This window comes from Quercus suber, unplaced genomic scaffold, assembly GCF_002906115.3.
Source record: "Quercus suber isolate HL8 unplaced genomic scaffold, Cork oak 2.0 scaffold_467, whole genome shotgun sequence".
NCBI lineage: Eukaryota > Viridiplantae > Streptophyta > Magnoliopsida > Fagales > Fagaceae > Quercus > Quercus suber.
This window is the reverse complement of record NW_027069918.1, coordinates 142,485-213,856: the sequence shown is the minus strand read 5'-3', so window position 1 is coordinate 213,856 and position 71,372 is coordinate 142,485. Positions and strand designations below refer to the sequence as shown.

The 71,372-nt window shown below is 38.3% G+C and overlaps 5 protein-coding genes and 2 pseudogenes across 12 annotated transcripts; 5 read left to right on the top strand and 2 right to left on the bottom strand.

Moving 5' to 3' along the window:
* Positions 1-3,766: 3,766 nt before the first annotated feature.
* Positions 3,767-7,482, bottom strand: LOC112004857 (small ribosomal subunit protein eS7z). The gene is made up of 6 exons (XM_065762651.1): positions 7,367-7,482; positions 5,688-5,776; positions 5,503-5,583; positions 5,288-5,408; positions 4,380-4,562; positions 3,767-4,087 (listed from the first exon to the last, which is right to left on the bottom strand). The coding sequence occupies exons 2-6, from the start codon at positions 5,753-5,755 to the stop codon at positions 3,968-3,970; spliced, it is 573 nt and encodes a 190-aa protein (XP_065618723.1). The 5' UTR covers positions 5,756-5,776; positions 7,367-7,482; the 3' UTR covers positions 3,767-3,967.
* Positions 7,483-10,200: 2,718 nt separating this feature from the next.
* Positions 10,201-10,866, top strand: LOC136062916 (uncharacterized). Its single transcript, XM_065762633.1, has one exon. It carries the CDS (start codon positions 10,201-10,203, stop codon positions 10,864-10,866), a length of 666 nt encoding a protein of 221 aa, XP_065618705.1.
* A 359-nt stretch (positions 10,867-11,225) lies between these two features.
* Positions 11,226-11,828, top strand: LOC136062915 (uncharacterized). Its single transcript, XM_065762632.1, has one exon. The coding sequence runs from the start codon at positions 11,226-11,228 to the stop codon at positions 11,826-11,828; it is 603 nt and encodes a 200-aa protein (XP_065618704.1).
* A 25,215-nt stretch (positions 11,829-37,043) lies between these two features.
* Positions 37,044-46,033, top strand: LOC112026486 (uncharacterized). Of its 2 annotated transcripts, XM_065762657.1 has the most exons (3): positions 37,044-38,521; positions 38,732-38,831; positions 44,986-46,033. In XM_065762657.1, exons 1-3 carry the CDS (start codon positions 37,140-37,142, stop codon positions 44,986-44,988), a joined length of 1,485 nt encoding a protein of 494 aa, XP_065618729.1. In that variant the 5' UTR covers positions 37,044-37,139; the 3' UTR covers positions 44,989-46,033. The 2 variants fall into 2 exon arrangements, with proteins under 2 accessions (XP_065618729.1, XP_023914945.1); XM_024059177.2 differs by lacking the exon at positions 44,986-46,033 and having other exon boundaries at positions 37,044-38,516.
* Positions 44,989-46,587, top strand: LOC136062924 (microtubule-associated protein 70-2-like; annotated as a pseudogene).
* Positions 46,588-48,548: 1,961 nt separating this feature from the next.
* Positions 48,549-50,976, bottom strand: LOC112026481 (probable methyltransferase PMT23; annotated as a pseudogene).
* Positions 50,977-55,064: 4,088 nt separating this feature from the next.
* Positions 55,065-65,069, top strand: LOC112026476 (small ribosomal subunit protein eS4-like). Of its 7 annotated transcripts, XR_010624649.1 has the most exons (8): positions 55,066-55,807; positions 56,054-56,154; positions 56,232-56,292; positions 61,544-61,653; positions 62,113-62,210; positions 62,719-63,161; positions 63,348-63,503; positions 63,610-64,396. XR_010624649.1 is itself a non-coding variant. In XM_065762644.1 (6 exons), exons 1-6 carry the CDS (start codon positions 55,770-55,772, stop codon positions 63,398-63,400), a joined length of 675 nt encoding a protein of 224 aa, XP_065618716.1. In that variant the 5' UTR covers positions 55,065-55,769; the 3' UTR covers positions 63,401-64,396. The 7 variants fall into 7 exon arrangements, 4 of the variants coding, with proteins under 4 accessions (XP_065618716.1, XP_065618715.1, XP_065618713.1 ...); XR_010624648.1 differs by lacking the exon at positions 61,544-61,653 and having other exon boundaries at positions 55,065-55,807; positions 56,091-56,154; positions 62,749-63,161; XR_010624647.1 differs by lacking the exon at positions 61,544-61,653 and having other exon boundaries at positions 56,091-56,154.
* The last annotated feature ends 6,303 nt before the right edge of the window (positions 65,070-71,372 follow it).

The window sequence follows — 71,372 nt, the reverse complement described above, 5'->3', positions numbered from 1 at the left end:
TCTTGGAAGAGACCCTCTCTATCTTGGCATGTGCTTGCGCTACCTCTTACTCAAGAAATCTGATTTTTTAGTAGGCTTCAATCAACTCACCATTCAGCGTCTCAATTTCACACCTGGCCTCTTTATAATGCACTAGAAGACTTTTATAGTCCTCTTCTGCCTTTTTCATCTTCTTTATGGCTGCCTTGGCTACCCTTGTATATTCTCCTAACTTTTCAAGTAGAGAATTGTAGTTCTCTTGAAGACCTGTTAAGTCTTCATCTTCTTCAACATCTGATTCTTCTACCATTCCCATGGATTCCTCATCATTATGCTCTCCAAGTTCTTGCACTAGTTGATTTAAGTCCTCTGCGGACTCAACATGAGCAATAGTCATAAAGGCGGAGTAGTTTTCTTCTCCATCACAGCTCTCTTCCGAATTAGAGTTGGATGAATCAGAATCACTCAGAGTTATAACATATGCCCTGCCCATTCCTCTTAGATAATTGGGACACTCCTTCTTGAGATGTCCATGGCCATTGCATTCATAACAAACAATGCCTTGAGAATACTAGAAATCCTTTTCATCTTTCTTCTTAAACTCTTTACTATCCCCTTTGGAGGATGAGAACTTCCCTCTACTGAACAGTTTCCCACTGTTCTTCATCTTTATAAATTTCTGAAAGTTCTTTGCAAGGAATGCTACATCTTTTTCCACTTCATCTTCATCGGAGAAATCATCCATTCTTTCGGTAATGGTTTTAAGAGCAAGAGATTTACTTGTCTTATGAGAAGGCAGTCCAAGCTTATACGTTTGAAGAGATCCAATGAGCTCTTGGATCTTAATTTCATCCAAATATTTGCTTTCCTTTATGGCTGTGACTTTTGCTCGAAAGCTCTCCGGTAAGGACCTCAAAAATTTTCTCACTACCTTAGTATCTTCAATCTTCTCACTAAGATTGAGCTTCGCAATCACAATTTCATTGAGCTTCCTATAAAACGAATCAAAGGACTCATCATCTCCCATCTTAAGCTCTTCGAACTTGGTGGTAAGCATCTGAAGCTTTGTGTCCTTAATTTTCTTTGTACCTTCATAGGTAGTCTCCAAAATCTCCCAAGCTTCCTTGGCAACTGTCATGTGAGAGATCCAGTGGAATTCATCTGGAGACACATCACAAAAAATATCATTCAAGGCTTTACTATTAGCATTAGCCACCGCAAGAGCTATCTTATCCAAAGTGGATTTTGCTGCTTCCGGCCTAGTCCAACCTACTTCAATCGCATCCCAAACGGTATCATCAATAGAGCATAAAAATGCCCTCATTTTGACTTTCCAGAAAGCATAATTGTTACTATCAAAGAATGGTGGAACAGTTAGGGATTGGGACCTATCCATCTCAAAAAGAGTCAAGGATCACACTCAGGTATTTAAACCACAGTGAGTGTACCCGCTCTGATACCAATTGAAAGCTCAAAAATGTGTCGAAAACACACGAGCAGTTTAGACCCCCAAATTAAAGTTACGGTTTAGTTGATTTTACACTAACTTAATACTAAGTGCGGAATAGTGTAAACACAAGTGTATAAGCAAGACAACTACTCTAATACATATTTAAAGCAACACAGCAGTAAAAATGAAATGAACAAGAGTAGGGTAGAAAGATGCAAACATAGATAACACCGAGATATGTTATCAAAGAGGAAACCGAAGAACTCGGCGAAAAACCTCTCCGCCGCCCTACAAGCGAAAATCGATCCACTAGATAATCATTTGGAATACATGGGTTAGCAAGAGACCCTTCAAGCCTAATCTACCAGATGCACCTAAGCCCTCCAAGCTCCTACTCTAACAAAGCTTCTCGGAACCGTGTCTTGTCTTAGTTCTCCGGATCCCGCAACAAGCTCCATGTTGCATTTGCCATCGTTGGCTTCTTCCAATGCTTCCCAGCAGCACCAAAACTTCACTTAACACTCTGAAAGGGTGTGGTAAGTATTTGGGCTATCAACCTCTCAATGGTATGGAAGTGGAGAGGTAGGAGATGAGGAAATTTTCAAAACAAATGTGTAGAGGATTATGGGTATAACAATCTCTAACTCTCAAGGTGTTTTACTAGGGTTTTCTCTCAGAAGCTCTCCTTAAAATTTGTGGGTAATGTGGGTATAAATAGTGTAGGCACAGAAAGTATGTATCAGACTGGACAGGCTGGCAGACCAGAATGCCTCGTGGGTGTCTCGCGGGAAGGCCTTACCCGCGAGATACTCGCGAGACACAGCTGTCTCCATCTGGCCTGACTTTTCGTATTCTAGCACGTGCAGGGCATATGATTCACTTCGCGGGAAGCTAAGTCGTGAGATACTCGCAAGAAACCTTCATTCTTCAAATGCTTGAGTCTTCACACTCTCTCTCTTTCTAACACACAACCCTTACAATGAAATCCCACAATAAATACAGGATATAACAGATTGAATATAATTATAATCAAATTTGGCACGGAATATAAGCCAACAAAACATATAGTTGTAAATAATAACTTTACAGTATCTAATAATAAATTTTAGCATAAAGAATGGCAAGTGCGTACTTTTGGGTTAATGATATCAAGTCGTGACTTTTAAGATTAATTTGAGATTTATGATGCAGTAGAGTGTGCTTTTGGGTTAATGATATCAACTCATGACTTTTAAGATTGATTTGAGATTTTATTAGTAGACTGATGATGTGGTAGCATATTATCCACTTATTTTGAAAGAATGGTGGAGATTTAAAGAACTTTACCTTGTAGAATACCTTAAGAACTCTAGAGGATGTAAATTCATCCAGGATAAACTGGGTTCAAATCCTCTGGGGTATTCTACCAATAGATTTTTTTTAAAATCCTAACTATTCTTTTATGATTTAAGAGTTTAGATTCTGCCATGATAGCATTCTACTAACAATGCTCTTTTATGTTTTGTTTGCAAGATTATTTTGTTATTGTGAAATATTAACCAATGCTCTTAGGGCATTAGTTTAAGAACTATTTTTAGAAATATTTTATTGAAAAAATGACAACAACAAATGTTGTTGATAGTTTTTATATTTTTCATGAAAGTGGTGTTAAAACCTTCTTATTATGGTTTAATAACAATTACTCTAAGGGTATCCGTTAAAATAACCCTTTGTTATTTTAAGATTATTGTTTGTGGAACACTAACATGACAAAATCTAGACTCTTAAATTATAAAAGAATAGTTAAGATCTAAAGAAATCTATTTGATAGAAGAATTTGGATAAACTAACCATTAATTAACCTTTACTCAATAAATCTCATGTACATGCGTGTGCATATGCTAATGTGTATGAGTTAACATAACCCTTTGTTATTTTAAGATTATTGTTTGTGAAACGCTAACATGCAAAATCTAGACCCATAAGTTATAAAAGAATAGTTAGGATATAAAGAAATCTATTTGGTAGAAAAATCCAGATAAACTAACCATTAATTAACCTTTACTCAATAAATATCATGTACATGCGTGTGCATATGCTGATGTGTAAGCTGAAATTTGTCAAACCATGCAAAACAAAAGTGATCCGAACCCCTGGGAACTACACATGAGGAAAACTTCAAGGTGTACAAAGGCATTTCCAAGCCAAGCACAATTAGTACCAAACTAGGTCCCTTTCGAGAATTACACAAAAATCAGCCAGTCCAGCTGCGAACAAAGCCAGATTGAGCTTCCAACCAAGGCAAAAGTCAAGTTCGTATAACAAAAAGGTAGGCAGGTTTCATCATAAACAAAAAAGTGAAGGAAAGTACACTTGCATATAAGAGAATGATTTACATAAAACCACCAAAATTTTGGTCATAACCATACCACAAAACATAAATCATATCATTATGGTGAAAATATCCATCACTAAGGTTTCCTGCTTCTAAGCAAACTCAACAACAAAATTTTGGAAAGTTGAATTCGGAGTTCTTGGTTAATGTTCAAAAGTGCCATTCTAGGCCTCTGTTACTTGATACTCAAACACAGCATCTTTGCCAGAGAGCTTCTTGTGAACTGCAGCAAAGGAATCCAGCTTGTACTCAGTGTTGTTTCGTTCTTTAGGATCCAAGAAAACCTGTCCACAAAAGCATGATTGTTGGATAAATACTGGAATTAAATGTAAAAAACATATCACCAGTACATTAACCAAGCTGACTGTAACCGTTGCATTAAAATCATATCCCATACTTTTTTTTTTTTTTTTTTATAGGTAACGAAAACATTAAGATCCCATACTATTCACTAATCTTCTCTAAATCATAATCAAGCCTTATCTTCATATTATAATTTGTTAGAAATTTGTATAAACAACTCCCAACAATAAACCAAAAGACGTAATTTGCTTGCTATGTGGCTGTAGTGGTCACCTTCATTATCTTGGATCCATCATGTCTATATCTGACACGCTTCCCAACAATCTCAGCAGGCAATACAATATCCTCCAGCATTGCCTCGTGCACAGCAGTGAGTGTGCAGTTGCGAGGTCGTTGAACAGCAGAACCTTTCTTTGGTGGCCTCAATGTCCTCCGGGTGGCAATCAGGATCACATTCTGCAAGGTTTTAAAGGGAGTAAAATCACTATAATATCAACACCATTAACCTTAATATATATACTAAAAGGAAAACATGTGTGCCAGTTTAGTACAGCTTATTTTTCAGATTTTTGAAAATGGGGTTGTTTGAAAATGTTGTGCTTAGAAAAAAGTGAAGTTTAAAAAAGACGTATTTCAAAAAAACGCGGTTTGATAATGGTTCCACATAATTACATGGAAGTCCAATGGCTTGTTAAAATAATATAAACAGAAGAATTTAAAGTGGCTGGCTAAAAATTTGTGAGGAACAAAAGAAAGAGCACACAAGAGAATATAATTAAAAAGGGAGCACAGAGAATGACAGGAAAATAGAAATCTCAAACAATACCGTCAGAAAAAAAGCATTATGATTTGGAAAAAGAAGTTTTTTTTTTTTTTTTTCAAAACCGGTTTGGAGAAATCTCTTGGAACCTATTACAAGGTGATTCAATGACCATCTGCATAGATTTCAATCACATTACCCATTAAGTTATTGACAACAATTAAATTGCTCCTGTGATTAAAAGCACATGGATGGTCATTTAAATTATCATGTTAGTGGGTCAAAGAAATTTCTACCAAACTGGGTTGTTTGTCCTTAACTTTGTATGAATTAAAGTTTCTTCCACAATGGCAATGTGTTGGACCAAAGGCCCAAATGAAATTGTAAGACAACCAAATTATAGAAAGTCATTTTGATTTACCTTTCCGCTGAACTTCTTCTCAAGCTCTCTTACAAGCCTAACATGAATCTTGCGGAAGGCTTTCCTCAATCTATAGGGAGTATGGACAACAACAGTCTTTCTGTCCCCAACATCGATTGGACTATAACAGAAAAGAAAGAATACTAGTCACTTATAAGGCAGAGAACCAAAAGCAAGTGGTTAGAACTACATATGGTGCAATATAAAACACTTACGCTGCAGAGTCAATATAGAGATCCTTCAGGTCACTTTGCAGCTCCTGGTTGGTATGTTCCAAATCAAAGAGTGCCTGCAGGGATGATAAATAAAGCACACAATCAGATGCCAAAACATTTGGAAGGGACTGTCAAGTTCAATAACCTAAGGAAAATCTTATAGAAGCCAGTATAATAACCTCCTAACCAACTCTTCCGTGCCAGTGAGAGAAGCATCCTCAGCTTTACTGATCTTCCTCCTTGCAGAATACATGTTGACAAACTGGTTTAACAACTGGCACACAAAAGAGTGACCTGCATGAGGGATTTAAAATGTAAGGAAATATATTAACTTAAAATGAAACCTAATAGAATAAAATAAAAGGGACCTTGAAAATAAACTTATTTTCGGATAATCTTTGATGAACATACTGAATACTGAATACATATATATTTCAAGTTAGATAAAGAAAAATAGAAGATAACATATAGCCCGGCAAACCATCACCAGAAATTAATTATGTAAACGACCGCCACTTGTCAATTACCACTAAAATAATTTAAAACAAAGTACTAGTAACTAGTTGTTGTCCTACAAAGCCCATCCCTAACACCAAGCATCAGGTTGACAAAACAATGTGGCTGCTTCGCGCTTGTTTGGCACAGTTTATTTTTTATTTTATTTAAAAGAGGTTATTTACCTAGAAAACAAAAAGTGAAGTTTAAAAAATCTATACTTTGAATATATACAGTTTGGGGTTAGTTATGACTTATGAAACAGGCACTTAATTAATTCACACCTGCAAAAGGGCGGGCTTTGATTGTATCACTCTCTATGTACATTGTCTGTCTGTACACATCATGTATCATATGTTAAATGCGGGCATTGGTGTGAAAGTGTGCACATTGTGGGTTGAAGTGGACCCCAAAAAGTGTGAAACAATAATTTCCGGACAAAGATTAGCTCCAAACCAGTTTGGACCTATCTCTTCCTACATAAAGATGGTTTTCTTCAATTGCCACATAGTAGGTTGCAAGAAGATAGCTCCAAACCCATCTAGAGCCAAACTTTTTTCCAGAAAGTAATGCCACTTTTAAGTTAATCACAACATTGTCATAAGACTGCAATTGTCACAAAACTTATTATTACTACTACTACTTGGGTAACAATAACATCAGAGAAAAAAAAAAAAAAAAAAAAACTAAAATCGTATTATAAAAATAGCAAAAGGGCGGGCTTTGATTGTATCACTCTCTATGTACATTGTCTGTCTGTACACATCATGTATCATATGTTAAATGCGGGCATTGGTGTGAAAGTGTACACATTGTGGGTTGAAGTGGACCCCAAAAAGGGTGAAACAATAATTTCCAGACAAAGATTAGCTCCAAACCAGTTTGGACCTATCTCTTCCTACATAAGGATGGTCTCTTCAATCGCCACATAGTAGGTTGTAGGAATATATCTCCAAACCCGTCTAGAGCCAAACTTTTTTCCAGAGAGTAATGTCACTTTTAAGTTAATCACAACATTGTCATATGTTAACCACAACATTGTCAGAAGACTGCAATTGTCACAAAAAGTTATTACTACAACTTGGGTAACAATAACATCAGAGAAAAAAAAAAAAAAATCTAAAATCGTATTATGATAATAAAGGCAAAGGCAGATAATTCAGGGCCAATTCGCAGTTTTTTTTAGACCCAATTACGGTGTGAAACTAAAACCAAATCTAAACCCAACAACATAAGATTAAGATTTATGAATGAGAAAACAAAAAGGAATTAAGAGAATTCGTTTCTCGGGAAACAAACAAACATACATACATACAGAGAATAACAAAACTGATTCAGAGATTGTAGAAAAATGGGTTTTGAGGCGCACCTGAAGGGTGAGGCGACGATATGAGTGCGAGCGAAATTCCTGAAGCTTAAACAAAACCTTTTGGATGATAGGAGAGAAAACCCTTTTCCTAGGTTTGGGGTTTATGGATTCTTTTGTGAGATGGGTTTACCTTTGAATTGGGTATTGAGTAATTTGGGCTTTGGGGCAAGCCCAAAACCCATTCTTCTCTACAATTGTTTTCCACTATCAATTTTTGTTTCTTCTTAATTTTTTTTTCAAACTTCCTTCTTTTTTTTTTTGGGCCCAAAACTAGACTCGGGTCCATTAATCAAATCCGAACCCGAGATTTTTTTTACCCGCATTAAAAACGGGTTGATTCATATCTTTAATTTTTTTTTGGTAGTTGGGTCGATCAACTTGTCTGGCGCACAAGTAGACTTTTTTTTTTTTTTAAATCACGCTAGTAGATAAGTTGGGTAAATCAATCTAAATGTGAAACTAGGCTAAAATGGGCATTTGTCCATTTCGGTAAAACTTTCTAGTAAAATGCTCATATTCTGAAACTATATAGTAAAATATTATTGTTTTAAACTCAATTCTCTAAAAATCGAGTTATGTGAAATCAAACTAAAAAAAAAAAAAAAAAAAAAGAACTCGAGTTCCGTGTAAAATTTCTCACATTACTTGGTTTTCATCAAATTGAGTTTTTCAATGAAAATCTAAAAATCGAGTTTCAAAACAAGAGCATTTTACTAGATAGTTTCAGAACATGAGCATTTTACTTGAAAGTTTTGGCTAAAGGGGCAAATGCCCATTTTGGCTTGTTAAACTATGTAAATGTAATATGAAATCAACCATCCAAAAAATAATGACTATATTAAATTAAGTAACAACCACCAAGAAGTTTTATTTCTTGTTTGACTATGGGCCAATAAGATTTAGAGAAATTGACCTTACAATGAAAATTTTGTGAGCATCAAGTAGCTTACATTGAAACAACATCTCTACATTCTTTGACGTGATAATAAAGTTCATAACATTGGTCTAAACCCCAAATTTATGCAATAAAACTCATCAAATCATTGCCATTGTCAATCTCACCTACTACAAGCGAACTAACATCTCTTACACTGTTTCCAAGTGGAACAAAGTTTGTATTTGAGGAAAGAGAGTATTATCGATTAAGAATCAAACGTTGATAAAAGAAAATCTCTTTCTTCGGAAGCTTCGATCATGTTTTTTAGATAAGATTCATGAACTATGTTTATTGAAAAATCACATTATATATATATATATATATTTATATGTACGTATGTGTGTATGTATTCTAGAAGTTAATGTTATTGTGCTACTACAACATGTTGATACGAACAATTGAATAAAAAATTTGATAATGAATTTTTTTTTTTCATATCAACAAAAAATGTAAATATCAAATACAATAGAATATAAAAAATAAAAACAAAAAGTTGATATTAAGCTCTCTATTTTTTTGTCTATCAAAAAGTTAATTCAATTATTTTCTATTTTCTATTTTTTATATTCTATTGTATTTGATTGTGGGGCCAGAAAATCAGGCAGCCTTGGCCCACTCCAAGCCAGGCCCAGAGGCCCGCGCCGAGGATGCATGTGGGGTTCGAGGATGAAAGCGCGAGGTCCGGCCCCCGAGGAACGTATCCGAGGATGGCCCCGTCCTCGGGCATCCGAGATCTCGGAAGAACACGAGCACCACCCCACCAAAGAGGGGTCTTCTTGAATATCCGAGCAGGAGAGGGTCCAGTGCCATGCGTCAGCGACGGGAGCACGGCAAAGGAGCAAGTCTTAGGCGAGCTGTCACCTCTGCATTGAATGCCCTCAACTAACGTTCTGGCCGCATTAATGAGGACAGGACTCCTGAACAGTGCTGTCTTGGGTGCTGCAACCCACTGGAGGAATGGGGATGCGGCTGATGGGACAGGCTCTCAAGTGGTGGCCTGACTGATCAACAAATGGAGGGTTAGGATCAGTTTAGAGAGGTATATAACGTAAGGAGTCTCTCCTAAAAGGGGGACAGAAGATCTGCATTAAGAAGTCTTGTAGTGACCTGCGTCCTCTGGACCTTTGTAATCAATCTTAAAAGAAGCAATAAGAACGTCAAGCTTCGAAAGACCAGTTCGAGGAGCATCATTGTGCATCCCAATTCATGTTTAAGTTGATAAATCCACATGCAACCATGCAGGGCAGTTGCACCCCTTACTAGGGCCTAGTTCTTGAGCCCACTCTCTATAAATTCATTGAAGGGCAAGCTGGATCTGGGCCTACTCTCTCAACTTGAAGAAGAGCCCAAATTTGGTCCTTACAATTGGCGCCGTCTGTGGGAAGAACTCGTGCGTCAGTAAGGACAACAGCCAGACATGGTAGGGTCAGACCCTCACTAAGGGAGTTCCCATCGACATGAACCAGCTAGACCCCAACGTCCGAACGACTATGGCGACACGGGGCACGGCCAGAATGAGGAGAACGGATGATTCCGAGAAGGAAGCGTGCACACCTCATAAACTAGCAAAAGCCATACACATAGAAGCGGCTGCGTGCCCTAGGGAGGCGATAACGACCTAACCGCAAGACCGCGGGAGAATAAGAGTCACGCCTCTCAGAGGCAGGAAGATAAGGCGGCCATGCAGTGAGAGATAGATGATTTGAAGAGAAAGTTGCGCCATGCACAGCGAAAGCGACCCAAACCCAGCCTTGACTTACCCTCTGACGACGAAAGTGATAATGACTACAGGCAAAGGCTGACGACACCCCCGAGTGAAGTTTTCTCCCACGTGGATGAGCGCTATCAGAGGCGTAGGTGTGGCAGCCACACCCCTAAAGGCTTAGGAAGCGACGCCATGGGTAGGGCGCTGGATCGGCTCTCCAGGTCGCCCTTTACGTGTCGCATAGACGAGGCGGTGCTCCCTCGGAGGTTCCAGCAGCCGACCTCCACTGTTTACAATGGCAAAACGGACCCCGTGGAGCACGTGAGCCAGTTCAATCAAAGGATGGCCGTTCACTTTAAGAACGAGGCGCTGATGTGCAAAGTCTTCCTGTCCAGCTTGGGGCCTGTGGCAATGAGGTGGTTTAACGGCTTGAGGACGAATTCCGTAGACTCGTACAGACAGCTGACCCAGGCCTTTGGTTCCCGTTTTGTCACGAACAACAGACCTCCTCGGCCCATGAGCGCGTTGCTGTCCCTGACCATGCGCGATGACAAGACCCTCAAGGCTTACTCGGACAAGTATTGGGAGATTTACAACGAGTTGGACAGCAAGTACGATGATGTCGCCATCAACACGTTCAAGAATGGGCTCCCAATGGGGCACAGCCTGAGGAAGTCCTTAACTTGTAAGCCCACCACCAGCGTGCGGCAGCTAATGGACCGGATCGACAAATACAAACGGGTTGAGGAAGACTTGCTACAGGGCAAGGGGAAGGAGAAAGCTATCCCTCAGGAGAGGAGGGATTCCAGGTCGGACCGATATAACAACACCAGTCTAAGAAGAAATTTCATAGGGTAATCTGGGGCGACAAGCGCCCAGGCTGTCGGCGCTGTGTTCCGAGAACCGGTGCACAGGGTGCTGAAAAGATCAAGAACGAACCGTATTTCAAGTGGCCGAATAAGATGTCGGGGGACCCCGAGAAGCGTAATCAGGACCGTTACTACCAGTATCAACAAGACCACAGGCACGCTACAGAGGACTGTAGGAATCTCTGGAACTATCTGGACCAGTTAGTCTGGGAAGGGCGGCTGAAGCATCTCTTGCACCATTCCAGCAGCCAGCAGGGCCAAACCTACCATGAGCCACGGAAGGACACAGCCATGGGGTAGCCCGCTGGAACGATTAATGTGATATTGGCTGCGCTAGGAAGAATAGGCATGTGCCCTTCGCGGGTGTTGTCCGTAGCCCAGAGGGCCACCGGGGAGTCCCAGTCAGAGCCAAAGAGGGCCAGAAGAGGCTGTTACCCAACCCTGACTTTTTCCGAGGAGGACAAGGACGGAACCACCCAACTCCACGACGATGCCTTGGTGATCACCCTCAGAATTGGGGGTTATGACGTCAAAAGGGTGATGGTGGACGGTGGCAGCGCGGTGGAGGTCATGTACCCCGACCTCTATAAGGGGCTGGGGCTAAAGCCAGAGGACTTGTCGCCCTATAGCTCCCCATTGATGAGCTTCGATGGGAAGCTAGTCATCCCGGAGGGCATGATCAGGCTGCCCATCCAGACCAGCCCGGAAGTAGTAGAGGTGGACTTTATAGTGGTGAACACGTACGCCCCTTACACTGCCATTGTGGGAAGGCCTTGGCTCCACACCTTAGGAGGTGTCGCCTCTTCGTTGCACCAGAAAGTGAAATTCCCGTCTGGAGACCGAATCCTCAAGATCCGAGGGTGCCAGTCAACGGCAAGGCGGTGTATGGTCGTGACCACCTCACGTTCGCAAGATACAGAGCCTTCGGCCACCATGGCCGAAAACTTATAGCAGCTAACCACCTCGGTGGCACCAGCTGACATGGCCGCTGAGGAAGCAAGGCTCGAAGGCCTAGAGAAAGTGGTCATCGACGATGACCAGGAGAGGTTCTTTCAGGTCGAAACCCAACTGCCTCCCCGAGAGAAGGAGGAGTTGCTTGAGTTTCTCAAGAGTAACCTGGACGTGTTTGCATGGGACCCCTGCGATGCCCTAGGGATTGACCCATCCTTCATCTGTCACCGCCTTAACGTCAACCCTTTGGTAATCCCTAGGAAACAGCCACCTCGACGCCCGTCAAAGGAGCACGCCAAGGCAGTTAAGGAAGAGGTCAATAAACTCAAGCGTGCGGGCGCTATTAAAGAAGTATTCTACCCCGAGTGGTTAGCCAGCACTGTGGTGGTCAAGAAGAAGAGTGGGAAACGAAGGGTTTGCGTGGACTTCACGAACCTGAATAAAGCTTGCCCAAAGGACCCCTTCCCAATGCCACGGATAGACCAGTTGGTGGATGCAACTGCAGGCCATCCTCGGATGAGCTTCTTAGATGCCTTTCAAGGCTACCACCAGATCCCATTAGCCTTGGAGGATCAGGAGAAGACGGCCTTCGTAACGCCCATCGGGAACTACCACTACAAGGTGATGCCATTCGGCCTGAAGAACGCTGGATCTACTTATCAGAGGATGATGACGAGAATGTTCGAGCCATTGTTGGGCAAAAAACATTGAGATCTATGTTGACGATATGGTGGTAAAGAGCAGATTGGTGTCCGAGCATTTGTGGGACCTCGGTTGTATATTCGACGTCCTCAGAAAGCACAGGCTGCGACTAAATGCATCCAAGTGCTCGTTTGGCGTGGGATCTGGCAAGTTCCTGGGCTACATCATCACCCACCGGGGGATCGAGGTCGACCCTGACCAAATCAGAGCTATTCAAAATCTAAGGCCTCCGCAAAACCCCAAGGAGATCTAGAGGCTCATTGGGATGATCGCAGCCCTGAATCGATTTATTTCCAGGTCGGCCGACCGATGCAGACCGTTCTATCTCCTGCTCAACAAATGGAAGGGATTTGAGTGGTCTGAGGAATGCGCCACGACCTTCCAACAACTCAAAGATTACTTGGCCCGGCCGCCCATCATGTCTAAATCGGAGGCCGACGAGGTACTATACGCGTACATCGCTATGGCGCACCACGCTGTGAGCCTGGTGCTGATACGAGATGATGGTGGCGTCTAAAAATCGGTCTACTATGTTAGCAAGTCATTACACGAAGTCGAGATCAAATACTTACCCTTGGAAAAGGCCATACTTGCCGTGGTCCATGCCACGCGAAAGCTGCCTCATTACTTCCAGGCTCACACGGTGGTCGTCTTAACCCAACTACCCTTGAAGTCCGTACTTCGGGCCGCCGACTACACGGGAAGAATTGCAAAGTGGAATACCATCCTCGGACTGCCATAAAGTGCCAGGTTCTGGCAGACTTAACGGCGGAGTTCGCTGAGCCAACTATAAAAGTGGGAACCGAGGGAAGGATCGCTGACGAAAGGCCAGTTGGAGCGGTCTTTGTCCCGAAGCCACCATGCTAGAAAGTATATGTTGATGGCGCGGCAAACCAAAGAAAGTCAAGAGTAGGACTAGTCTTAGTGTCCCCTGAAGATCATGTCATAGAGAAATCCCTGAGGCTCGGATTCCCGGCCATAAACAACGAGGCCGAGTACGAGGCATTATTGCAGGGTATGGCCATGGTACGGAAGATGGGGGGAAAGTCGGTGGACATGTTCTCAGACTCGAGACTGGTAGTGGGACAGGTAAGGGGAGAGATGGAGGCTCGAGATTCGAGAATGCAAGAATACCTAAGCCAAGTCAAGCGCTTGCAGTCGGACTTCGACCTTTTCAGTCTGTCTCATATCCCCAGGCGTGGGAACAGCCATGCCGATTCATTAGCCACACTCGCAACTTCCTCGGCGGATGGTCTACCTCGGATTATACTTGTGGAGCACCTATAGAGGGTAAGTGAGGTGACGAAGGAAGCGATCCCCATCCTTAGGGTCGGAGTGGGTCCCAGCTGGATGGACCCCATTGTGAGATTCCTCAAAGATGATATCTTGCCCCAAGACAAGTCAGAGGCTGAGAAAGTACGACGAAAAGCTCCTCTCATAAACTATACAGGCGCTCCTACTCAGGGCCATACCTACTATGCGTCCACCCCGAAGCAGCAGAATTACTGCTCGAAGAGCTGCACGAGGGAATCTGCGGGAGCCATACAGGGGGGAGATCATTGTCTCACCGAGCCGTCACACAGGGATATTGGTGACCAGGGATGCAGCAAGAGGCCCAGGATTATGTCAAGAAGTGTGACCAACGCCAAAGGTTTGCCCCGAATATCCATCAACCAGGAGGGGTCCTTAATCCCTTGTCTAGTCCGTGGCCGTTTGCCCAATGGGGCTTGGACATTGTAGGACCATTCCTCAGAGTGCCAGGGAATAAGAAGTATCTGTTGGTAGCCACGGACTACTTTACCAAGTGGGTCGAGGCCGAGCCACTGGCCAACATCAGGGACGTAGACGCAAAGAAATTCCTTTAGAGGAACATTGTGACACGATTTGGGGTCCCCCACACCCTTGTCTCGGATAATGGGCTCCAATTCGATAGTAAGGCCTTCAGGAGGTACTATCATGAGCTTAGTATCACAAATAAATACTCAACGCCCGCCTACCCTCAGGGAAACGGGCAAGCCGAGGCCGTCAACAAGGTCATCGTCAGCGGGCTTAAGAAGAGACTGGACAACGCCAAAGGGAGATGGGTAAAGGAACTACCCCACGTTCTCTGGACATACCGGACCACGCCCTGGCGGTCAATGGGGGAAACACCCTCGTCTTAACTTATGGTGCCGAGGCGGTGATCCCCCTAGAAACAAGCTTCCCGACACTAAGGACGAGCTCTTTCACCCCAGGCAGTAATGATGAACTGCTGGGGAGGAGCCTGGACCAGGTAGAAGAACGAAGGGAACGAGCGATGATCCAGCTGGCCTATTACCAACAAAAGCTCAAGCAGGGGTATGATACCAATGTGAGACTCAGACCACTAACACCGGGGGACCTGGTGCTGAGAAAAGTCGTAAAGGCTGCTAAGAACCCTTCTTGGGGAAAGCTGGGACCCAACTGGGAGGGGTCCTACTGAATTATGTCAGTAGCGGGGATAGGTGCATACTACTTAGAAGATCTAGACGAAAAACCTGTACCTCGTCCGTGGAATGTAAATAACCTGAAAATGTATTATTATTAATGAAGAAGCCTTTTTGGATTCAAATGCTTACGCTATTATGACTATGTATCTCGCGTTCTGACGACTAGACTAAGTGTTAGATAGAACTAAGACATTGCATGGTCCTCGAACTCAAGCCTATGGGGAAACTAATTACTTCGAAATATCCTAAGTGTTAGACAGAACCAAGGCATTGCATGGTCCTCGGACTCAAGCCTATGGGGAAACTAACTACTTCAAAATATCCTAAGTGTTAGACAGAACCAAGGCATTGCATGGTCCTCGGACTCAAGCTTATGGGGAAACTAACTACTTCAAAATATCCTAAGTGTTAGACAGAACCAAGGCATTGCATGGTCCTCAGACTCAAGCATATGGAGAAACTAACTACTTCAAAATATCCTAAGTTAGGATGGATCGAAACCCTACCTAGCCCTTGAGACATAAGGGGACTGCCCACGCATACGATCTTTCCCATTATCATTGTTACCGATGTAATTGCCCAAGACACAATTCAAGTTAAATTCATGCAAATAAAAAGAAAAGAGAGGAAGTAGATAGCATGCAAACAAATAAACAATCCAAAATAGATAAGAAGGGAAATTAAACTCCCATTACAATAATGTGTCCATAGAAGTTGCGTGGCAAGAGCCACATTACATAAAAGAAAAGAAGGAAGAACAATAAAATAAAATAAAGTAAAAAAGGATAGGAAAAGATCAAGCAAATAGCAAAAGCAGGTTGGGCCGAGACGCCAAAGGATCTACTCTTTCTGCACAGTCTCACCCCCTGTAGATGGCTAGACAGGGGCAACCTCTGGTCTTCTGAGCCCTGGCCTAAGGGGACGGCCTGCAGAGGTACGGCGAGAATGGCTGCTTCCTCGATCGTAGGGATTTGAGCATCGGAAGGGACCTCCGCTACCCCTTGGGGCGCCTCCTCGCTCGGATCCTCCCTTAGTTCAGCAGCCCCTACCTCCTCAACAACCTCCCCAGCCTCGGCGCCATCAAGGGCAGCCTCGCAGATAGCAGGGGGGTAGTACACGCTCTCCGCCTTCCACAGGTCGGACGAGGCCTCCACCCCATCTTGTTTGAGGGTCTCAGCCCAGACCTGTGAGCAGTAGTGCCTACATACCCCCGGAACTTGAGCTTTATAAAGAGCCTCTATCTCAGCCACCCCCTCAACGTAGGAGGCAGTCTCGGCCTCCTCCTTGGCAGCCAAGGCCTCCTCCTTACCAAAATTCGCCTCGACCTTAGCCCGCTGAGCCTCGTCTTTGGCCCACTCTGCCTCCCTCTGGGCCCCCTCGGCCGTAGCCACCTTAGCTTGAAGATCGGCGATCAGCTCCCTCACGATCCTCAGCTGCTCCTCCGCCTCACCCAAGCGCCTCATCTGCTCCCTAGCCTGGTTCTGGGCACCCTCAAGACCAGACTCTGCGCTGTCTCGAGCCCTGGTCATCGCCTTCAAGTCCTCTCTGGCCTTGGCGAGGTCAGCCTCAGAGGTCTTGAGGGTCTGGGTAGCCTGAAAGTGCCTCTCCCGCTCCAAGTCGAGGGCCTTCCCTTGATCGTTGGCCGCCGCCTCCAACCTATAGGTGGCCTGGACAGCCTGCCAAAGTAATCGATGTACTATAAGCCTAACTCCAAAAAAAAAAAAAAAAAGGAAAAGAAAAAAAAAAAGGTGGGGAGTCAAAATCATAAGTTCTTACCATCCCCAAATATCACTTAAGACTGAGGAAGACCTGCTTGCTCCTCAAAGAGTCCAGCTCGGCCATGTCCGCTAGGAGTAGCAGGCACCTCTCCAGTGCGTCGGCCACGTGCGCGCCTTCACCCTCGTTGAAGTCCCTGAGGGAGGTGTCATCCCTCAAGGGCTCCCCATGGAGTATTGGGGCTGGGAGCCAGGCCTGAGCCTTCGACGAGGTGGTGACGACCTGCCTGTCCTAGCTCTTGCCGCCTATCTTAATCTGCTTGGACAGCTGCAGAGTATTGTCCTCCTCCTGCGAGGACACTGGCTTATCCTCCATAAGCCTTTTGCTCTTATCTTTCTTCTTCTTGAGGTCGGCGAGCACGGACCCAGAAGGCAGGCTTGTCTGAGAAGGAGGAGGAGGAGGAGGGGGAAGCTTCTGCTGGGTGGAGGTTGACCTCGTCTGAACGGACTGAGTCTTGGGAGGAGGAGGGGGAAGCTTCTGCTGGGACTTCCCCGGTTGGCCTTCGATTAGGTCTAACAAGCTGGTGAGAGGTTTCCTCTTGTATCCCATTGTTGGCAGAGGAGGGGCTTCTGAAGCGAGGAGGTCTACTTCGGTCAAACAAGGGTCGCCCAAATCCCCGGGAGGGTCCTCGGACTGATCGAGCTAGGCAAAAATGTCAAACGCGTCCTCTTCCCTTTCTGGATCCTCCTCGGCAGCCTCGGCGAATATGTGGGAAGAAGAGGGGACGGCTAGGGTAACAACTTTTGGATCGGAGGGCTCCTTGGGGAATAGAAATCCGTCGTCGGTCACAGTAATTTTCTGAAGCCGAGGGTCGTTCGCTCAGATCACGTGCTTCGGAACCGGTAATGATTTCTGGACAGGAGTATACCCCAAGATTTTGTGGGCATCTCTAACTTGATGGTCGTCCTCGTTTACAAAAACTGATGCCCTCAGCACGTTCTACAAATCCTCCCGGTTGACCAGGTGGAAGTGGCGCTCAAAAGCGTGCGGGTCTACAAGGAGAAAACACCACCACATTAGTAAGAAAAAAAGAAGGAAAAAGACAAGAGAACTTGAAACCCCTCCTACTCCTATTCCCCCACCTGGTATTCCCTCCGTTGTTGGGTAGTGAAGGCCATCGTGCCACTCCCCGGACACGATGAGGAAATCCTCGTTCAGCCCCTTGCTGGACTCAGGGAGGCACTGGATGAGTCGTACCCTGTCATCCCTCGTCTTTAGGTAATAGGACTTGCCCTTAAGGAGCTAAAGGTTATAGCATCAGTTCACGTCATGGTGGGTCAACCTTAGCCCCATCTTCTCGTTCAGGGCGTCCACACAGCCCAAAATCCTAAAGACGTTTATTGCACACTGGGTGGGGGCCAACCGGAAGTGTGTGAGGTAGCCCCTCATCACCAGCCCCATGGGAATCCTCATCCCCCCTTTGAGGAAGGCGATAATGGGAATTACCACTTCGCCTTCCTACCTTTGTAAGAGCCAATCCCTATCCTCACAGTACCTCGACCTACATTGCTAGGAATCTCATAGTCGGCGATGAATTTCTCCATCGCCTCCTTAGTGTAGATGTATTTCTTAAACCTACCCATCCCAATTGACGCCTAAAGGAACTAAGAAAGAACGGGCGAAGGAGAAGAAGGGGTGAAGAGGAAGAGAGCTTAGAGAGGGATAGAACGACTTACTAAAAGAGGAGGAGCTCCACGGACAGGCTTTTTGTGCTGGAGATGTAAGTGAGAGTGTGGTTGAACTCAGGAAGGACGTGCGAAAATTCTTGATTGCAAATAAGAAACAGGAAGAAGCAGTTCTAAGGGGTATTTATACCCCAAATCGAAGAACCATGCAGGTTTTCCCGGCCATAAATGCGAGACAAATCTCCACCGTTAGATTGGTAACGCCTCGTTAAATGTGGGGAGCACAGAGCCGCTTGAATTTAATGAAGGGCACGTTACACGCTCCGAAACATCAGCAACGCGCCTTGGGCAGATGAATAGACCCCAGGGTTGACGGGGTGTAAGGCTCGACTAAGCACGGAGTAGGCCCAAGGATGTCAAAACCCTTCTCCCCGCCCGAGGATGCGTGCAGCAAGATTTTGAGGGGCTATTGTGGGGCCAAAAAATCAGGCAGCCTTGGCCCACTCCAAGCCAGGCCCAAGGGCCCGCGCCGAGGATGCTGTGGGGTCCAAGGATGAAAGCGCGAGGTCCGGCCCCCGAGGAACGTATCCGAGGATGGCCCCGTCCTCGGGCATCCGAGACCTCAGAAGAACACGAGCACCACCCCACCAAAGAGGGGTCTTCTTGAATATCCGAGGAGGAGAGGGTCCAGTGCCACGCGTCGGCGACGAGAGCACGGCGAAGGAGCAAGTCTTAGGCGAGCTGTCACCTCTGCATTGAATGCCCTCAACTAACGTCCTGGCCGCATTAATGAGGACAGGACTCCTGAACAGTGCTGTCTTGAGTGCTGCAACCCACTAGAGGAATGGGGATGCGGCTGATGGGATAGGCTCTCAAGTGGTGGCCTGACTGATCAACAAATAGAGGGTTAGGATCAGTTTAGAGAGGTATATAACGTAAGAAGTCTCTCCTGAAAGGGGGATAGAAGATCTGCATTAAGAAGTCCTGTAGTGACCTGCGTCCTCTGGACCTTTGTAATCAATCTTAAAAGAAGCAATAAGAACGCCAAGCTTCGGAAGACCAGTCCGAGGAGCATCATTATGCATCCCAATTCATGTTTAAGTTGATAAATCCACATGCAACCATGCAGGGCAGTTGCACCCCTTACTAAGGCCTAGTTCTTGAGCCCACTCTCTATAAATTCATTGAAGGGCAAGCTGGATCTGGGTCTACTCTCTCAACTTGAAGAAGAGCCTAAATCTGGTCCCTACATTGATATTTACGTTTTTGTTGATATGATTTTTTTATTCAATTGTTCGCATCAACATGTTGTGGTAGCACAATAACATTAACTTTTGGTTTCAAAGTCATTGGAGATAACGTTTCCATGTGTTTTATTATATTAAAAATTTGAAAAATAATCATCCTTTTTAATGGCGTAAAAGAAACCAAAAATAAATAAATAAATAAAAGAAATGTCAAGCTGGGTGATGCTAATTTAATACAATAATAAACAACAAAGATGATATCTTATCCAACTTGTGAGGACATTTTTGCCTCAAGACCAAGTGTTACACATTGTAATCTTTTTTTAGAAAAAAGTCTCACATTGGAAGGAAAGCCTTCCTCTTCATGCCATATAAGGGATGACCAATGGTGATAGAGTACCAACCAAACTAGTGGTACTCTATCACCATTGGTCATCCTTTATATGGCATGAAGAAGAAGCATTTCCTTCTAATGTGGGATTTGAAGCCAAAAAAGATTACAATGTGCAACACTTGGTCTTGAGGCAAAAATGTCCCCACACAACTTAATTATAAAAATTAAAGGAGGCAGATTTTGACTAAGAAGTTTAAGCCTATCACAAAATTCAGCTAGAATTTAATTTTACTCACAAATATTCTTATGCTAAGGTACCACTTGCGGAAGTAGGTGTCTTACTTATAAAAACTCCTTTTGATTTGTGAGAAAACTACGCATGATTATACGAAGGGCTATGAGCGTGAATTTCAATCCAAAAATCGATTGAAAGTTCATTATTATTGAAAAAAAAAAAAAAAGGAAGAAGAATACTTAACAACTTTTCAATAGGTTTTATAATTTATATGCTATGATTTTTATTATCATTATAATTTTTTTTTATCAACTTGTGCTTATCCCAAACTTAGGGGTTAAATTACACCACCACCAAGTTCCTCATGGGATTATAACAATTGTAAATTTATAATGTTCTCCACTAGCATGCACCTCCAATTGGATATAAGAGAAAAAAAAAAGCATCAATTTCTATCTACTAAATGATATTCCTTCATGTTTATAAATCCTCAATATTTCTTTATGGAGTGAAATTCACATGAGTTCTACCTCTTAATTTCTTGTGTAAGGACTGGAGTTTGAACTTTAGCCCACCAAGAACAGTGGACGATATAACCCAACAAGCTCAAAACAATATGTTTATTAGAGATTGGGTTTTTCAAGAAAACAACTCAGCAAATTAAGTATGGGCCATAGTTAATAGGGTTCAAGCCAATAAGACTGAAAGCACAGATTGATAGAAATAATGCTCCTTGGTCAAGTTCGAGGATGAGATGTTCTTGTATTAATTCAAGCTTATCTAAATATAGTGTGTTCTTCTTTTTTTCTTCCTTCTTAGATTACATGCCCCATTTTTTTCGGTGGCCTTTTTCTTATATAGTCTTTCACCCCTCCATCCTAGCCTTCCACCTGTTGATTTCATAGGTAATCCCTTGGATGTTTGTCCCATTAGGACCTCCTAGAAATTTTGTGAGTTGTTATGAGTTGAAATGACACTGTTTAGGTGTCATTTCTCCATAAATGTAGCCAGTTCATTTGGTGTAGTGCATTTAATGTGGTGGTGACAGTCTTCTTCCTAAATATTTCTTCTTTTATTGTTGACTTAGCTCTGCTACCTTTCTTGAAACTTATTCTTCCCAAAATGGTTACCTTCCCTAAAGCTCTCCCAAGGTGGCTTGACTCCTCGGAAACCATAGCTGATCCATCATTCTCTTCATTTATCCTCAGCCCATTGTCTTAGACTTAACAAACCCTTTGACCATCTTTAGGCTTTTGTCTGTCCTCATGCACGGCCCATAGCCCAATATACTTGCTCGATCTTCCTATCCTCACAACTTGCTTTCAAGGACAACAACTTCTCTAGTTAGATCCACAAATCCAATTCCCATGTAAGTTTTTCTAAAGTCTCTCCCTACTTAACTATGCTTTCAAAAAATTTTACAAAATATTTATTAAATTTGGATTATTCTTAATTATTGACTTGCGTTTCTGTTTATCCCTACTTTCAAATTTCAAAAATTTTTTTTTTCCTTGGATTGTTTTTAGTTATTGAATTTAGAGAATATTGTGATTGTTTAAAGCTTAAAAGCACAATATTTTTTATAAGAGTAACTCTACAGACACAAACTATTTTACAAAATATTAATATAGCCAACCTCTTATTGGTTTTTATCTAGATATACCATTAATATCACTTTTTTATTTATTAATAATTATTCATCACATCAGCTGTTTATAAAAAAATTTGTACATCTAACATTATTCTTTTATATAAACTCTATTTGTAAATGACCAATATGTATAGAATTAAGTATTTACTATTTAGAGATATTTATTAGCTACGTATTATTTTCCGCAAATTACTGCGTATGTGTTATAAGTTTATGAATAAACAACGCACGCATCTTCAACGAATAATAATGATGATGGGAATTGAGAAGAGCGGCATTAAATATAGAGAGAGTTCAGTCTCTTCACGCTTCTCTTCGACAGTGACAAATGAGAGGACGGCCGGATTGGAGGATGAATCATCAACAATGACTGAAGAGTGCTTCTACCTACGGTTTCTAAGTTTGTGTAAACTAATAAATTTCTCAAATCAAAGAACCCCATAATATGCTTTGCTGGGGGGGTTGTTTTACTAGTCAGCCATGGCCCATGGGCAGAGCCAATCACTGCGGTTTTAGGACAATCCGAACATTCCAGCAATATCCTTTTGTTTTATATACTAAACACAATTTTTTGATTAATTCATAATAAAATATTAAAATGAAGGATTAAGTTTAACTTCAAAATTTTCTTAAAAAAAAAAAAAAGTTTAACTTCAAACATGTTTAGAGTTTTAAACTTTAAATTCCAATAAGAAGATAACATGTATTTGTATCAATTTTCTTAGAAAAAAATGACATGTGCAGGGGTAGAGCTACATGTATGAGTGGTGGGCCATGCTCCTCCCCCCCACCCCCCAAATTTAAAATTATTTTAATACTATATATAAATATTTAATGTTTTAATTATTAGCCTACAAAAATGAGCCTTAGCCTTCCCAAATATTTGAGCTAGTCCAATGATTTTTTAAAAAAAAATTTCCAATTGGTCTAGTGTTATAGAAAATGTTTTTTTTTTTTTTCACATTCATTTTTTTTTATTATTGTAAATTATGTTCTTGTGTTTGTTAAAATTTTGAATCATTCATATCATTGAATATTTCATTAGTTCAATTAAAATTTTTTTACTCACTTTGGTTGATAATTTGATAACTTATATTAAAAATGAAACTTGAAGGATTTGTTATGGAAGATACTAAGTTATATGTGTGTATAGATATTTGTGTTTATGCACGTTTATGAAAGTTTGTATAAGCTAATAAATTAGTATCATAAGTTGGCGCCTCCAAATAAAAATTTCTAACTACGCCCTAGACATGTGTCCCTGTCATATGTGATGCAACAAATTTTATTATTCGTAAAAATAAATAAATAAACAAAGTGAGGGACTATCTTGAATCTGTACAAATGGGTCATCCTATAAACAAAGTGAGTGATATCTTGAATGCTATATTATATAGAAAATGAGCACTTTAGATTCACAGGCCACCAAACTTGCCCAAGATGTTCTTTATTTTATTGAATTTTCTTGTAGGGAGAAAAAAAAAAAAATCTTATAAACCCAAGAGTAGCAGCACAACAAATTTCTATATACCTAAGAGCATTCTTATCAAAGGTGCTAAAAATGCTAAATGCTATTTTTAGTATTTTTAGCACCTCAAATGATAAAAACACACCTACATCAAATATGCTAAATCTTAAAATTTTTAGCATTGAGCTATAGTAGAATCTTATTTTTGACACCCTACTATAGCAAGATGCTAGAGTTTTTAAATATATATTCTCTCTCTCTCTCTCTCTCTCTCTCTCTCTCTCTCTTAGCTTTACTCTCCTTCCTCTTCTCCACCACCACAACCAACACCTTCGACTCACTCTTACTCTTAATCTCAGTCTCAAACTCTCTACGAGATGATGTCGGAGGAGCAACACTATGAATTGAAGTTCTCCAACGACAAACACCGCAAGCTCCACCTTTGCATTTCGAAAATCCTTGACGAAACGCAGATGAGGACGATGTTGTCCCGAGACCGAAATGGCACGGACGGTTTGAGGTCCAGTTTCAGAATCGGTTTGTCGACGGCGCAAATGGTTATGGTGGTGTAGCTGTTGATCTCGCTAGCGAGGTGTGTGAGGGAGAGGTAGTGGTTGAAGGTCAAGAAGTTTGGGTGCTAAGTTGATTTGTGAGTCTAGGTTGATTTGGTGGCTTTGAATGTGGAGGTTTTTTTTTTTCTCTGCCGTTGTTTGTGGTTGCGGTGGATTTGGCTGGTGGTGGCGATGGTGGGTGATGTGGTGGTTGTGGTATGGGTGGATGTGGTGGGTGGATGTGGAGGGTTTTTTTTTTTTTTCTCTGCTGTTGTTTGTGATTGTAGTGGTTGTGGTATGGATGGGTGGATGTGGTGGCCAGCGGTGCTAGATTGAGAAAGAGAAAGACAAAGGAGAGAGAGACAGAGAGAGAGGAAGAATAAAAAATGATAAAGAAAAAATATTTAAATGAAGTTTTAAAAAAATAAAAATTTTGATGCAAGAGATATTATAAAGTGATGTGTTATATGTTATAAAGTTGGTGTTTTAGATGCTAAATGTTAAAATTTTTACAATTTTTTATGAAAATGCTCTTAATGTCTAGCGTTTTTAATGCAATAATTAAGCTGTGATTTTTCTAGATTCTTGTAATATTTCTCCTACAATAATTAGGGATTAGATCGATGTACAGCATCCCATCAAAAAAGAAAAGAAAAGATTGATGTACAACTTGTACACGTTCTCCACATGTCAGTGAAACACTGAAACTATTTTGGATTCTCTTACTCTAAACATTCTAGGAACCTCCATATATTTGATAAAATTAATTATAGTATTTTAATAACTGCTAATTGATTAAGGAAAGTGGTAATTAATATGAAATATGAAATATTATAGTTAGACTTAGACCAGAAAATTGCATTAGATTGAAAACTACAACAATGTCTACTCCATTGTTTTCTTCTTTAATTTTTTTAGAAATATAATTAGATGTAATAGAAGATGGATAAGAGAGATTTTTTTTTTTTTTTAAGAAAGATTTTTAACTTATGGTATCCGCTCCTGATGAGTGCTTTTTATCATCAGATCAAGAGAGAATTGAATATAATAAAATAATTCTTAACATACAATTTTTGGTTAAATAGAAGCAAACAACATTAAGTCATAAATAGAAAACCACCTAGATAGTTGCACATGCTCTTTTTTTAAGAAAACTTTTTATCTTTAAAATTTCTTGGAGTACTTTAATATTCTATTGAATTTGAAATGATCTTATCTAGGTGAGTAAATATTATCATTGTGCACAAAATTCAAAAAAATAAAATGGACATATGGTGTGAAATTAGACTCAAATTGAAATTTAATTTAAAAGCTAATTAGATTTTATCGCTTTTGGCTTTAAATATATCTATACAGTATAAGATTATAATAAAGCATCCTAAAATTAGTTAACATTCCTCGTGAGGTCTCACTTATTATACTAATTAGTGTGTAGTCTCGCTCATATGCATGTGTACAATTAAAAATAATTACAATTATATGGTTCAAATTATAATTTTTTTAGAAGAGGTTTAAATTATACAGAGTATTATCTTACACTTTTTTAAACCATACTGTAGGGACACTGAAGTTAGTCCTCAAGGTACACTGCTCGAAATTCAGCTACGATGACCCTCACAATCAAGATACAAGTAAAAAACAGGGAGAACTCTACAATAGGAAACACAAAAAGTAGATTTCTTTAACCATTAATATGCTACAATTACAATTTCAGATGGTAAGGAGACTATAGGAAAACTTTGTTTTTTATTCCCCTGGTGTCACACTTGGTGTTCCTTCTTCTAACTCTATTTTTCTTTTTCAAATAGGTTTTTCCTTTTCTTTTTCTGGATGCCTACACCTTTTGTGTCCCCCGTCCTTTTATAGCTCTAGTCCTTGTTCTTATCATTACAGCTATCCTATTCCCATCCAGAGTCTTAGGGATATTTTTTTCCTTACTTTATCGGTTTCCTCTCCTTCTTATCTTGGAATTCTAACTGTCCAGGGGTTGCGTGTACTAGTAAGGCACAAGAATAAGAGAAGAGAGATGCAAACACAAGATAACACCAAAACGTGTTATCGAAGAGGAAACCGAAAAACTCGGCGAAAAACCTATCTGCGACCCTCCAAGTCGAAATCGATTTACTAGAGAATAAAGTTGGAGTACACTAATAACAAAAGACCCTCCAAGCCTAGTCTACCGAATGTACTTGAGCCCTCCAAGCTCCTGCTACCAACGGACTTTTCTGAGTCATGTCTTCTCTAGCTTTCTGGATCCCACAATATGCCCGATTACATCCGCCAACGATTGACTTCTTCCAATACTTCTCAGCAGCACCAAAACCTCACTTTACACTCAGATTAGGTGTAGTAAGTGTTTGGGCTATTAACCTCTCAAGGATTTAGAAATTAAGAAGTAGGAGTAGACGAAAACCACAATGAAATGTGTAGATGATTGTGGATATAACAATCTCTAACTTTCGAGTGTGTATGCTAGGGTTTTCTCTCTGAAAAACACGCTTTACAATATGTGGGTAATGAGGGTATATACAATGTGGGTAAGACTTGGTAAAACAAACATGACAAATTAGCCAAACAAAATGTTTCACGAGTATTTTGCATGAAGGCCTTATCCACGAGACACTTGCGAAAACTCCAGGCTATCATGACTCTTTGCATTCCAATCATATGCTTTACACGTGGCTACTTCGCGGGTTATCTTCTCGTGAGCTTCTCGCAAAATCCACTTATACTTTGTTTTAAGCTTGAGTCTTCACACTTAACCCTTACAATTAAAGAACCCCACATAAATACAGGGAAAAATGATTGAATAAAATTACAATTAAATTTGGCACGGAATTAAAGCCAACATAAAATAGTTGTAAATAACAACTTTAAACTTTTATATATATATATATATATATATAATTTAATTGGTTTTAGACATTTCGATTTTTGCACTTAGTAATTCACTTACTGCAAAAATTAAAAATTTAAATGGACACATGGTAGAAAATTGGATTTCAATTGAAATCCAATTTTGAATCTAATTGGATTTTTACTCTCAATAATTCATTTGACACAAAATTAAAAATTAAATGAGACACGTGACACAAAATTGAGAATCCAATTAATATCTAATTGGATTTTCACTAAAATTTGGCTACTAAACGACCACATGATAATTGTTTTATGGGGAAATTGCACTTTGCCCCTCTTCAATCCTTTAAAACAAATTTTTTTAACAAATTTAACCATTGTGGTGCAATTTGATATTTTTCACATGGTTTCACGTATGCGCATGCAGAGGTCATGTGAGTTACATCTGACATGCTTTTCAATTTAAGTTAATAGTTCAATTGACGATAGGGTAAAAAGTGAAGCACATATTATAGTTTAGGGTAATAATCATGCATTCTAAAAGTTCAGCGTTGTAAGCATAAGTGATGGCATAATTTAGGATAATAAAGTGTAATTGCCCTCTTGTTTTCTCCCTATTAATTTTACATTAAATGCTCATGTTTAACTAGTTTGTCAAAACATACCGTTCAAATAGTATCTGGGATTTGCACTAGTGTTTCTAGTATTTTAGATTATTTTCCCCATTTTTGTGTAGTTTTTATTTTTGGGTTGTTTGATCAAATTTGATTGAAGAGCCTTGTTGGGGTTGTGTGATCATAAGACTGACTCTTAGTTTAAGAGGAAAAATGTAATCGACACTTGGTATTTTGTACGAAGTAATGTTTTAAGATTTTTTGGATGTTAAAAGATTTATACATTTAGTTGAAAATTACATGAGGGAATTAGATTCCAAAAGTATCTGAATTCCCACTCAATGCCCTTTTGTGGGAATGTGGATTCCCTTTTTTAAAAAGTGAATATCCACATTCTTATTATGTCTAGATAAAGTTACATTTTGTATAAACTTACAATTTTACCCATTCTCCATACCCTTTAATCAATCAAATATATATATATATATATATATAAATTAATGATTTAAATAATTTTTTTTATTATAAATGTCATTTAAAAGACGATATATTATAGTTTTATTGAATTTTTATTTTATTTTATGATTTATACTACATATTTGTTTTCTCATAATTTATTTAGAGAAAAGTTTAAAAAAAAAAAAATTTGGTATTTGTGGGAGGGTTTCATAGTCTCAGCCCGCAATTAGTAGGTATTGTCCTATGTGTAAAGGCCTTGTACTAAATAGCGACCAAGGACACTCCTCGCAAGGTTTTGCTCAATCCCACGTCGGGGAGAGACGCCTTCCACATGTGCCTTATAAGGATTGACCTCAAGACACATGTGTACTACTACTACGAAATATAAATTTTATCAGATGTTAACACGGGTCAGTCATGTTAACCAGTTTATCAGATTTTATCAAAGCAAAAAAAAAAAATATATAAATTTTATTATTAACCAAATTGATCTGAACTACGAAAAATCAATCAAATAAATTTTTTTAATATAAAATTTAGAACTAACAAGTAACTACATTACAAAAAAAATTATTTATAACTAAAACATATCTTAATACCACAATAATCAATCATAATATGTCCCAAAAAAAATCACAACAACCAATAATTTCATATATATACCTAAGGTTTGAAGGGGATATTATTAAAATATCATTTATTTAAACGAGTCATATAGGTTCCATAGGTTGAATACGAACCTGTCATGTTTATTAAACCTGTCAGCCGTGTCAACCCAAGGGCGGCCCAACATAATTTTGGGCCTAAGGCAAAAAATTTATGCGGGACCTTTAATACATAAATATTAATTAAACAAAATTATTTAATATTAATCAAATTAAGGTTAATTTGATACATTAAATACATAAATAATACCAACTAGACTAATGTTAATTTCATATAGAGAATTGAATATCATAGTTGAACTATAAATATTAATAAAAAGAAATAAAAATATATTGCGATTGAAAAAGATACTTTATTTTGAATATAAGACGATGCATAGTTAAATAAAGTTGTAATCTAATTTTTAATTTTATATTTTGATTTTGAGAGAGAGAGAGAGAGAGAGAGAGAGAGAGAGAGATTATTTGGTGTGTGGTTTTGTAGGATATTAGTTTACAAAAATCAGTCTCAAACTATTAGGGGAGATTAATCTATAATTGATGATTTAACACATTTGCAACATCTTTTTGAAATGTTTTAGGGTTTTAATTGAGTTAAGGTTCTATTGATCTTGTACTTTGAGAGTCTTAATAAAAATGAAAAAGAAAAATGCGCCAATTAAAAGCACTATAAAATGTTCAAAATATAATGTGACATTGTCTCTCATTGATGAACTTTATTAATTTAACTAATGAATGTTTATATCACTTTTTTATGATTAATAACATGGCAATTTGTAAGCCAATAGTAAACTTTGTAATATTCTTAACATCACTAATAAAAAGAAATGTACAATCTTTAGAAAATATATATAATTTTATAAAAATTTGGGCCTTTAATTATGAAAAGTGGAGCCTTTTTTTCTAAGGAAAATTTTGTTTTGTTGGTGGGGCCTTAGGCCTAGGCCTTGAGCCGGCCCTGTGTCAACCTAAATATGCCATGAACTTATTTAATTTTAACTTATAACCTATTAATTTTGTGTCAGGTTTGCTGGTCAAATTTTGCCAGCTCATAAATTTTGCCAGCCCAATCAAGCACTATCTTAAAAATTAAGAAAAGTCATTTGGGTGTCTTTTTCAAGTTGCCACATATTCTATGACCGAACTTGATTTCAAAAGATCATTAAATATGTACTGGTTGGGAACTGGATTCTATAATGAGAAATGGATATTTTTTTTCAAAGGATACAGATAGAATAGTCAAATCATTTCTAAAGTAAATTTTTTCTAAACACAATGTGGAGTTCCTTTTCTGTGATGGAGATTGGCTGATCAGTCTACTTTAATTTAATTTCAAACTAACTTTCTCTTCGGTCATGATCATGCCTGCCTGTTTTCCAATCAGTGAAACTTTTCTCTGTTGGAAAAACCAGATTCTTCCAGCTTGTATACATTTACGAGAGCAAGGATTTGTCAAGTCCATCACTGGCACAAAGAGCACATAATCTTATATTCCAATGATCTTTCTTTTGGGTCAATTTCAGTTAACCTACTAAATTCTACATTCATTGAGCCAGAACTGAACATGTGATGATAAGCTAGCACAAGCAGTGACCACTGAATAAGTCGTGTTGAACACATTNTTAGAACTTTTTTTTTTTGAGAATGAAGATTGTGAAATATCATTAAAGTTAGCCATAGTCGGCGAACAATACAGAATGGAGATGTGGAGGAACATCCTCCATCCACACCTTAAAACCTATGACATGTCTTGCATGTTTTGCTAGGTTATGAGCAATAGCATTGCCACTTCTACGAGTATGGGAAAAAGTAATACAATTGACATCTGTTAAAGTTTTTGCCGAAGCAAGAATGTGACCAAAAGAAGATAGGGAGTCATCATTATGCTTGAGAGCTTTTATCACCACGTCGGAATCACCTTCCAATATGTAGTTGGCAAAACTGAGTTCATAAGCAAAAGAGATGGCCCGTGCCGCTGCTAGTGCTTCAACCAAATCAGAGGAAAAAGGCATCTGGATCTGTTCCAATAAGGATGCAAGTACTTGTCCATGATCATTGCGGATAACCACACCCAAACCGGCTTTATTAATATATTTGAACAGGGCCCCATCGAAGTTGATCTTGAGTGAGTTTGCTGGTGGTGGGATCCAAGTAACTTGGTTTGTGCTATTTACCGTGGCATGACATTATTGGACTCTGTTTGCACGATGGAAAACAGAGAGTGTTTGCCGAGCATTTGGAACGACTTGGGATATGGGATAATCATTTTGCTGCACTCTAATCTGGTTTCTACGGGACCAGATAGTCCACATTGTTACCACCATCACCTCCAGATTTTTTTTCTCTTCATTGGCAAAGAGTAGCAGTTCCTTTGTGTCATGGAAGGAACGGTTCTTGCGAAAAGAGAGTTCTTGAAAGGAGTCCCAGATCGGTGTAAGGGTCGAGCATTCCCATATTGCATGGAGAACTGTTTCAGGCACTTGATGGCAATGATCACATCTATCATCTTGGAGGATTTGTCTCCTCTTCAGATTTTTCTTCACAGGAATAGCATCTCTACATGATCTCTAAATGAAATTCTTTACTTTACTTGGGATTCGAAGACCCCAAACCAGCTTCCAAATCCCACTGTCTGGCACCAATTAACCTGAAACCTGAGTATTCAAGAACTCCTTTGCTAAGAAATTGTACCCAGATTTTACAGTGTACTCACCCGAAGCAGTGAAGGACCACGTAAGCTTGTCTTCAATTGAGGTGATGCATAATGGAATGCTCTTTATCAAACTCACCTCCTCGGGATTAAATAGACCATGTAACAGATTTTCATCCCAGCTTTTTGCTTCTGGGTCTATGAGATCAATCACCTTCAAATCTTCAAAGCCTTCAACCTGTGGTGATAGGATTCATGGATGATCAAGAGGTGGCAGCCAAGCATCCAGCCACACATTGATTGATTTTCCACATCCCATTCTCCATTTTGCCCCCTTCAACAGGACATCTCGACCCTTTAGGATACTATGCCAAGCGTATGAAGCTGAGGCTTTATCAGTAGCTTCCATAATCGAACAATTCGGGAAGAATTTGGACTTGAACACTCGGTAGAATAAGGAATTCTTATTGTGCAAGAGTCTCCAAGCTTGCTTGGCAAGAAGTGCATCATTAAAAAGGGCTAAGTCCTTGAAACCCATACCCCCATCAGATTTTGGACAACATAAAGTATCCCATTTCACCCAATGAATCTTCTTCCTATCTCCTTTTTGTCCCCACCAAAATTTCCTTATGAGACTCTCAATTTCTGAGCATAATCCCAAAGGAAGCTTAAAGCAACTCATCGTGTATGTAGGGATAGCTTGAACTACTGATTTGATTAGGACTTCTCTTCTTGCTTGTGACAAGAGCTTCTCTTTCCACCCTTGGATTTTTCTCCACACCTTTTCTTTAATGTAATTGAAGCTGGCTTTCTTGTTTCTCCCAACTAGAGATGGAAGGCCAAGATATTTCTCATATTGCTTTATTTTTGGAACCCCCAAAATAAGCTTGATGTGCTCCCTCATATCTTCAGAAGTTGATCTGCTAAAAAAGATGGTGGTTTTTCTTTTATTTATTTTTTGACCCGAGCATTTTTCATAGGTATCTAGGATCTCTATAATCCTTTGACATTCTTGCCTTGTTGACCTGCAAAACAACAGGCTATCGTCTGCAAATAGGAGGTGAGTCAATCGAGGGCTATTTCTACATAATGAATAGCCCCTAATATCACCTTGGGCGGCTGCTTTACTGATTAGGCCATGCAATCCTTTTGTGCATAACAGGAATAAGAATGGGGAGATAGGATCACCCTGTCTGATGCCTCTGGTTGGATGGATTAAGCCTTTTGGTTCTCCATTGACAAGAATGGAATAGGAGACTGTGGTGACACAAAGCATGAGAAGCTTGATCCATTTGTCGTTGAACCTCATTTTCCTCATTACAGCTTCGAGATAAGGCCATTCCACCCTATCATAAGCTTTGCTCATGTCAAGCTTGATTGCCATGAATCCATCCTTCCCATTGTGTTTCTGCATGCTGTGTAAAGACTCAAAAGCTACCAAAATATTATCAGATATGAGATGGCTTTTAGTGAAAGCACTTTGGTGTTCAGTGATAATTTTTGGTAATACTCTTTTAAGCCTATTTGCTAAGACTTTAGAAAAAATCTTATATAATACATTACATAAGCTAATAGGCCTAAATTCAGAAGCATGCTCCGGATTTTTTTTCTTTGGAATGAGAGTAATGAATGTATGGTTAAGATGATCAGGTAAAGAAGCTGAATTCAGAAAAGTAAGGATAGATTGTGAAACATCCTCACCAATTAGATCCCAATAGTGTTGGTAAAATAATGGAGACATACCATCTAGACCAGGTGCTTTGAGGGGTGCCATCTGCTTTATGGCTTGCTGAACTTCCCAATTCTGGAACTCCATGGAGAGTTGATCATTCATTTCATCTGTTATCACCCTATTGATAGAATCAGTGGCATCTTCACAAAGAGGCAGATTTGCTGAGGTGAATAAAGCTTGGAAGTAGGCTGTTAAGGTTTCTGCTACGGCCTCACTATTAGAACTTCAACCTCCATCCTCCTTCCTGATTTTTAGAATTGAGTTTTTCCTCATCCTTTGAGTGGCTCGACAATGAAAAAACTTAGAATTTTTATCTCCATTTGCTGCCCATAAAACTTTTGATCTTTGGAACCACATTCTGTTCTCCTTATCTTCTAGATCACATGTCTCCTTTTTTAGTTCCCGAATCTTGAAATTTAAACCTGATCTCATGGCTTCTTTTTCGGCTTCAACTAACTGTTTTCTTTTCTTCTTTAGTTCACTTCTCACATTCCCAAAATGGGTTCGGTTCCATGCATGTAATTCCTTCCCACATTTTTTTATTTTTCTACTCACTTTGACAGCAGGTTCGGCCTCTTCTGGGGATGCCCAAACAGCTTCCACAATTTCTGTACAGCCCCGATCAGCTAGCCACATTTCTTCGAATCTGAAAGGTTTTGTGACTTGTGGCACTTCAAGACCATCTGGGATGATCCATAGAGGGCAATGGTCCGAATTATTTGAGGAGAGGTGATAGATTTTTGTGCCAGCAAACTTCAAGAACCACTCATTATTTGCCATTCCACGATCAAGTCTTTCCCAAATGGAATGACCATCTGCAAAGTGCTTTTGCCAAGTGAATGGTGATCCAACATAGCCCAAGTCAATAAACCCGCACTCATCTATAACATCTCTAAATAACTGCATTTGGCTGTGACTTCTGTTGCTCCCCCCTAATTTCTCAGTGCTTCTAACTATTTCATTGAAATCCCCGGCACAAATCCAAGGTAAAAGGAACCGGTTGTTCAGTTGTCGAAGCATATCCCATGATTCAAAGCGTTTATGTGTCACTGGCTCTCCATAGAATCCTGTGAATCTCCAAGCATCCTCCTTTCCCTTATTCACAATCGCATCAATGTGGTTCTTTGAGAACGATTCCACATTAACGTCAATTGAATTTCTCTAGTACATGGCCAAACCTCCACCTCTATTATTCCTTTCCACAAAGAAGAGATTTTCAAAATTTATATTGCGTTTTACTTTCAAGTTTAATCAATTTGAATGTGTATGTTATAAACATATGTTAAATTGATTTGTTTAATTAGCTTTCTTAAATATTGTAGGGGCCTTTTTTGTTATGTTGGGCTGGGCTGGGCTGGGCTGCCTCCTGCGGTAAAGGTCCAAGTATTCTGAGTAAGGGAGTTGAGACCAGTCTAATTGCAACTCAATTTGGGCCAGTTTGTGCACAAATTATGCCTCGTTTACCAAGAGTGTGCTTATGGTAGGCAGAGCTGTTTCAGATGAGTCATAGTAGGCAAATATAAAAATAACAACAAAATAGAGCACTCTAGCTATTTAATAAAAAATAACCAAATAATCCCTATTCAAGAAACGTAATCGCAATAATAACAATGACTTTTACAAAGAAAGTAAAGGGAACAAATGGTAATATGAGTTAATCAAAAGAGAAAAAAATCAAATCAAATCTAGTCCGTAGAAGCAAAACCAAAGAGGGAAGAATGCATCCTCTCAACGCAATTAATCTCCCAGGGAAATCCTGCAATGGAAATTAATGGTTTTGAGGGAAACGGACTTGAATGGTTGGTGCCCAAAGGAATTCTTTTACTTTTTGACAGAGAGCAGGATTTTGAGAGGGAGAGAGGGAAATCGACCTACTAGTGCATGCCTGTTAGTCTAACTCTCTCTGTTTTTTCCTTTCTTCTTTCTTTGTTTTTTTTTTTTTTTTTTTTTTTTAGTTTTCCTCTTATCTTTTCTTTCTTTTCTTTCTTGTTTTTTGTTTTGTGATTCATCTCCTCTGATTCTTGCTACCCCCTCTCTGGGCATGGCAAGGGTCTCCTTATAGAGTGCTTACCGTGACCAGATTTTACTATTTTAGCCCTTAATCACTTTTGTCTAGTCTGGGTGTACTTGTTGACCATTACTGGTCTGTCTGTGTACCACTCTCCATTTCTAAACAAAAGAGAGATGTGTTATTTATTAGTTTGCTGTGGCACCCTTTCTTGCCACGGTGTGAGTGCTCTCTCTCTATCCCTCATGGCATGCATCTAGCGGTTCCCACTCAATCTTGTTTCTTTTGGGTGGAATGTCATTCCAGCAGGACGTATCCTCTTTCAAAAGAGTTTGGGCAGGAACCGCATAATAGGTTTTTTCCTCTCTCCCCACCACCAAACCATGCCCTCTTACCTCTGACCCATGACCCCACCATGTCCCATATTGGCTCCGTACAGGCTGGTGGTGCCTGGGCCTTGAGCGTGTCTCCCTTTCACGTATGTCCAAAATCTGCCTGCTACGTATGCGTTTGTCGTGGTCTGGAGGCTTGCCTGCACAGTTTGCCGCCCTTCTTTGACTTTTTATGTAGGTTGTTTTACAATTTCTCGCTCCCTTTAGGGGCTGGGCTTTATTTGATACTGAGCTTTATATTTCTTTCAGCCTATTTCTTGATTGCTATTATGTCCTGCCATATCACTCTGTCATTCCTGTTGTAATGACTTGATCTTGCTGGGTCTCTTCAACCCTACAGTTTATTCTTTTTCCAGTGGCTTAGCATAATCATGAGTTTTCTTACTTATGGGCTCCTGTGTCCCTTTTATTTTCTCTTAGGTATCATTGGCCCATTTGCTTTTCTTGGGCTTCCTCGGCCATTTTCCTAACTCTGTATTCCCATGGACTTTTACTAACTTTATTGGGCTTCCCCAACCCAATTACCTCATACTCATCGTTGGGATTTATGGGCCTGCCATCAACCCCTTACTTTCTTTGCTTGCATTGTTTTGGGCCTGCTACTGTCCATTCTCACTTTTCTACATCATACACTACCCATGAGTTTGTTATTTGCTATTTCTCTCTTTCTGGAGCCCATTTGCTTCCTCAAGACCCATTTATTTATTTTATGGACCTGTGATCCATTATTCTTGCCGCTTGGGCCTAATGGTTTTTTCTATCTATTTGCCAACTTCTTTTTGGTTTGTGTTGCTGGGCTCCTTTTTTCCTTTTTTGGTTTCCAAAATGACCATCAACAAATATTATTACATAAATGATGATTAAATTGGTCATTAGTTGGATATATTTTGAATTTATAATGAATATACCTTTTATATATGTACACTTATAATTTTATTAGGTTTTTGTGTATCTTACTGTCCAATATACGATATAGAAAAATAAAAAATTAATTCACGATACGATTCACATTTTAATAACTATGTTTATATTTCATGCCATGCTTATGTCATATAGCTCAGTATAAATGTTCAATGTTGTGTAACACGCTCTGACATGTAACTTACTATAAGTAAGTACATTAAAATCATTTAAATATATTGCTTTAGGTAAAAATTTATTATTAATATTTCAAAAAAATAAAAATCTATTTCAATTTTAACTTTTTATTATCAAAAATTTCAAGAATTTTAAAATATNTATATTTCTAAATTATAATAGGTGTAAATTATTAATCTTTACTCAAAAAAATAGAAGAGCCTAGTTCCTCCATAAGCTCGTTTGGTAATGTTATTCTAGTAATGTTGTTTGTTTTTTATGAAAATACATGTAAGTGAAAAAATTTGTAAAAATATGTGTAATATTATTTAAATACTGAAAATTATTGTTTAAAATACACTACCAAACAGCTCCTAATGGGCTGCTTTTCTAGTTAACAATTAAACACACCACTTCCGTAACATGGTGTGCAGCTTTTCTAGTTAACGGTTTTTTTTTTTTTTTTTTTTTTAAGAAGGATCTAGTTAACAGTTAAACACACAACTTCTGCATTTTGTTTTGTGTGCAGAAATTTAGAGAATGAATTGGGCCAAATTCTAATCTAAGCCCGATAATTCAATTTCAAGCCCATTTAATAGTGGTGGGTTAATTCTGCATATTCAAGCTTGGGTTAAAAGCCCAATTTTGTTATAAGGAAATGAATTTGAAAAAGCCCAATTTTGTCATGATACAGATTAAAAAAAATTTAAATCAGGGGCGGTGATTAGGAAGAAGCCGATTCGGAAAAGAAAGATAAAGACGAAGAAGCCGATTCGGAAAAAAACGAAATATAAACTAATGGAAGAGGAAGAAACCGCGACGAAAGCCGAGATGAGGGCGATGAAGAATTTGGATTTATCAAATTTGCCTCCTCGAGGAAAAATAGAGGAAGCTGAATCACCACCTTCACAATCACATCCAAGGCTCCACTTGAAGATCGTGGACCCGGAAATAAAGGAAGCCGAGTCACTGCCATCGGGGCCATCAGAAAGCTACAAACTCTACTTTTTTTTCTGGCACGTATTTAGTCCAGTCAGTTATTCCTTGTATGAGGTTGAAGTACCAATACCTCTTCCTCCTCCACCATCCAAAGCAGTCCAAGACGATAAAATAAGAAATCCAACGCCGCTTTCCCCTATCCTTCAACTTAAAACCAGCAAATACGCTGATGATATGTGTTGTGTTCAATTGGGCTCCATGTTGTATTTTTTGGGTGGCGAAATGAAAATCAAAAACCCATACATTGATGAAGATGTAAAGAAGGAGCTCACTGTCCGGGATCTTTACCCGAAAGACGTCTATTGTTTTGAGCTAACCAATGACCACAAGTACCGTGAACTGAAAGCCGGTACTGCAATGAACAGTGGGAAGGCCAGCCCCCTGGCCTTTGTGGCCGATGAGAAGATTTACGTGATTGGAAGCAGCCGCTGGGACTCAGATGAAAACTTTGTTTACTTTGAGATGTTTGATCCTAAAGTTGATAACTGGATCATCCTGCCAAATCCTCCAATAAGGAACGTGAACACTATATGGGAGGGGCATGTTGTTGTGGGAAGAAAGGCTCTGATTACAGCCTCGCAGCCGCACGAAACAGAGCGCCTATATTGTTTTGATCTTGACACACATAAATGGGCAAACACAAGCATCCCTGACTATCTTGGTAAGTTCTCCGGCGACACTCATTTTGTAGAGCATAGGCTTTATGGATGTTACTACGACACGGTAGCTGCATTAGTCCCATTAGAGGAGGAGGAGGAGGAGGAAGAAGAAGAAGAAGAAGAGGAAGAGGAGGAAGCAGAAGATAAGGAGCTTCAACAATTCTTTAAGCATCACCGCCTTCATGAAGTCTCAGAGAGAATGGGTATGGATGCTATTCGTAATGTTCCTCCGCAAGTGCAATACTCGGCAAGCCTGCTTCACTTGGGAAAGATGTACTTTTGTTATGTAAGGACTGGCATGCCTCCGCATCCGCATCCGAAAATTGCCAGTGATTTTGATATAGGAGATGACAAAAAACATTTCATTAGCATTGTAATTTTTCAAGTCGTCAGGGGGACATACATTAAAAATGACACTAGATTTTCCAAGGCAAATTTCCTTCATTCGGAGCACTATGAAGTTAATACTCCGTTCCCAAGTGACGGTTTCATCAAAGGCTGCTACGTTCTTGGCTCGGTATGGTATATTTTTCATGCCTCTTGTTCGTTTCTTCATTACTATTTTTTCTTTTCGTATCTACATACCATATGAATACTTCAGTTGTTTTTTGGGACTTAACAATGCTTGACTTGTCTTCATCAACCCACAAAACCTGGGATGATGGTGATCATTTCGAATCCCAACATCCCTCTTCTTCATAGAATTTTGAAAACACATGATTTGTGCAACAGGGATACCCAGAGTCGAGTAAACAGATCAGCGTCTAAGGTGGGGTGGGGTTGTCGGAAATCTTGGGCAGAAGATGTCCAAGCGCGCGTTTCGATTGCCAAGGTAACTCTCAATCCTGTAATTTCCTTCTCTCTGAAACAACATTTTGTCTACAAAATAAATTTAGTTGTTGTGTTGAAATTGTTTACTAATTTTTGGATGTACATTGCAACTGAAGAGTCTAGAGTAATTGTTGAATATTGCACTGTATAGAAGGGGGAGATGCGAAACCTTCAATGTTTATCGGAAAATGTGTTTGTAGGTCAGATAGGGTATTTTTTGCTCTAGGATTTTAATTTTTTAAGTTTTTAAGCAGAGTTGTTAATTCTTTTTTCACTGGCTTTATTTTCAGATATAAATTTTCCGAGTTTATAGTTTACATATATTTTTCATTAGTGAAAATCGAAGCACATGTGTTTAAGAGATAGGGTGTTGAGGAATTGAAAAATGTGTGTTTGAGATAGACAGGTTTGGATCTGAGATTTTGAAATATATGGTGTTTGTTTGTTTGTTTTTTATTTTGTTTTTTTCCTGTTACATTGGTGTTATTTTGGCTCCTCCAGTTAGATTGTGATTTCTAGAATCCTGATGGAGAATAATTTTCATTTGGAGAAGAGGATTGGGAGTGCAGAGATAAGTTGTAGATTAGGATTTAGAAATAGAGAAACTTGACAAAAGAATCTTCCGAATTTTGAAGTTCTAGAGTTCATACCTTAAGGAAATCTTCTTAGTTAATTAGTATGGTGATTTTTGAAGAAGTTCTAGAACAAAATCTAGCAGAAAAGAAAGGTTGAGGGAAAGAATGATTGGAATTGATAATACTAGGGCTGGGTGAGGCGGTCAAAGCCAATAACCATTGATCACGTCACCATATCAGAAATAGAAACAGATTCTGTTACAACACTATGACCTCTATTTTTTTTTTATAGGTCCCTATCAGTTAACTTAGGCTTCCATTGATACGCATGTCATTTTGGTTATCATATTGCTGTATTTGCAATGTCATTTGTTTCATTACTGCATATCTCTTTACATCCCCCTCAAACTTAGGGGGAGGTATCAACGTGAGTTTGAAACGAATAACAATAAACCAAGAAGAAGACATTTAGCAAAAATGTCACCAAGTTGATCCTTTGTAGAGATAAATTGCACTTGAATATCCTTTTGAACAACTTCGCACAAAAAGGTAATCCACCTCTATATGTTTTGTACGAGTGGAAAACTGGATTAGATGCCAAGGCCAATGCAGATAAGTTGTCACACCATAATAAGGGAGGCTTAAGAAGATAAATGTGTAACTCTTGCAACAAAATTCTCAACCAAGGGAGTTCAACCGCAGTAGAAGCTAAGGCCCAATATTCAGCCTCGGTGGAACTTCTAGAAACTGCAGGTTGCTTTTTAGCAGCCCAAGTAATAGGATTGGAACCCAGAAAAGCAATGAAGCCTATAGTACTTCATCTAGCACTCAAATCACCTGCCCAATCAGCATCTGAGAAAGTTGAGAGGAAAATGGGGCCAGGCTTAAGAAGAATACTAGAGGTGAGTGTGACTTTGAGATACCTGAGAATACGTTTAGCAGCCTGAAGATGAACAACGGTGGGATTTGTCATGAATTGACAAACTTGATTGACCACAAACAAAAGGTCAGGATGAGTGAAGGTAAGATATTGGAGAGCTCCCGCAAGACTTTTATTGGAATGAGGATCAACAAGGGGAATGCTCAGTGGGAGATAGACTGGCAGTAGCAAAGGGAGTTTTGGAAGGCTTAGAGTGAAACTTGTTATGTTTATGAAGAAGATCTGTAGCACATTTGGTCTGTGTAATGGAAAGGCTAGAGGATGTGAGAGCTAATTGAAGACCCAACAAATAACAAAGGGTACTAAGGTCTTTGAGTTCAAATTCAAGACCAAGAGAAGTGATGAGAGAGGCAATAGAGGATGGGGAATTTCCTGTGATGACAATGGCATGGACATAAAGGAGAAGATTAATTATTGTAGTGTTGTGGAAGTAGAGGAACAAAGAGGGATCTGTAGAGGACTTGAACCCCAGATGAGCCTTATTACCTGGTGATTATGTCATCACTATTTCTTTTGATCTTAAAGACCCATTTGGAACCAACATCGTTCTTGTTAGATGGTGGAGGCGCTGAAGTCCAAGTATGTTGATACCGGAGTGCCTGAAATTCTTTATCCATTGCCTTACACCAGTTGGAAAACTTACTAGCAATACCAAAGGAAGGAGTTTCTATAATATTATTGTCAACAATGGTTTTATAGAACCACTTTTGATTAGGTTTGGTAATGCCACTTTTAGTGTGCGTTTGGAATGCACGTTACGTTTTGCTGAAAAATGGTGGATCCCATGGCACTGTTCATAGGACCCACAAGTACGAAATTCAGTAAAATTTTTATTAAAACTAGGTCCCACGGCACTATTCACACATTTAAAAATTATTTTATTACAGTATTTTCAATTTTTAGTTTTTAGTTTTCAGTAATAAGTGGTATTCAAACAGACCCTTAAATCTAGTTTGCATAGGGTGAAGATTAGGAAGAGAAACAAGAGAAGTGGTGACTGGAAGAACATTTGGTGTAGGAATAGGAGAAGAATGAAACTGATTTTGCAGATCAGAAGTTGATTCTACAAAAGTAGGAGAGATAGATTCTGATGTGGTAGGAGAGTTATAAAGAGTAGAAGAACATAAATGCCTGTAAAGGATAGGAGAAATCCATGATTAAGTAGAGAAAGAGGGAGGAGTAGTTGGAGTGGTAGGTGGAGTGGTAGGTGGAGTGAAATGAACTTCATCAAATAGAACATGTCTAGATAGGTAAATTTTGTCAGTGGATTCGGATCAAAACAGATGTAACCTTTTGTGTCAGAAGAATAGCCTAAAAATAGGCAAGGAGTAGTTCTGAACTGAAGTTTATGTTTGTTGTAAGGTCTAAGTAGAGGATAGCATGTGCACCCAAAAGTTCTAAGTTGAGAAAGGTCAGGTTTGAAATGAAAGAGGGCTTCCCAAAGTGAGTCCAAATTTAACACTGAGGAAGGTAGCCTGCTAATCAGCTTACTACATAAGACCAATGAGCGAGAGGTAGATTGTCCTGTGACAACATGCTCAATGCAGACTCTACTATGTGTCTGTGTTTTCTTTCCACAACACCATTTTATTGTGGTGTATTGGGACAACTGAAATGATGGGAAATACCCTGGGAAGAACAAAATTGAGTAAAAGCCTTGGAGATGTACTACCCACCACAATCAGACTTGAGAACCTTTAGTGCTGTGGAAAATTGAGTTTCAATAAGAGACTTAGTAAACAAAAGTGGGAGGAACTTTAGACTTATGTTTTAACAAAAATAGCCAAGTAAAGCTACTATAATCATCTGCAAAAAGCATATAAAAAGAAATTCATTGATAGCAGTAATGGGTGCAGGACCCCAAACATCGGTGTGAACTAGATCAAAATGTTTAGCGGATTTAGTTACAAAATGAGGAAAGGATGCATTTCCCTTTCAAATAATGTTCACATAAAACTTTATTTTCTGGACTAGCATGAACAGAGTTAGGAATCAAATCAGGAAATACAAGTTATAAAGTTTTGGAACAAGGATGGCCTAATATTTGATGCCAAAGTAGCCATTTGTTGGTGATAGATTGTGCAGAAAAAGCAGTGCAGACACAAGACTTATGAGATAAACTTTGAGCATTGGAAATGTTGTCATGGGTCTTGTTAGGATAAATGGGGTATAACCCATTCTCACTCAAGCCCTTGTAAAGAACCATCCCCAAATGTAAATACTGAATACAAAAATAGTCAACATCAAATCTACACCTACAATTGTTATCTTTGCACAATTTATGGATTGAGAGGAGATTGGAAGCTATCCTAGAGACATGTAGAATATTACGAAGATCAAAATTAAAGAGTGGAGTTTTGAGAATGCCATTACCTATATTGTTGATAGGTAGTGCTTGACCATTGCCAACAGTGACATGATCATTTCCTTTGTATGGTTGTTGCATAGAAAGATTCCCAATATTGGCAGTGAGGTGATCAGTTGCACCTATATCAGAAACCCAAGAATCATTGGACTGAGTATAGTGAGATCCAGTAGCCATTGCAGCTAGTTTAGTAGGTGGATGCCTTCCCTGATGTGAAAAATACATGTGGTGATAGCAATCCAGTTCTACATGACCAGATTTACCACATGTCTAACATGATGGTCTCCCTTCAGATTTAGTGAATTAATTTTGATACTGTGAATTACTGCCTCGATGAAAAGGATTTTGTGAGGACTGATTAGATCTACCTTTGCCTTTTTGATTAAAGTTATTGTTCACATAGAACTGTGCTTGAGATGAATTTTGGGACTTTTGACCACCAGATGTAAACATAGCCATAGTAATGGCACTATTCTTCTTAGATTGTATAGAATCTTGAAGCTGCTTCTCTTCAACATGAAGCAGTGCATGTAACTCATCAAAAGAAAGTTGTTCAGTTCTGGGGCGAATTGCTGAACATAGAGGATGATACTCTCTAGGTAGTCCCTTAAGTACAATGTGAAGTAATTCTTCATTGTCCACATTTACTCCAACTGCTCGAAGCTTATCCCTTGCTTCTTTGATTTTGTGTAAGACCACATTCACTCAATCATTCTCCTTGATACTGTGAAGTTCAATCTTCAAATTTAGAATATTAGATTGAGAAAAGGAAGTAAACCTCTTCTCTCAAGCCCTTCACACATCAATGGCAGATTCAACTCCCATAACTACAGAAACTACTGTTGGTGAGAGAGTAGAGTTGATAAAAGTGACCAAAGCTTGATCACAAATCTGCCATGATTCAAATTCAGAATTGATCCGTGAAGTAATTTCTCCATTGCTGCCAAAAAGAAATTGATCAAGTATTGGAATTTATTCGTCCAGATGCCGAATCAAAGGGTAGGTTTTGAGAGGTGAAGTGATATGATGTTTCTAAACTATATAGTTTGATTGATCAAGCTTCACTGACATGAGATTAGGCATGTTTGAGAGTAAAAACAGTGGTGTTTGATTTGCATGATGATTGGATGGAAAAGATGTTAATGGAGGTATAGGTAATGAAGTTAAAGGTATTTTCAAGTGAGGTGTAGTGTTGGCTGAGATGAAGGCTGTGATGCCATTAATGGCTCTGATTCTATGAAGAAGTTCTAGAACAATAGAGACTAATCTAGCAGAGAAGAAAGGTTGAGGGAAAGAATGATTGGAATTGATAATACTTGGCTTACATTGATTAGAAACAGATATACAATATATAAGGCTGGGTGAGACGGTCAAAGCCAATACCGTTGCTCACGCCACCATATCAGAAATAGAAACAGATTCTGTTACAACACTATGATCTCTATTATCATTACATGAGTCCCTATCAGTTAACTCAGGCTTCCATTGACAGGCATATCGTTTTGGCTATGTATTGCTGTATACGCAATGTCGTTTGTTTCATTGCTGCATATCTCTTTACAATTTGTGCAGCCAGTGCTGTTAGCATTTCCTTGCTGAGTGAAACTACTGAAGCTTAAAGCTAGCTTTGGAAGATCTTGTCAATGCTATGGCAACAAACAAAAAAACTAAAATTAGGGCTCTGACATCACTTTTAGTGGGTGGAAGAGCAAACTCCACCAGAAATCAAGAGGCACAAAGCCCAGTACTTCCATATGTACACATCTTGCAACTGAAAGTATCAATAACTTAATGACATTGCAGGACTAAACAATCATCAGACTCTGATATTACACTGAAACATATATTAGTATATGCATAGTCTATGGTACTTTTACATGTGTATGACCATAAGGGGACTTTTGAGACTGTCCATATTCCAAATGCCACTGGGCATGAATTCACAACTCGTTTGGGCAATGTGTTCACTATTGGCAAGGGGACAAAACCATGGGTATCCCTTTCCAAGGGTAAGGGTATTAAGCTAACCATCATTGAAGAGGCCAGGAAGAGGCTTGGAGCCCAAACAGTATCCACAGCATAAGATATTGTGGTAAAAATTGTCATGAAGATTAAATAACTTTGTTATTTTGTAGTTTGATCCTGGATTTTTATTTTTTGTCATGTTTCTCATACTTTAAAGTTGAACAGCCGATCTTAAACTTTTGTTATTTTGAATTAAACTTTTGTAAAGAACTGACATAGTTTAGTTTGAAATGTCTTATTCACTAATCAGTAGGAGAACAAAATCCTGGACAAAATGCATCGGCAGAAGGTTGCAGAGGTTGAAAAGCTAACCCAAACTGTTCGTGAGCTTGAGGAGGCTGTTTTGGCTGGTGGTGCTGCTACTAATGTTGTGCGTGATTATCAAAGAAAAGTGCAAGAGATGAATGTAATGACTGTTACCTTTGGAATTTTCAGTTCTACAAAACAACTGGTAGACATTTTGAATGTGTTAGAAATGCTCCAAATTGCTTCTAACCTTCAAGCTTTACTAGGAGGAGAAAAAAACTTTAGAACGGGAAGTAGCTTGTGTGAAGGTTACTGTAAATCATGTTGCCACTGTAGTTGCAAATGAGTGGAAAGATGCCAATGACAAAGTGATGCCTGTTAAGCAATGGCTTGAGGAAAGAAAAAATTTTCAGGCATGTTACCCATTCAATGCCTCTTTATCATGTTCCTCAAAGTTCATTTCTTCAAAGAATACCCTGAATACTGAGCAAGTATTATTGCTGGAAGTCACTCTCTAATGGATGTTTCTGCTACAGATATTCTTGAAACAGTTGGTTCTGTTGTTAGTTTGTACTCAATTAATATGTTTATTTATACATTGATTGATTGATCAAATAATTCTGGAATAGGAAGTGTTTGAACTAACATCAAAACATAGTCTTCTTGTAGTGTGCTGGGTTTATCATCTAATAACTGTAAGTGAGCTAGGATTGTTTCATGATGCATGGAAGAAAGAGGCATACTATAGTCTATCCTTGTCTGCTATGTTTAATTTTGATTTTTATTGCCAACTATAAAATAGAAACCAGGGTGTTAAACAGGTTGTTATCAGATAAGACTAGGTGACATAGTTAGACCAATATGGAGTAAAGTGTTTCAAAATACATAGTTGCTATGGAAAGCTGAATATTGTTGTTTTGAAGTACAATAAATTATAAGGTATTGTGAAGACTAAATATAGTTTTACATATATTTTTAGGGAGAAATGCAACAGCTTCGTGATAAACTGGTAGTAGCTGAGCGCATCGCAAAGGCAGAAGCGCAGCTTAAAGTGAGTAAGCTAATCTATTAACTTCACTCCCTTCTTTTGTTACTTGCTGAATATTCATTTCTTGATTGTTCATTTATTACTTGATTTCTTAGGAAAAATACCAAAAGCAATTCAAGGTTTTGGAGGAAAGGCTTAGAAGTTAAAACATCTAATGGTAACTCTCGCATTGCCTTAGAAGGGAGAACCATAAGCAATGGATCGTCAAGGCGTCAGTCTCTTGGTGGAGCAGAGAATTTCTCAAAGTCATCCTCCAATGGGTATCTATCAAAGAGAACTTCAAATTCACAGTATGGGCTTCTCAGATCAAACAATGCTAGCACATTATTAAAGCATGGTAATATCTCAACGAGATCATTTGATGGTGGTAGTAGATCACTGGATAGAGATAAGCTGATACCAGATGCAAGTGGGAAAGATAATGTGCCCACCAATACCTGTGATTAGAACCTAATTAGCGAAACAAATGGTATTCACATGGAGAGTGCAAATGGAACTCCAATTGGAAACACCAAACCAGAACATGAAGATTATGTTCTATGGTCTATTTAGTACCAATTTTTCATATAAATCACACTAAAATTTTAGCATGTGTTTCATAGAAAATTACATACTTTTTCCACAATTAAAATGCAACATGAGTAATTTCATTCAATTAGTGATATCTCATTCAAACCAAGTCTGATTTTTGCCTATGACCATGCAAATTACAAGGAATTTCATGGTCTTAAACGTAGCACCAAAATTAATCCAATCACATGGTTGGATTTCTACTAAAGCTCAACTAGAATTAGTCAACTGCATAGAAATTGATAAAAATCAACAAAAATATAGGGTTTAATAATTAAAACCATGAAATCATTTAGAGCCGGACAAAACATAGTATCAACAAACCTCGTGATGATGAAGTTTTGAAGACATTCCAAGAATTTTCCATCCACAAAGCCTAAAGGTGTTGAGTTGTTTACGTTCAATCAACAACAAGAGCATCAACACGCATAATATTTTCATCAAAGCAAGCGGTAGATATGTGGATTGATCCGGGAGAAGAAGGGCAGAAATCTATTCTAAATTTTCAGAGATAATCTGCTATCAAACCATTCGCAAAAAAGAAGGTGCATGCATGTAAGCATCTAAACCTAGTTTAATTTATGTTTTAGTTTAATTATAAATTTTGCGCAATATGCTGAATTTTGATGATATTACCTATTAATGTTTAAGCATTTTCTTGAATGAGATTTTAAAATGATGTAAAGAAACATGATGAATTAAGATATGTAATGATTAAATGTGTTAAGTTTTGACTCTGAACATTATTTTAATCCATATGATGATCCTGAGTTTTTTCATCAACAATTAATGCCATTATGATGACGTGAAAAGTACATGTTTCATGCATAACATGAAATGGCCAATAACCCCTGAAGGACCAAAATTTCATTGAGTGGAATGGGTGCTTAACTTTTTTTTTTTTCTTTTTTTTCTTTTTTTTAAAGAAAAAAGCGCACATACACACAAAGGAGAGAAGATGGGTTCTAAAAAAAATGACTTGCTCATGTTTAGGTTCATGAAAGAAAGGTTTAAAAGAGGAGGAACATCAGAGAATCATCACAATGGGCTAATTGACATGTGATAACATCCCCAATAAAAGGTCCACCTGTGATACTCCAAAGCTCATCATATTCATTGAAATTAATGTTTCTATAACATCTACACTTAGAAATACAAAGTGCCAATTCTGTGCTACTTAACTCAGTTTTATAAGAGGCGGTCTTGCATCCAACTCTTAGAGAAATTATGAGGTCCTCATGGTAGACAAATGACGTGGTCCATCATTCCACTAAAAGACTCCCACCTATTTAAAATTGTTGAGTTAGAAAATTTTTATAAACATAAACTGATTACGGTCTCAGCAATTTTAAACAAATGGGAATTTTTTAGTGGAATGGTGAACAAATGATGTGATCCACCAGAAAACTGTATAATTTCTCCAACTCTTGGAAGGGGACAGATTTGAAAAAAAAAAAATTATTCCCACTGTGTAGTCAACTATTACTGTTTAATAATTACCACACAAAAAAAAAAAAAAAACTGTTATTGTTTAATATTATAATTCGATTATACAAGAGTAATGAATATAAGAATTGCATACAATAACAAAAGGCTGATCTAAACACAAAATCTCAACCATCATATCATCTCTTCATTGCTACCACAAATTAATGCCATGTCTATTGAATTGACACTTTGACAAAAATATTAAAAAAAAAAAACATCAATTTAGATTTAGTTACTAATAAGAGCCTTTGTAATAAGAGTAAAAGGAACGTGTTCTCCACCTTTTCTTTTTCTAATTTTTATCTTTCTTTGTAGCTGTCTATAGAACATATAAAACTAAAAGTAAGATTGTACAGTGGTAAATGATCAGCTCTATTCATGATTTAGTTTCTCCAACTGTGGGACGCCAGAAACCCTTCTTACCAACGAGAAACTGATCCTTATACAGTGTTAGTGACCAATGAAGCGAATGCAAGATAGGACTAAGCTTATTAATAATTTCCATGTTGTCTTGAACTGTATATCCACCTCGTCTCAGTATGCGATCCATCTCAACGATTACATCTAAGACATCACATCTGAAAAAATAGCAAATATCTCAGATCACCATATAAAGTTGAACTGAAAAATATTGATTTAGGTTTAGCATTTCTTTTCTTTTTGGGGGTAAAAATTTATTTGAGCCAAATAGAGAAACACAATTTTCATATTTCTATTTCCATTCATAAAAAACCTCCATATCGGTTATGAGATAGCAATCACCATAGGATAAAAGGGCAATGACCCAAATCATTGTTCTACCTTGTGTAAGATTTCTGAAGAGAAAGCTGGAATGCAGTAGATCATAAGTTCGAGGATAGGTGTTTAAAGACTCGCACCAATCGTGATAGATTCCAATCAACCCACTGTCAAATATAATAGACAGAGTATCTGGTACATCAATGGGGATGACATTCATTACCCAGACAGGTAGATCTATAAGTGCTGCAGAAAATCTGAAAAAAGAAAAATCACAAATTCAGTTTAGAGAATAGATGAGGGGTGATCCTGCGGTATGCCATTTACTCCTGGCAGAACAGAAGTCAGTGAAGAAAAAAAGAATGGATTATTTTTAAGGGTAGCTATGAGCCCTCACCTTGCATGTTCACATTTAAGGAGGGAGAAAACTGAGAGTAAGGGAAAACCTAGAGACTAATGATTAACTAACAAAACAAACAAAAATGAAGAAAAATGGAGTTAACATATTGCCAACTTTGTATACTTTACCCTCCATAGTGAGCATTCCTATCCATCACATTCCTCACACTTGACCAGTTTATGGCAAGGTCATTCAAATAAACATCCAATACAAGGACAGACCAATGTTTTGTGTCCTCATAGAACATTTCTTCCGCGCCTGATTCAATTGATAGGCTTGGAGGTTTACTACTAAGCCTCTTGAGCCAGGGCATGGGCCAGCTGAACAAGTTACCCATACTATCAACCGAAAGCAAAGAAAGACAATGACTAAGAGGCACATACCTACCACGGAAACATAGAAAAGATTAGCACAAATATGGATAAAATTTTGAATAATATTCTAAAAATTGATTCTCCAGCAATGCGCCAATAGCATTAAAAATAGCTGCAGCAATGTTAATGTGATGGAGAGACAATGTGTTTTGGAAAAATACCATGAACTGTTTTTCCCATCTTTCTGATCACATAATAGTGGGTAATTATTATTTTTTCGTTTTTTGTAGCAGGAAGGTGAGACAGGCTTTTGGTATATTACAAGCCCAATTCCAGATGAATCAACTGTCCTAGCCACAACTTTCCAGCACATTGATTTGGTCAAAGCCACCATAGCTGCAAGAATCATTAAATGAGAATGTTTAACTTTGATCAACTAGACACCTATTCAAGCTTTTCTATATCTCATATTGGTAAATCTTCAAATGTCAAAAAAAAAAAAATTATGAACATGAAAATATGAATTAATTACAAATCCATCTAAAAACCATGAATAACTAGAGCAATATAATTAAGAGTGTGAGGTCAGATCACAAACCCTTCCATACATTCTGATCTCTTTCATCGTCACAATAAACTGGTGTAGCAAACCACACAAAAAGAGCCACCAGGCCTAAGAATTCTGTTGAGTTCCAATAATGGTCTCCCACCTAAGATTTACAACCAAAGAGACACAACACAGTCAATGAATACAAGCAATTCAGTCTTATAAATCAGTCCATGCTTGCCGAGCAATTCTGGAGGATAAGTCATAACCCTCAATCCTTGTTAGCCAAAGCTCTGAAGGCCAAATACTTTCCTAGGCACTCCATTCATGAGTGTTCACCCAAACCCCATCATTCTTGGTTGTGGAGGAACATAATTAAACAAGATAACATAAAACTCGGGGAAGCTAGATGGTGGGTGGGGAATGGAGTTGGCATATCTCTCAAACACCCTAACTGGATCAAATGCCCTGACCAAAACCTGCAGAACCCAAACCCGATATCTGGTTCTGTTGCTGATCTTATTGACCACTCTAGAGGTGTATGGAAATCTGATTTGGTTAAAAAAGTATGCCCACACCCTCAAAGTTCTGAAATTTTGAAAATTCCCATTTCCAAGACTGGGAGTGTCTCGGATAAACTTTTATGGAAACATTCGAGTTCAGGGGAATATAAAGTTAAAAATGCATATAGTCTATTGTTGAAGGACTATATTCAAAACTCCCCCATTCACCTTGGGCCATCCCAATTACCAGCAGAGGTATGGAATCTAATTTGGAAGGTGAAAGTGCCCCATAAAATAAGCCTTTTTGTGTGGCAGCTTATGCATGACAGCCTTCCTACACTGCTCGCCCTTAGGAATAGAGGTATTCATACTATCAGCACGTCCCATGTGTAAGGAAAAGGAGGAGTCCTCTTCTCACCTTTTCCTCCATTGTACCTTTGCTAGAGCCTGCTAGCATAGATCTTCACTGGGCTTACACACCTCTAACCTAAGAGACTCATCTGTGCAGATTTGGATTAGTAATATATTGATAAACTTTAAGAGTTTGGAGCAGGATATGTTGAGAGATATACAGACTATCTTCACCCATCTATGGACTATTTGGAATCATAGGAATCTTGTTACTCATGAAGGTAAGACTCCTAAACCTGTTGAAGTTATCTTAAATGCCTAAAGTTTGTCTTAAAGGTTTCAAGAAGCCTATACAATGACAGATAGTCAACAGAGAAGGTCAGTGCAACCTTATTCAACTAAACAGGGTATTGAAGGACCTTGGGAGCTGATCATCAAGATAATTGGAGCTAGAAAGAGAAGGATTAGAAGAATTACCTTTGCATATGAAGCTATTAACCTTCAAGGTCTGAACATATTCTCGGGTGGAGCAACTTGTGCAGCAGAAACTCTTATTAATGAAGCAACTCAGGAAGCATTCGAAGAAGTAGTAGTAAAAGCTAAGGGACTGGGATTCTGCAGAATTTTGTTTCTGTGCAGTAGTAGAAAATTAGTCCAGTCTTGTAATCTAAAATGTTCCTCTAGATGGCAGGATAGAACCATGGTTGCAGATATCATTGCTTTACAACAGCAGGGTCTTAACTGTAAAGCACTTTTTGTTAGTAGAATCATTCTAGGTTCGGTTTATGATATTGCTATCCTAGCAACCAATATCCCAAGACATCAAAGCTGGACTCATCCAACTTTTTTGTAATGTTTCTGATTTCTTTATTGGTATAAAAAAAAATATATTTTAAAAAAGAATCATTTGTCACCAATAAATTATACATTGATGTGAAGTTGTCTAATATCAATAACCATCAGTTCTAAGATTCCAATTGCTACGATTCACGGATACTTCGTTAAGAGCTACAATGGGTGAGCAAGGGAGCCGAGAAACCACACCACGCCTAGGGCTGACCACAGGAGCTAAAGCCGGTCATCTTTCCGATGCCGGTGCGGTGATGCAATCGGATAGCAATTCTGAAAATCGAAACCCGAGCCGAACTGCACCGAGATGTATTTTTATCGTATATATAGATATATATATATATAATATTTAATATTTAATATATATTAAATTACTATTATACCCCTGTAACTTAATGAAACATTGCCGTTTTGCATTAGGGTTACAAGATTGAACAACATAAATTCTGTTTTTTCGCATGACCTAAGAGCACTAGTATTAGGGTGTAAGAATCCTCCCGTTGCTATTTTAGCCACCAAACCCATAAATTACTGTTCATCAGATGTAAACCAAAAAAATATAAAATTTATTCTTTTCTTTTTTTCTCTCTCTCCTCTGTATTCTCTGCGTTTTCTTTTTCCCTTCTCCTTTTTCCCTCAGCCCCTCTTACTTTTTTTTTTTTCTCTCTCTCTCTCTCTGTGTTTTGTTTCAGTTGAAAGATTTCAAAGCCATTTTTGGGTGGTTTGATTCAAAACGGCCTGATTTTATAAATTTGGGTTTGTTGTGTTTATAGATATTTGCTATGTTTATGGGTGTTTAGAGCATCCACACTAGATGTGGTAAATGTGCCAAATGCCAAATATTTGGCACATTGGCACACCAAACACCAAAAACCCCCTTTTATCAGATGTTCCAAATGCCATAATTTTTGCCACATGTGAACAGTGTCGTTGCATATTTGCCACTGTACGAACGAGAATGGTATAACTGATTAATATTTTTTTATTCTCTTTTCTTTCTCCTCTCTCTTCAGTTTATTCTTTTCTTTTCTCTCTCACCTCTGTTCTCTCTCACTGGTTCCCTCTCATTGATTCCCTCTCACTTATAAATTGTTGATCTTGATCCGTCATCGCCGATCGTCATCGCCAATCCATCATCACCGATCTCTCACCGGTTGCATTTTGCATCGACATCGTCGATCTCTTCGGGCATCGTCATCGTCATCGCCGATAGGAATCGACATGGGCATCGACGTTGAGGTGAGATCAGAGTGTTCGTCATGATCGTGGGCATCGAAGTTGAGGTGATGTGAGATCTTGATCGTGGGTTGCCGGTGCTAGTGGGTTTTGGTTGCCGGTGCAAGTGGATTCGTGGCTTTGGGTTGGCGGTGCTAGTACTTTCGTGGGTTTGGGTTGCCAGTGCTAGTGAGTTTTGGTTGTATTTTCTGGGTTTGAGTTGCTGTGCTAGTGGGTGTTGCTCTGTTTTTAATGGGTTTTGTGGTGGGTTGTTGATGACGGTGGTTGTGGTGGTGGTTTTGTTTTCAATTTTTTTGTTTTGCAATGGATTGTGGCTGCCACGGTGGTGGCGGTGGCGGCAGCGGCAGCAGTGTTGTGGTTGTTATTTATTGTGTTAGATATATTATTTTATTGTATTGTTTATATTATTTTAATGTATAGTAAATATTATTTTAATGTATAGAATTGAATGTGTGCACACCGAAAATGAAGCTGATGGGCTTGGGCTCACTCGGTCTCACAACTTATTTGTATGGTGGGTTTGGGTTTCTTACACTGGGTTGTCCTCGGCACAGAGACTCAATGAGATCACTTTTCTCTCCTCAACTGCCTGAACCACCTTCTACTGCCTTTGCTTTCTTCCTATATCTCTTTCTTTTTCAGCAAAATTCTCCAACCCCCGCTTCTCCCCAAACTTTTTATATTTATAGTTCTAAGTTAGTGGAGAGGTTATGATCACTTTTCAGCTAGTGCAGCGAGCGGTCCAGTGTCAACGAACATAAGTGGGAGGTTAGGTGGGAGCGAGAAGCGGTGAAGACAGCTTTGGAATTTGGTTCCCACTTCTGCAGATGCGCTTAGCAGAGGTGCACCCAAAGGCTCTGACAGGCATCCATCGGACGGCACGTTTGGACGCCGTTCACGACATTGATCTGTAAGGACCTACTGAGCAAAATCAAGGAGGCAAAGATTTTGGGCCAGCGACTTGTGTAGATTCGGGCTGGGCCTGCAGAGAGACAGAGAGAGAGAGAGAAAAGGAGTATGAGCCACATCTGTGTATAAGAATTGATGGCCCAAGTGGGCTAGGGTATGGGTGCCGTACAGAATCATAAAACATCTGATAAATGGGATGTTGTAAAATGATGTGGTAAAATAATAAAGTATGTCTTTGGTGTGGCAAAATGACATTTTTTTGCAACATTTACTGTGGATGCTCAGTGTGGGTATTTGTTATTTGATGATGGTGGTGGTTGGTGATTATGGCGGTGGGTATGGCTGGTGGGTATGTCAGTGGTGGTGGGTATGAGTCTCAGTGGGTATGGAAGTGGCGATGGGTTTGGGTTTGGATTTGAATGGGTGGCTTTGGTGGTGGGTGGTGGAGGTGTGGGTCATACAGTGGCAATTGCAACAGCGGTTCGGTATATGGTGGAGGTGCGTGGGCTTCTGCTTGGTTTTGGGGTTTCGCTAGGTTTTAGATCTGCTTTTTATGGGTGATTCTGTTGGTTTTTGGGGCAGTGCAGTGGTTGCAGTGACGGTGTGGAATGGAGAAATAGATGGTGGCCGGGATCTGGGTTTGGGTTTAACTGGATGATCTAGGTTTGTGATCTAGATTTGCTTCGTTGGTGGCTGTAGCTTCGGTTATAGGTGTTGGTTCAATGGTGGATGGTGGTTCAGTGGTGGGGGTGGGTGGTTTGATGGTGTTTTTCGTTACTGTGGACAGAAAATAGTAGTTTTTTAAGATTATTTTAATGAGTTGTATATGAAAATAAAAATTGAGATGTTGGGTGAGTTATAAAATAAAATGGTAAAATAAAGAAAGTAGGTTTTTAGAGCACTCACAGCGAGGTTTTTAGAGTACTTACAGTGAGGTTGCTAAACACACCATACTACTAGAGATAACAACTCACGGTAGCTGAGAGGTATATGCAATAATTAGGGCTCGTTTAGTACGTGTGCTTAAAACAACAGTTTTTAATTTTTTTAAAAATATATGTAAATGAAAAAATACGTGAAAATATTTATAATAATTTTTAAAAACTGAAACCATATCCGGGAACTCGCGCAGGGCCTTAATTTTTTAATCACACACGCTCAAGCTCTCTCCCACACGCGTGATTTGGTTCAGCCCTATCTCACTATTGCTCTCACACAGACGCAGACAAACTCAAGCTCACAGCTCTGCCTTTCTCCTCAGAGCATTCTCTCTGCCCAGGATTTTCTTCGGCTAGCCTTCTCTCTAACCAGCCCAGCCCTCTCTCTCCTTCACCTAGCTCTCTCTCCGCCTAGCCCCCTCTCCCTTGTGCTGGTTTTGTCTCGGAGATTTGGGTTTTTTTTGTGGGTCTCGAGCACAAAAATTGGCAGTGATTGTAAAGGGGATTTCTTGGTGGATTGTTTGGATTTTTTTTTGTGTGGTTGTTGTAGATCGTGGGTGCGTGGGGTTTGTGGGTCGGTGATGGTAGATCGTGGATCGGTGATGGTGGTTTGTGGGTCGGTGATGGAAGATCGTGGATGCTATGATGGTGGTTTGTGGGTCGGTGATGGTAGATCGTGGATCGGTGATGGTGGTTTGTGGGTCGGTGATGGAAGATCGTGGATGCTATGATGGTGGTTTGTGGGTCGGTGATGGAAGATCGTGGATGCTATGATGGTGGTTTGTGGGTCGGTGATGGTAGATCGTGGATCGGTGATGGTGGTTTTTGGGTCGGTGATGGTAGATCGTGGGTCAGTGATGGTGGTTTGTGGGTCAGTGATGGAAGATCGTGTATGCTATGGTGGTGGTTTATGGGTCGGTGATGGTGGTTTATAGGTCAGTGATGGTGGTTTTTGGGTTCCGATTTGCAGAATATAGGCAACGGATATACATGAGATATATTATTTTATTGTATTATTTGTATTATTTTAATGTGTTCGAATGTTAAAATAGAAGCTTTAATGGGTATATTGTAAATGAGTATTTAAAAAATATAAATTAGCTGTTTGAGTTGCTAAAAGTTAAATTTTTATCTTTCTTACTGTGAATGGTCTGTCTAAAATAGAACTTTTTTGGCATCAGATGCTAGTGCTCCAACTCAGAACTCTCTTTCTTGCAGCCTCGACTCTCCAGCCGAAGCTACTGTACAGCTCACCCCCAGCCAGTCCGCGGAAAAATCGCCAGTAAGTTTCATAGTCATTAGTCCATTTCTTCTCTATCTATTCACTAAGTACTGAGTCTACTGGCACTTTTTTTTCAGCAATTTGATTTGAGGGAGACTCGAGAGAGTTCTCACTCTTCAATCATTTACCGAGAAAGAGGTAATCTCTGAACAATGAACAATGTCAATAATCACTAATGATTCAAAATATTGCCTTGTATTTTTTCAGTATATTTATTTTTATATTTTTTGACTTGGGGATTTTGAGCCACTTGTGTGTGTGGTCAGGGCCGGCCCTAGGCCTAGGCCATTTAGGCCATGGCCTAAGTCCCCACGACATAAAAAGGCCCCCAAATATTGGGCGGTAAGTTTTTTTTTAATTAAAGAAAAAGTGTGAGTTAGGTGCATATTTTATCCCAATCTTACAAAGGCCTTAAATATTAGAGTTATGCTAGTATATTATAAGTTTTATTACATAGTTCCTACAAATTGATATTGTCACCAATGAAGTAATTCAATACTCATTTATTATTTTGTTGAAGTGCCACCTCATTGTCACGTTAGTTTGTAAGCTTTTTGTAGTAAAATTTGTAATAAGTTTAGCATTTTCTCCACAAAAAAAAAAAAGACTCTGTAAGAAAAATGCTAAAGCCAATGCAAATTTTAGGAAAAGAAATTTACAAACTGATGTGACAGGAATATGATCGGTGTTATTTAAATAATATAATAAAATGAATGTTTGAATAACTTTTCTTTTATTGGTGATATGCCAATTTGTAAAACCTATATAGTAATTATCATTAGCTCACTTTGGGTGAATTAGTCATCTTAATAAGTAAGAATTAATAATGGATTTGAAATTAAATAAAAATAAATAAATATTATTTAAGTGATATTTAGATGTAAAAAGGCCCCTATAAAATTCTCGCCTTAGGCCTCAAACAATCTTGGGCCGGCCCTGTGTGTGGTACTGTTGTATTACCTATTATGCATTTGCTTCTGTTTATGTGTTGTAGTATAAATTCTTTGTAAAGCATTTCTTGGTCAAAAAACTTATTTGTTTTTTTTTTTTTTAACATGGAAATCAATATCAATTTTATTTGCATTACATTCTGATTTTAGTTGTTTACATTCTGCTTGTAATGTATTTTATTTGCATTTCATTTTGCTTGAAATCTTGAACAGGTTGTGTATTGATATTAGGCCTGAAAGCCCAATTTTTAAATTAAAAAAAAAAAAAAACCGTTTTTTTAATATTTCAAACCAACCAAGCCGATTAAATCAACCGCAAAAAACTGCACCACTATAGGTTGGAAAACCGACCCTAGGCGGTGTGCATCGGTTCCAATTATGAGAAAATCGATTCCTATCGGTTCAATGGTAAATTAAAAAAAAAAAAAAAAAATCAAACCGACCGAACTGCGCACATCCCTTCGGCTACAAGTTGAGACAAAAAAATGGCTGCAAAATGTTCTTATAGCATAATAAGAATGATTCTGCTGTCACCATCCATTAGAATTTTGTAACTGACTCTTATCTCATCCCTAAAAATTATTGTTACAAATTAAGTTCATGAACTATTTTCTTGCTGATTGTCCTACTCGATTGTCCTACTCATCTCGCTCTATATGTTTTACAATTTTTCAAAAAGATTACCCACTCAAAAAAAAAAAAAAAAACTTGTGTAGATGTGCTTCAGGTTAAAAATTGCATAGAAGCAACTTGCTAGCTTGATCTCACATAACCTAACCTCAGTTTATGAGGTCCAGAAGAAGACTAAACTAATTTAGATAAGAATGGCTCCCACATAAGCTAACTGCCTGCATGATCTTAATCAAAACAACTTGAAAAATGCTCCTGCATGAGAAAAGAACCACTCTCAACACATAAAAGGACCAATGCATAGCCTTTAGATCTCAATATTCTTTAGGGATATCAAGCTGTACAAATCTACCAAAAAGAGTTTGGAAACTTAAGTAATATTCAATTCAACAAATTGTGGGTTGAAGAATACCTTATCATCTAGAAAGCACGGACGCGGCTGGGAGGGTGCCGCACCCGAGTCCGACGCGGCCTGACGCGGGATGCGGCGACTCTCGGTGGTCTGATTTTTTTTTTTTTTTTCTCGGATTTGAGCCGACGAGGCTCGATTCGCGCCGACGAGGCTCGATTCGGCCAGAATCGGCTTCGATTCGGCCAGAATCGGTCAATATCAGCCGTATCGAATCGTATCGGCCGGAGACCGATATGGCCGAAATATGCCGGAAATGGCCGAAACAGGCCGATATCGGCCTTGGAACTCGCCGGAACAACCGAAATTCTAACCTCAGAGGCATTGTAAGGTGTTTCTTGTCTTCTTCTTTCTTTGTTTTGTGAATCAAGGCATAACAATGTTTTTTATGAATATTTTAATAGTAAAAATATATAGAAAATATAAATAAAAATATTTTTAATAATTTTTTAATCGCCGAGTCTCGCCGCACCCGCACCCTACTTTTTCAAAAATTGCCTAAATAAAAATATTTTTAATAATTTTTTAATCGCCGAGTCTCGCCGCACCCGCACCCTACTTTTTCAAAAATTGCCGAGTCCCGCACCCGCACCCGAGTCCCGAAACGCACCCGTGCTTCATAGCTTATCATAAGAATGTCTTGCCATAAAATCTTTACAATGGTCTCAAACATTCCTAAAATAATGCAATAGATCTACTGCCCAGTCTCCATAAGTGTTGAAATTGTACACGTTCTCAAGGAGGAATTAATTGGAATGTTATTTCTCCAACCCGATACAGTAATGTTTTCAAGTCCATTTTTATATGTTTATACACATAAGAAGTTCAACTAGAATTCACATAATACATCCAAACATATTAAGGTAACTAAATCTTGACTCTCAACGCCACAAAGATGGGTGGTTAACAATAAGTTTACAATCGTGGAAACTCAAAATTAAACAGGGGAATAATTTGAATATTCTTAAAAAGTTATTCCTTTTTGCTCTCAAATGGATTGGTTATTGATTTTTTATGCTGTAGTTCATGATTAACTATGAGTTTATGTTAGGAACTTGAATTTCTAAAAGTTATCTAAACTTGTTAAGTATTAATACTTGGTGATTGAAAGTTTGGTTTGATCTGAGGTAGCAGTGATCATTGGATAAGGGAAATAAACAGAAAATGGAGAAAGTGGGACAATCAGAATCAACTCCCAAGATTAGACTTAAATGTAGTCATCCTTATGCATCATTTGAATGAGAGGCTTGTGATAATGGATGGAACTATAATTTGCAATCGAATGTGCACAGTCACAGTAATCATGTTATTTTCAAACATGATTACTGTTCTCAATCGTAATGGCATTCTGTTCTCAATCGTAATAAATACGAGATTATGCTGAAACAGTGGTTGGAGAAGAGAAAAAAGAAAAAGGAAGATAATTGGGATGATGAATATGGGAAATGAAAGGTATATCGGCCAGAAGAGGAGGCTAGACAAATTATACATGGCATATTCCATGTGGTTTGTGAGCTTCACTCTCATGGTTCTTCTTATGGATTTTTATATCATCCTGAAAATTTTGTAATTTAAGATAAAGACTTAATAATTGGAGGTGATTACAAAAAGAGTACTCTTCTTTATGTGGGAGCCTTCTTGTGATCACCTTCAATCACTGTGTCTTTATCTTGGATTGCAAAATTTTCAGAATGGTACAAAAATCCATGAGAAGAACCATGAGAGTGAAACTCACAAACCGCATGGAGTATGCCCTGTATAATTTGTCTTGCCTCCTCCTTTGGCGATATTCCTTCATCTCAATTATTTTCCTTTTTCTTTTCTTTGTTCTCTTCTCCAACCACTATTTCACCGTCATCTCTTATTTATTATAATTGAGAACAGTCATTAGGATTTATGTCTAGAAATAACATAATTTTTGTTGCTGTGCACATTAGACTGCAAATTATAGTTTCATTCATTATTAGAAGCTCCTGATTCAAATGATAAAGATTACTACATTTAAGTCTAATCTTGGGAGTTGGTCCTGATTGTCCCACTTTCTCCATATTCTATTTCTTTCCCTTCCCCAATGGTCGCTGCTACCTCATCAAAGATCAAACCAAACTTTCAATCACAAAGCATTAATACTAAACAAGCTCAAATCATTTTTAAAAATTCAAGTTGCTAACATAAACTCATAGTTAATAATAAACTACAACATAAAAAATCAATACCCAATCCATTTGAGAGCAGAAATGAATAACTTTTTAAGAATATTAAAGCCATTCCCCTATTTAATTTGCCTACTAACAGTAACAGCCTAACAAGGAACATTAATTCAATCACATTCATAATAAATGTAAATCAATAACCACCACAATTTGCTCTTTGAAATTCCTCCATATAATTCTGAACCCAAATTGCTGTCTCCTTACCAGTTTTCTTAAGTTGACCTAAAGTTAGAAAGTACTGAAGTATGAAAATCTTTGAACTTGAATTTGCACCATTTGATCACAGTTAGAAGCATTGAGGCCAAAAAAATTATTTCTCAACATATCATTACTTTTATTTGGAATGGTAAATCTTGTGGTACTTTCACTAAACAGGCTTTAGATCGGCAAGAATTCATTTATACCAAAAAAATTTAGAAAAACCAAATGAATGTTTCTCACACTTACTCTCTACATCACCTCACTCCAATAGGCTTATCATGAAAGCATTTAATCATCATTATGCAATCTCTATAGGGATTTATGTTGTTTCAAAAGGACATAAATCTTCACAACCTTCTTGACTAGATGATTTGAGTTCCCACGATTGGAAACTTATTGTTAACTACCCATCTTTGTGGCATTGGAAGTCAAGATTTAGTTACCCTGAACATGTTTGGATGTATTATGTGAATGCTAGTCGAACTTCTTATGTTTATAGACATATGAAAAATGGACTTGAAAACATTACTGTATCGAGTTGGAGAAATAACATTCCTATTAATTTCCCCTTGGGAATATGTACAATTTCAACACTTATGGAGATCGGGCAGTAGATCTATTGCATTATCTTAGGAATGTTCGAGACCATTATAAAGATCATATGGCAAGACATTCTTATGATAAGGTATTCTTCAATCCACAATTTGTTGAACTGAAGATTAATGAAGTTTCCGAACTCTTTTTGGTGGACTTGTACAGCTTGATGTCCCTGAAGAATATTGGGATCTAAAGGCTTTGCATTGGCCCTTTTATGCGTTGAGAGGGGTTCTTTTCTAATGCACAAGCATCTTTCAAGCTGTTTTGATTGAGATCAAGTTGGCAGTTAGCTTATGTGGAAGCCATTCTTATCTAAATTAGTTAAGTTTTCTTTTGGACCTCGCAAATCGAGGGAGTGCCTACACCATTGATCCTTATCTTGCGAACAGGTTGAAGCATGCTCTCACATACCGTGAAGTCATTGCCATTTTAATGCAATGCCATGTCCTTGTTGATGGAAAGGTTAGGATAGATAAAACCTATCCTGCAGGTTTCATGGGTATGGCATCAACTCTTCTTATGTGAATTATTGTTCTAATATTCTGATTTATGTTTGTTTGCTTATATTCTTATTATGCGTATTATTTTCATTTAAGTTCTCACAAAAAGTGGATATTGAAATTTACCGACTATAAAAAGGATATTGAATCAATATCCTTGCTAGTTTTGCAAGTCACGGTTAGGCAAAGTTACCATTTAATAGATGGTAAAAGGAAATGCTAAGCAAAATGATATGATTTGGATGGATATAATGGATAACCTCACACATAAAAAATGTTGCTACTGCGACATGAAAAAATAGTTCATGGAAATTAGCAATTCTCTTTAACCAAAATTACAAAATTTAATGGTTTGAGGCAATAAGGTTCACTTCCTTCCATTTTAGTAGTAGAGTAATATTAGTCGTAATATATATTCCATTGTTCTTTTTGGTTTGGTATTTACTTTTTTCTGACAGACGTTGAATCAATCCCCAAAACGAATGAAAACTTCTATCTCCTCTGTGACACCAAGGGTCGATTCCGTCTCCACTCAATCAGGGATGAAGAGGCAAAGGTAATTCTGTTCAATCCTCTTAAGTATATTTTCTGCTATCTTTCTATAGGAATGATATGATTTAAGTCATTAGAGTGAGTAAATTTAGTCTATTCTAATTAAGAATGATTTATTTTAAGGAGTTGTCAGCGTATGGAAGTGTCATGCCTCGTATGCTTTTATGTGAAGAAATATCATAACATTGTATATGCCAGGTGAAATTAGTAGAAACTGAATCATATTCTCAGTTGTGGTGCCAAATTGTAGGGAATTATTTTGTATTTTAACCTCTGAACCCTTGCTTTTATTTTGCTTTTGTAGTGTTTTTGTGCTTGTAACTTGTAAGGTTTGCAAACACATGGTAAACAATTTTATAGTGACTTGTGGCTATGTATAGTTTAGAGTCCAAAGTCATAGAACAAATCGATTGTTATAACACATATTACTGTGGAATAATTAATGTTTCCTATTTTTTTGGTCATAAATCCTTTAACCGTACCATTATGATATTTTAATTGTGCTTTTGCAGTTTAAGCTATGCAAAGTTTGCTCTGTGCAGTTTGGGCAAAAAGGTATCCCATACCTGAACACCTTTGATGGACAAACCATCTGCTACCTGGACCCTTTAATCAAGGCCAACGACACAATCAAGCTGGACCTGGAGAGCGAAAAGATCACTGAGTTCATCGAGTTCCATGTTGGGAATGTAGTCATGGTGACAGGTGGAAGGAACGGAGGACGAGTTGGAGACATCAAGAACAGGGAGAAGCATAAGCGGACTTTTGAGACTGTCCATACTCAGGATGCCACGGGGCATGAATTCGCAACTTGTTTGGGCAATGTGTTCACTATTGGCAAGGGGACAAAACCATGGGTATCCCTTCCCAAAGGTAAGGGTATTAAGCTAACCATCATTGAAGAGCCAGGAAGAGGCTTGGAGCCCAAACAGTATCCACAGCATAAGATATTATGGTAAAAATTGTTATGAAGTTTAAATGACTGTTATTTTATAGTTTAATCCTGGAGTTTTGTTCCAATTTTTGTCATGTTTCTCTTACTTTAAAGTTGAACAGCCGATCATAAACTTCTGTTATTTTGAATTAAACTTTTGTAAAGAACTGACATAGTTTGGTTTGAAATGTCTTGTTCACTAATCAGGAGGAGAACAAAATCCTGGACAAAATGCATTGGCAGAAGGTTGCAGAGGTTGAAAAGCTAACCCAAACTGTTCGTGAGCTTGAGGAGGCTGTTTTGGCTGGTGGTGCTGCTGCCAATGCTGTGTGTGATTATCAAAGAAAAGTGCAAGAGATGAATGTAATGACTGTTACCTTTGGAATTTTCAGTTCTACAAAACAACTGGTAGTCGTTTTGAATGTGTTAGATATCCTCCAAATTGCTTCTAATCTTCAAGCTTGAATAGGAGGAGAGAAAAACTTTAGAACGGGAAGTAGCTCGTGTGAAGTTTACTGCAAATCGTGTTGCCACTGTAGTTGCAAATGAGTGGAAAGATGCCAATGACAAAGTGATGCCTGTGAAGCAATGGCTTGAGGAAAGAAAATTTTTTCAGGCATGTTACCCATTCAATGCCTCTTTAAATTGTTCTTCAAAGTTCATTTCTTCAAAGAATACCCTGAATACTGAGCAAGTATCATTGGTGGAAGTCACTCTCATATGGATGTTTCTGCTACAGATATTCTTGAAACACTTGGTTCTGCTGTTAGTTTGTACTCAATTAACATGTTTATTTATACATTGATTGATTGATCAAATAATCCTGGAATAGGAAGTGTTTGAATTAACATCAAAACATAGTCTTCTTGTAGTGTGCTGGGTTTATCATCTAATAACTGTAAGCGAGCTAGGATTGTTTCATGATGCATGGAAGAAAGAGGCATACTACAGTCTATCCTTGTCTGTTATGTTTAATTTTGATTTTTAGTGCCAACTATAAAATAGAAACTAGGATGTTAAACAGGCTGTTATCAGAATAAGACTGGGTGACATAGTTAGACGAATATGGAGTATAGTGTTTCAAAATACATACTTGCTATGGAAAGCTGAATATTGTTGTTTTGAAGTACAATAAATTATAAGGTATTGTGAAGACTAAATATAGTTTTACATATATTTTTAGAGAGAAATGCAACAGCTTTGTGATAAACTGGCAGTAGCTGAGCGCACCACAAAGGCAGAAGCACAGCTTAAAGTGTGTAAGCTAATCTATTAACTTCATTCCCTGCTTTTGTTACTTGCTGAATATTCATATCTTGATTGTTCATTTATTACTTGATTTCTTAGGAAAAATACCAAATGCGATTCAAGGTTTTGGAGGAAAGGCTTAATACATCTAATGGTAACTCTCGCATTGCCTCAGAAGGTAGAACCATAAGCAATGGATCTTCAAGGCGTCAGTCTCTTGGTGGAGCAGAGAATTTCTCAAAGTCATCCTCCAATGGGTATCTATCAAAGAGAACTTCAAATTCACACTATGGGCTTCTCAGATCAAACAGTGCTAGCACATTATTAAAGCATAATAATATCTCAACGAGATCATTTGATGGTGGAAGTAGATCACTGGATAGAGATAAGCTGATACCAGATGCAAGTGGGAAAGATAATGTGCCCACCAATACCTGTGATCAGAACCTAATTAGCGAAACAAATGGTACTCACATGGAGAGTGCAAATGGAGGCTACATGTTCCTTCTGGGTGTTTCTCTTGTGGATCTCGTGTGATAGGGTTGTGCCCCTTTTTATGCTTTATTAATATATTGCTTATAAACAAAATATATTGCGTATAGTAACTTTAAATAAAGCACTTAGTACAGGCGAGCGCACGTGTCTACTACCAAAATATCCAATGAAGATGTATATTTCACACGCACAGCATCTCCTTTTTCTTTTTTAGTTTTAACCAAAATTACAGTAAGACACTTCAAAATCTACAAATGAAGTAAAATACAAATATGGGTAATGTGAAATGTGTGAAAGCCATTTTGGTGCTCCATACTGTTGGAGTCTTCATCCAACCACAACCCCCCCCCTTGTTTAATTATAAAAAAAATGTTTATCATATGTTATATTAGCTCTACATGGCTATTAGGGCTGTCCAACCCACCCGACAACCCGCCCAAGCTCGACCCGCCGCCATCCAATCCGATGTCTCCGGTGGTCAGACGCGGGTCCGAATTCTCTAACCCGACCCCACGCGGGTCGGTTGCCGGTTTCACGTTTCAAAACCCGTGACACCCGACCCGAACTGAAACACTCATCCTCTCCGGTGAAATATTACGATTTTTGACCAAATCCGGCGAGATCCTTCGAGATCCAGTGACGTTCTGGTGTTCTTCAGCTTCGATCCGGCCATCCTTGGTCTTCCTTCGCTCAGATCCGGTGTTCCTCAGCTCCGATCCAGCCATCCTCGCTCAAGATCTACACAAACCTGGCGAGAATCTGGTGAGATTAGGCTCCGATCTGACTTAGATCTACACAAATCTGACTATTCTTGGTTAGATTAGGCTCCAATCTACTCAAATCCGGCGAGAATCCGTTAGATCCAGTCGGCCTTCAACTCAGATTGACGAAGAGAGATCTTCTCCTCCGCTCGCCGTCGCTCATCACCAGACTCAACCGACCCAACCGTTCGCTCCCCTAAGCCCGGCTGACTCGACCCAAAGTCTCCAGCGGTCAGTTGCGGGTCTGTTTTTGTTCCACCCGACCTGAGCGGGTTAGTTTTGGGTTGGGCACAAACCCGACCCGGACCGACCCGTGGACACGCCTAATGGCTATATCTTCTTTCCATGTCTCCTGCTCCTGCTTTAGGGATGCGGTTACATTGCATTTTTGTCACACATCCATGGCTGTGAAGGTTTATGGTCGATAATTTTAGCAAGGCTACTTTTGTATCATGGAGATTATTACAAATTTGTTCAACATCCAAGCATTTGCAGTATATAAAAATACAGCCATTTCTCTTAACTAGTAATAATTTTACTTCATATTTCAGGAAAGCACGGAACCCATAGGAAACAGAAATTGCTGCAGGTCCAATGTAATTGACCAGACAAAGGCATCTCTTTAATAAATCCTCTCTCCGGTCTATATAAGTATATGGTTTTGTCTTGGTTTTTTGTCTTCCCTCATTCATGTATTTAAACTGTCTCAGCCAGGTAGTTGATTTGTAAAGAACTGACTCTAGGTTTTCCAGGAAATCATCATTTCATGTATATTTGTTGTACCCTTGTGTACTAATGTTATTACCAAAGATATATCATCAAGTTAAGGGCGCCATGAAATCCCTTAAGATAAAACTACCTCCTTAGAAGTATAGGAACCTTGAAACTACTATAAAATCACTATGTACAACTGTATATAGGTATGGAAGATCTTATCAGTACAGTTTTGGGGATATTGTGCTTTTAAAAATTTTGGGAAATAATTGATGGTTTGTTTGAAAAATGGTAAAAACTTGGATGGTCTTGCTTTGCCTTAAGGTAAAAATAGGGTGTGGCTTCTATCCAATGTCCTGTGACACTGGATCCACTGCGATCATGACACGTGTCTGAAAATGGACGTGCCATGGTTGTAGCAAGTCCGTAAAAATATGCCTTTACAAGAAACTACTGCCAACTGACTACCTCCATTCAAATGTTGAATTTCCAGGTGGTTTTTCGTTTGGATTAATACTGATAAACGCCATGTTCTTGATTTTAATGCTTTTATGGCCATTGTGTGCAGCCAAGTTCTGCTTTGCTTCGGTCCCAATACCATTTACTTGTTACGTTCATGATTTCATGTGATTGACAATTGACAACCACCTTGACATTTCAATTTGGGATGTGAGCTTCATCATTTCCACGTTTCTAATCGCTTTGGTAGGTGAAAAAGTATAAGGATAAAAATCTATGATGGAAAAGTGAGAGAATTAAATGTTTTTTAATATTTTTTTTTTAAAAGAAAATAAACTCATCATTTTTAATTAATAGAAGGTTTTTTTTTTTTTTTTATAATATTTTTTTTAAATAAAACTAAAAAATATAAATAATAGATAAATGTTTATTTTTCATCTAAACTCATCATTTTTCTTAAAAAAAAAAAAAAGCATTTTTAATCTTGAGGAATTATGTGGGAAATAGGAAATTTTTGATAATTTTATCTCCCACTTAAATTAAAACGATTTAATATCAATTTATTATGAATTTAATAGAAGGTTTTTCTTTTCTTTTCTTTTCTTTTCTTTTTGTTTTTCCGTTTTGCAATTTGTATCCCTTTTACCAAAGTTGAAAGTTTTGCAAATGATAATTTTTGCTCCTAAAAGTACGTTTTATAAGCATTTTCTATCTGTTTGTTTTCTTATAGGTTTTTTAGTCTAATTTAATTGGTTCATTAATCACATAGTAATCTAAAAAATCAAAAGAAATAAAGCTGTCCTAAAATTGAATCAAGTTGTTACACATCACCATGAATTGAATATGTGAGTAAGGTGTGAAACCGGTGCCGTAGACATTGTCTTCGTTTCATGACCATAGATCCGAGAGTCAAATGAGAGAGAAAGTGAGATCAGGAGATGGTGGTGAACCTCCTCAACAACGGTGGTAGTGTTTTGGATTTCTGGGTTTTGTAAAGTGTTTGAGTTTGAGATTGCAAGTGGAGAGGTTTTGTTTTTAGGTACAAAGCTTTTTGGCTCTACTTTTTGTTTGAGTTTTTAAGATTTCTGGCTTTTGTTTTAGTTCTTGGCTCTACAGGTGGGTGTGTTTGAATTTGTGTAATGATTGTTAATTTTGTGAAACAGGTGCAATGCAGCAAATGTTTGTTTGTTTGTTTTTTTTTCCCTTTTCTTGTTCGCTCTTCAATCAGATTAAGATTTAATGGATAAAGATCAAAGGAGTCCAAAGTCCACCCCTTCAACAATTTTGAATCTGTACTTCTGTACACATACAATGGTGGAGAACAATTTCAATTTTGAATGAAAATTTTTGGGAAATTAAACTAAAGTGAGAAAGAAAAATGAATTAAATTGCTTAAGAATTGGACTACCGAAAAAATATTCTTTTAGAAAATTTGAGAAATTAAATTGTTTTTTGTTTCATCCATTTAAATATGATGTGACATTTTTTTAAATATCAAATAAAATTTTTATTATTATTTTAGTAGCCACATAAACAATAAGTGTGCCAACTAAAAACCCGTTAGCCATGTTGGAATTTTCCGTTAGTGAGTTAACGGTAGTAACCAAATTGATTGTAAGTCAAAAATAATAGAGATTAACTTGACTGTTACCACAATGTAAGGATCAAATTAACTGTGATCCTAAAATGTAGAGACCAAAATAGTATTTTCATCATATATATATATATATATATATGTTTGGAAGATAGTTAAAGATATTGCTCTATTTCTTTTGCAATTTAACTATTTCAAACATTAATTTCCCAATAACATGGCAAAAGTTCTTTTTTTTTTTGTATACAAAATAAAAATTCTACTCTACCCTAATCTAAGTGTATATGTGTGTAAAACTCTCTCTGAGAACTTGAACCCTGACCCTTGCCCCCCCCACACCCCACAAACACTTATACTTGTAGAGTGACCATCGCACCAAGGGTGTGTGGTTGTAACATGGCAAAAGTTCTAAGGGAAGAGAAATTATATTAAAAGAATTCATTTAATGTTATCAATCGAAAATCTACAAGTGATTAAAGAGACATATAAAGAAAAAATGCAATATATATATATATATAAAGAGGATTCATAAAGTTATTTATAGTTTCAAAAAAGTCAAAAATATCCTCTATCTAATTAGATAATCCTTATTTTTTTAAAAATAAAAATATATGGTTAAAATTGTAATTAAAAAAAATACTAGAGAAGCTCTTTTTTCTAAAAATTAATACACTCTCTATTTAAATATATCTCACTCACGTTTGATGCATTTTTTCCTAAAAATTAGCACACACTAAACCCAACGATTTACTCCTTTTCAAATCTTAAATTTTAGTTTCTTAAAATTTCCTTCCTATGTAATCTCACTAACAATAGATAAATTAAAATTGAAAAATTATATTAAACTCAAAATAAAAAAAAAGAGATTATGTGATGAGGCTAGTGTGTATGTGTGTATATATATATATATATATATGATGCCTCATGTTCACTCACGTGCTAAATTAAACACGGACTCCTATCCACCATGGCACACGAGTTAATTAGAGCAGAAGAATGTGCATTATCGCTAAGCCCATTTTCTAGATAAAATAGGATTTGTATGGGCTACACCTATAAAGATTATTATTTACTATCAGTGGTGGTTTTGTGTGTGTAATATTCAATAGATATGATATGTAATTTAATTTATAGTATTCGCTCTTATATGATCTTTTTTTTTTTTTTTAATAGGTAGATAGTGAAGAAGGGGAGGTGGCATTCTTTATCAATAGGTTAAGATATTTAGTTTCATTTTTGTTATAGATGAGATTCGATCTTAAGTCCTTTCATTTAACTATTATTGCCATTTATATGAGATGAGAAACACTGCTCCGAAAATATTGGATAATTTTTTTTTTTAACTTTTTGCAGTTTACGGAGATGCACTCGTACTTCAAGTGTGTGGCACTTTCTAATTGATTAAAACTTTCCTCCAAAATAAGAGAAATACACGGCAAGTTTATATTTGCTTGAATTACAATAAAGCAAATGTTGCTTGCATAACTTTTTTCGCATCAAATTTCACAAATATTTAGTTGGTCAACTATGAGTAATAGACATAGTTGATATTTGTAGACCCGTTTACTCACAGTTGACAATTTATCACTTATGAAATTTATTAAGAAAAGAGTTGTGTTTGTAATGTCACTCTTTGTAATGCCCCATCACCTTTTATGTGTGTGGCCTCATTTCAATCACATCATATTCTAGTATATTAAATGATTGTTATTCTTTTCACCTATGTTTTATCCTTAACATCCAACTCCAAGCGACAAAAATCTTACTGAGTATTCCCCATGATTAAAATTGTAGATAATCATTCCACATATGCCTGTACGAGGAGAAATTATATGGTCCAATGGTGGACCACGTCATTTGTCTATCATTCCACTAAAACAATTTTATTTGTTTAAAATTACTGAGTCAGTAATTAATTTCTGTTTAAAAAAAATTTCTAATTAACAATTTTAAACAAGTGGCAGTTTTTTAGTGGAATGGTAGACCACATCACTTGTCCACCATGTGGATCTTATAATTTCTCCTGTACGAGTTGCTTTTATTATTATTCTTTGCCCCATTAGAGCATCCACAATGATTTTTTCAATTCTATCTCATTTTGTCATTTAAAAAACTACTTTATTAATTATACCATACTATTTTACAATTCACTAACGTACCAAAACTCTATTTTTTTCCCATTTTATTTAAATATTCTTTTTTAATCCTTTTTTACTATTTCTCTTTTTCTCTTCATTTTCCTCTCTTTCTCCCTCAACCTCTAGCAAAACCATACCCAGCAAAATCACAACAAAAATCAAACAAGCACTAGAAATCCACCTGCCACCCCAGCAAAATCACAGCAAAAAATCACAACAAATCTAAAAATCCATACCAAAATCACAACAAAAAATCACAACCTGCCACCCCAGCAAAATCACAACAAAAAATCCATACCAAAATCACCCAAATCAAACAAGCAAATCATAACAAATCTAAAACCCAAACCCAAACCCAAACTCCACACCACCACCATAAAAACCACCACCAGAAATCAGTCTTTGTGCAAGGACTGACCCAAAACCTACTCCCACCATGCCGACACCACCCACCGACCCAAAACCCACTCCCACACAAATCAAAATCCCACTACCCACTACCACCGAATACCCACATCCACTGCCACTGTCGTGCCACATCACAGATCAACCCACACCACAAACCCACTCCGCCACCACTGCCACACAACCCAAGCTGCCGCTACAGGGAAGACGACATCGTATTGGAGGATCCACGCCTACCTCTACCGCTACCACCACCACACGGGGTTTTGGGTTTGAGAAAAATGGAGTTTTGGGTTTGAGGAGAGGAGAGAGCAGCTATAGAACAAAAGCAAGAGAGAAAAGAGAAGACAGAGAAATGAAAGAGAAAGTGTTGAGAAGAGAGCTTCAGGGAGAATAAAATAACCTTTTTTTTTTTTTT

What these genes read in the sequence shown, in the direction of transcription:
- LOC112004857 (XM_065762651.1), bottom strand. Translation starts at nt 5,755, where the DNA reads ATGTATTCTGCAAGGAGGAAGATCAGTAAAGCTGAGGATGCTTCTCTC. An exon ending in ACTGGCACGGAAGAGTTGGT is followed by an intron (nt 5,584 to 5,687) that starts TAGGAGGTTATT and finishes TTATTTATCATC; the next exon opens with CCTGCAGGCACTCTTTGATT. An exon ending in ATGGATCCAAGATAATGAAG is followed by an intron (nt 4,088 to 4,379) that starts GTGACCACTACA and finishes TTTTGTGGACAG; the next exon opens with GTTTTCTTGGATCCTAAAGA.
- LOC136062916 (XM_065762633.1), top strand. Translation starts at nt 10,201, where the DNA reads ATGGGTAGGGCGCTGGATCGGCTCTCCAGGTCGCCCTTTACGTGTCGC.
- LOC136062915 (XM_065762632.1), top strand. Translation starts at nt 11,226, where the DNA reads ATGTGCCCTTCGCGGGTGTTGTCCGTAGCCCAGAGGGCCACCGGGGAG.
- LOC112026486 (XM_065762657.1), top strand. Translation starts at nt 37,140, where the DNA reads ATGGAAGAGGAAGAAACCGCGACGAAAGCCGAGATGAGGGCGATGAAG. An exon ending in TACGTTCTTGGCTCGGTATG is followed by an intron (nt 38,522 to 38,731) that starts GTATATTTTTCA and finishes TTTGTGCAACAG; the next exon opens with GGATACCCAGAGTCGAGTAA.
- LOC112026476 (XM_065762641.1), top strand. Translation starts at nt 62,993, where the DNA reads ATGCCACGGGGCATGAATTCGCAACTTGTTTGGGCAATGTGTTCACTA. An exon ending in AGGAAAGAAAATTTTTTCAG is followed by an intron (nt 63,757 to 64,323) that starts GCATGTTACCCA and finishes ATATATTTTTAG; the next exon opens with AGAGAAATGCAACAGCTTTG. An exon ending in AGGCAGAAGCACAGCTTAAA is followed by an intron (nt 64,396 to 64,487) that starts GTGTGTAAGCTA and finishes TTGATTTCTTAG; the next exon opens with GAAAAATACCAAATGCGATT.